This window comes from Acomys minous (assembly GCF_964271855.1).
Source record: "Acomys minous genome assembly, chromosome: 3".
Classification (NCBI taxonomy): Eukaryota; Metazoa; Chordata; class Mammalia; order Rodentia; family Muridae; genus Acomys; species Acomys minous.
In genome coordinates, this window is record NC_140485.1 from 29,491,112 (window position 1) to 29,560,133 (window position 69,022).

The 69,022-nt window shown below is 52.1% G+C and overlaps 3 protein-coding genes and 1 long non-coding RNA gene across 5 annotated transcripts in view; 1 reads left to right on the forward strand and 3 right to left on the reverse strand.

Annotated features, from left to right (window-relative positions):
- Positions 1-4,822: 4,822 nt before the first annotated feature.
- On the reverse strand, positions 4,823-8,093 carry CHAC1 (ChaC glutathione specific gamma-glutamylcyclotransferase 1). The gene is made up of 3 exons (XM_084776402.1): positions 7,720-8,093; positions 6,831-6,866; positions 4,823-5,731 (listed from the first exon to the last, which is right to left on the reverse strand). The coding sequence occupies exons 1-3, from the start codon at positions 7,948-7,950 to the stop codon at positions 5,330-5,332; spliced, it is 669 nt and encodes a 222-aa protein (XP_084632528.1). The 5' UTR covers positions 7,951-8,093; the 3' UTR covers positions 4,823-5,329.
- A 12,189-nt stretch (positions 8,094-20,282) lies between these two features.
- On the forward strand, positions 20,283-22,416 carry LOC311594576. The gene is made up of 3 exons (XR_014778133.1): positions 20,283-20,423; positions 20,851-21,535; positions 22,386-22,416. It is a non-coding gene; the product is annotated as an uncharacterized lncRNA (long non-coding RNA).
- A 1,873-nt stretch (positions 22,417-24,289) lies between these two features.
- On the reverse strand, positions 24,290-33,610 carry DLL4 (delta like canonical Notch ligand 4). Its single transcript, XM_084777126.1, has 11 exons — positions 33,221-33,610; positions 32,847-33,119; positions 32,304-32,361; positions 31,269-31,532; positions 30,835-30,895; positions 30,614-30,744; positions 28,938-29,107; positions 28,545-28,764; positions 26,783-27,485; positions 25,845-25,953; positions 24,290-25,317 (listed from the first exon to the last, which is right to left on the reverse strand). Exons 1-11 carry the CDS (start codon positions 33,284-33,286, stop codon positions 25,312-25,314), a joined length of 2,061 nt encoding a protein of 686 aa, XP_084633252.1. The 5' UTR covers positions 33,287-33,610; the 3' UTR covers positions 24,290-25,311.
- Positions 33,611-61,040: 27,430 nt separating this feature from the next.
- The window catches only part of VPS18 (VPS18 core subunit of CORVET and HOPS complexes), a 10,728-nt gene continuing 2,746 nt past the window's right edge, over positions 61,041-69,022 (reverse strand). The window contains exons 1-4 of one of the 2 annotated variants that reach the window (XM_084774727.1): positions 68,785-68,920; positions 66,973-67,064; positions 64,983-66,853; positions 61,041-62,744 (exon numbers count right to left, since the gene is read on the reverse strand). In XM_084774727.1, the coding sequence (XP_084630853.1) occupies positions 62,025-62,744; positions 64,983-66,853; positions 66,973-66,991 (2,610 nt within the window). In that variant the 5' untranslated portion in view covers positions 66,992-67,064; positions 68,785-68,920 and the 3' untranslated portion in view covers positions 61,041-62,024. Of the gene's footprint in view, positions 62,745-64,982; positions 66,854-66,972; positions 67,065-68,784; positions 68,921-69,022 lie in introns of those variants that run through there. The other variant, XM_084774726.1, reaches the window with a different exon arrangement.

A 69,022-nucleotide genomic window follows, 5' to 3' on the forward strand; every position in this document is an offset into this window, starting at 1 on the left:
TCCAGGGAGTATCTGGGCAACACTTGGTGGTTTGGTTGTTTGGTTGTTTTTTACAAGACAGGATTTCTCTGTGCATCCCTGCCTGCCCTAGAACTAGCTCTGTAGACTAGGCTGGCCTTGAACTCGGATCCTCCTGTGCTGTTTTTTTTTTTAAATACTTATTTATTATTATGTATACAGTGTTCCTGCCTGCATGTACACCCACAGGCCAGAAGAGGGCATCACATCACATTACAGATGGTTGTGAACCACCATGTGGTTGCTGGGAATTGAACTCAGGACCTTTGGAAGAGCAGGTGGTGCTCTTAACCACTGAGCCATCTCTCCAGCTCCTCCTGTGCTATTTTTAAAGAATGAAAATCCAAATAGTTTGATTTTACCAATGAGAACTCAGGAACCAGATGTTGGGGTGAAAACCTGCTGGCTCAGAGAGGCAGAGAAAGTACTCAGCTGACCTTCCTACTCACCAAATATTCCAGAAAGAAAAAGCTCCTTCTACGCTGTTTATATCCCAGGCAGAAAAGGCCAAAAGCCCTTTCTCTTCACACTATTTTAAATACCCTTCAACTCAAAGCCCATCCTTTCTGTTTATTCCATCAGGTATTTTGTTTTTGTTTTTGTTTTTTTCTCCACCTCTTGACCTAGGGTTAACTTTATTTAATCTTGTATACAGATGGCTCTTGGATTAAAGGTGTGTGCTAGGGCTCAACCACACCAAACAAGAAACAGGTTTTTACGTTTCACAATCTCGGGGTTCACAAATGGGATCAAATATTCTGCTACAGCCTACCTCTTACCTCCTAAGTGCTGGGATTAAAGGTGTGTGCCACCACTGCCAAGTTTGCTGGAGTGTTTTTCTGTTGTTTATTTTCTGGGAGGAAGACTCAAGGGTGGGAACGTGGACCTGGATAGAAAGGGAAGAGAGTGTGACGGAGTGCACTGTACAAAATCCCCAAATAATTAATACAAATGTTATGTTGAGGGAGGCAAAGGTGTGTACCACTACATAAAAACAAACAAACAAACCCAAAGGAAACCGTTCAGGCTTTGTGTACCATGTGAGTTCCAAGACCAACAGGTTCAGTGCCTATGCTGTCATCTCTCCAGGATTCTTGTTCGTTTTTTGGGGGGGGAAGGGGTGACACGGTTTCTCTTGTAGTCCTGTAGACCAGGCCCACCTCAAACTCACAGAGCTCTGCCTGCCTCTGCCTCCTGAGTGCTGGGATTAAAGGTGTGCGCCACCATGCCCAGCTCTTTTGCTCTTATTTTTAACTTAACTATTTTTAAACTTCTCAATTTCTGTTTCCTTTTTAAGTGTGTTATTTTTGTGAGATGTGTGTGTGTGTGTGTGTGTGTTTGTGTGTGTGTGTGTCCATGTGTGGAGGTCAGAGGACAGCTTTGCCTAGTCAGCTCTCTCCTTCCACATTTGCATGGATTCAGGGGACTGAACTCAGGTCATCAAGCTTAAATGGCAAGTGCTTTTACCCACTGAGCCATAACACTGGTCCCAAATTTCTATTTCTAGTATCTATATCCACTTGTTTGTTTGGGTTTTTTTTGTTTGGTTGGTTTGGTTTGGTTGGTTGGTTGGTTGGTTGGTTGGTTTTTCAAGAAAGGTTTTCTCTGTGTAGCCTTGGCTGTCCTAGACTTGCTTTGTAGACCAGGCTGGCCTCGAACTCACAGAGATCCACCTGCCTCTGCCTTGAATTAGAGGTATGCCCCGCCACACCAGGCCACTTGTTTGTTTAAATATTTTATTTACTTATTTTATGTATGAGTGCTCTATCTGCATGTGTGCCTGCGTGCCGAAGAGGGCACCAGATCTCACTATAGATGGTTGTGAACCACCATGTGGTTGCTGGGGATTGAACTCGGGACCTTTGGAAGAGCAGACAGTGGTCTTATCCGCTGAGCCGTCTCTCCAGCCCTGTTTGTTTTTTTAAGACAGGGTTTCTCAGCCGGGCGTGGTGGCGCATGCCTTTAATCCCAGCACTCGGGAGGCAGAGGCGGGCGGATCACTGTGAGTTCGAGGCCAGCCTGGTCGACAAAGTGAGTCCAGGACAGCAAAGGCTACAGAGAGACCCTGTCTCGAAAAACCAAAAAAAAAAAGACAGGGTTTCTCTGTGGAGCCCTGGCTGACCTGGAACTCAATCTGTAGATCAGGCTGGCCTCGAAGTCATAAGTGATCCTCCTGCCTCTGCCTCTAGAGTGCAGGGATTAAAGGCATGCACCACCATGCCCAGCTCTATAGCCATTCTTGTGGTGTTCAACAAGGTTTTGTTTCTAAAGGGTCTTGAGACTCAGATGCCTCTTATGTCTTCAGTTCCTGCATGCTTTTCTCTCCTTGTGGCAGCATCCTTTTCCCATTCCTGGGGTTCCTCACAATGGGGGGGAGGCCTCAGTGTAGGGGGTGGAGTTAGGGGAGGAAATGGAGTCTGCATTTAAATGAACTTTCTCTTCTGCGTCTTCAGTCCTTTTCTCTGCTTCCTGCAACCTAGCACCAAGCCCCGCTGGCCCTGTGGCTGTCTCGGCTCATGCCACCTTTACCTCCAGCCAGCAATCTGACCCGGAAGCTAGTGTTCCTTCTCATGCACATCCCTTTCCCGCTCACCACCTGCCAAGGTCCTCCGCTGACTCAGGAGGAATGCCACAGCCTGGCACAACTCACCTCGTTGGCCAGCCTCTGGGCTGCCACCTGTCTAGCCCCACGTTCCCTCTATGTGCAAGTCCATCTGACCTCATCTCCCCCTCAGGCACACAGCGTCCCCTGAATCACTATGCCCAGAGGTTCCGTTTGGAGCTCTGTCACCCAGACAGCATTCCCTGACTGTCCACTGACTTGAGTCAGGGGACCTGTTTATGTGATCACATTATCATGCAAAATTGTCACCACTTCTAGACTCCAAATTCCTTGGGGGGGGGGGAGACCCCCTTATGCTGTACCCCCAACATGCCTAAAACTGTGCATGGCCCATGGCTTGAAGAATGAATGGTAAGCTTAGGTGTTGCTTTGTGGGGTAGACCTGCAATCCCCATTGCTCTGGAGTCTGAGACAGGAGGATTGCAAGTTCAAGGCCTGCTTGGGCAACTTACTAAGATCCTTTTCTTTTTCTTTTTTGGTTTTGTTTATTTGTTTGTTTGTTTTTGAGACAGGGTTTCTCTGTGTAGCCCTGGCTGTCCTGGACTGACATTGTACACCCCCCTGCCTCTGCTGGGATTAAAGGCATGTGCCACCACGCCTGGTCTAAGATCCTTTTCAAAGCAAAACCTAAAGGGGGCATGAGAGTGTGCTGCAGTGGTAGAGCCCTTTGTCTAGTATGTGTAAGAGCCTTAAGTACCTAGGGTCAACACCCACCACCACCCCCAAAACAACAAAAAAGAATGGTGGCCTGTGTGCGCTGCCAAGCGGCCTTCACTGCCTTCCAATCCAGGGCAGGCTGAGCTGGGTCCTGCTCCCCCCAAGGGGACCCCGGGCAAGGCCACCAAGAGTTACCTGACACCACTTGCCTCCTGTTGTTCTGTTGCCCTGTCCAGGTTCCCAGAAGAACCTGGCTATAGTCCACACTTTTCCCATCAATGGCCAAGACACGAGGTTGTCAAAACATAGGCACACCACGCAGTATGGCACACTTCCCAGGCACACTGCCCTACCAGCTCATCAGAGCTGACCCTGCTGGGGACACCCAGATCCATCAGGGGACTGGCTACAAAAGCAGCAGCAACACATACCAGCCAGCTTGTCCCATGCGCTGCTCACAGAGAGCATCCCCTAAGGAGACAGCTTACAGGGCTGAGCACTTCTGAGTGTTTCCCTCCCTGGGACTGGGCAGTGAGGGGAGGGGCTAGGCTGGACTCACTCTCCTGCTGTTCAGGCTCTAGGAGGCCACCCACTCCCTAGGGTTGAAATCTGGGAGCTGTGACCTGACCCGAGGAGCCAGGGTATGAGAAGCAACACCTAGGGACATGCAGGGGTTAAACGAGACAGGAAAAGGACCATTGTGGGTGTCCTAACAGTTCAGATCAGAAGGGCCAGCCAACACTACATCCCAATGGGGCTCTAGGAATAAAAGGAACATCAATTCCAGGCCACAGGGCCCTTCTATTGGCATTGCCTAAGAAGCTGTCATCGCCATAACCCAACCCAAGTGCCCCTTCAATAAGGAGCCATGATCTTAACTGGCTTTCAGAAAGAGGCAGTGGCTGGGCCTTAAAGATGGAGGAAAAGTCTAGCCTGAGCTCCAAGCAAACTAGCCTTCTTGGGACAGGTGGGGAGGGTGAGGCACGGGTCCCAGGGCAGAGGCAAGCTTGCTGCTCATAGGCTTTCAGGTGGAGCTTGGGGCATTATTTGTGTACACCAAGCCCTGGGATGTGCCCATGGAAACAGTGGGCCCTGCTATTACTGCCTAGGTTCTAGGAGAAGGCAGAGGAGAGGAGAGGGAAGGGGAGGGGAGAGGAGGAGAGGAGAGGGGAGGAGAGGAGAGGAGAGGAGAGGAGAGGAGAGAGCCTTTTTCCTTCTTGGGATCCTTCCAAGGTTTACCCCTCACTTGCCCAAGCCCCATACAAAGACAAACCGTAGTCTGGCAAAGGTAATTAAAGATTATTTATGGATAACAGTGTGGGACAGGCTGAGAAGGGACCTGGAGTAATGTTAACCAGGAATAGACCAACGGGTTTACAGGAGTGATCCAGACAGACAGACAGACGGACGGACGGACGGACAGACAGATAGGGAAATGAAACGAAAGGGAAAAGAGGCCCAGTCTCAGCATCGTTGTCTCTACATGAGATCCATCTCCATCTCGGGGCCCCGGGCAACGAAGAGGGATGCTGGACCTTGGTCCTTGAAGGGCTTCGCTCTCCTTCTCTGCTGCCCCTTATCCAGCAGGCCGGCAGCAACATGGGCAGCTGATAGTTAGTCTGGGTGGACAGAGGATCAAGGCTCTTGCAGGCTCCCTGGGGATGTGGAGGCCTGGGTAGTGTAGAATTAGCAGCAGCAATGGGGGGTGTGTGGGTGGGTGGGGGGATTCTGGTTAGGTACCAGAAGACTAGGGCAGAGCCACTGCACAGCAGGGCCCACATCCAGGGCAGGTCCCCCACCTGCCCTGACCACCACACCAACATGGTGCAATAAATAAGGTTTCAAGTAGTAAGTCAGGATCGGTCAAGAAAGGGTTGGAGGCTAGCAGACAGGCAGAGGCAAGAGACACCAAGTTCCCAGCCACCCACCATGCCTTTTTGAGTTTCTCTAGCTCCATCAAGTCTATCTCAAGTACTACATGTTGATGTTCAACAGGATCCACGTGGACACTCCCTGCAGGGGCGTGGCTCCTCAGATGAGGGCCAGGGGCTGCTTGGTGAGGTAAGAGCAAGGCAGCATGGCTCCTACGGCGTCCACAATAGCTTCCAGGTGCTCGTCCTGCGCCTGAGGCCCACAGAGCTGCATGAAGTCCGCCAAGCGCAGCAAATACTCAAGGTTGTGACCAGAGAAGCCTCGGCAGGCAAGGATCTGTGTGGCAATGGCCTCTTCTGGAGCAGGGCCCAGGTAGCCAGGGTTCTGTGGGGTGGCCACATAGGCCAGTGCCGTGAGGGGTTGGTCAGGGGTATCTTGAGGATAAAAGGTGACTTCCTTAGTGTCGTAGCCGCCAAGTACTGCTTCCCTCACGTTCAGGTACTTCAGCGCCTCGCTCACCTGCTCCCCTCGAACCTGGTATGCCACACCCCAAGTGCAGCCCTAGGAGAAAACAGAGACACCTCCAGTCAGTCACAGGGCTCACTGTTGGTCCTGCCTTCATTCTAGAATGTTGCCTTAGGCACACTCTACAACTGTGCTCTATAAAAGAGATGGGGGGAGCGGGGCAATAGCTCAAGGAGTAGAAGTGCTTGCTACCCGTGCCTGATAACCTAACACCCCAAATTCAATCCTTGAGACATACATACTGGAAAGAAGGCATTTACTTCCATAGGTGCTCCTCTTGCCTACACACGTGCCCTATAGCATGCGTAGGAGCATGCGTGCGCACACACAAATAACTGTAATTTGAAATGTTTATGTGTATGGGTACTTTGCCTGCATATATGTTTCTGAGCCACGTGTGTGCCTGGTGACCTGGTGACCTTGGAGGCCAGAAGAGTCAGATCCATCCCCTGGACGTAGAGGCACAGACAGTAAGCCACTGTGTAGGTGCTAGGAACCAAACCCAGGTCCTTTGTTAAAGCAGAAAGTGGTTCTACCTGCTGAATCATTTCTCCATGATTTAAAAAACAAAAACAAAAACAAAACAAAAAAAAAACCTAAGGTGGTTGGCGGCTGCTGAGCCACCCAGAAGCAAGACTTCTCACCCTATTTCCCTTGATTTTTTTTTTTTTTTGAGATAAAGTAGCATTATAGTACAGGCTGGTATTGCACTGTGTACATAGCTGAGAATAACTTTGCACTCACTAAGATCCATCTGCCTCTGCTTCCTATGTGCTGTGACTAAAGGCAAGGGCCACCATGCCTGGGAATGTCACTTTTCCTAAGGGTTGACATAAGTGTACTTGCCCCAGGAGAGCAGCAGGCCTGTGTATCTAGTTCACCCCAGAGCTAATGGTGTCATGTGAGCGACCCTGCATTTTCACACCTCACTCTACCAACCTAAACGCAGGCCTGCATCTTGACAAGACCTTCAGGTGCTTCTCCAAGAAGCCCTGAGCTAGGCTACACTTGCACTCGGCCCACACAAGAACTCTGACCCCACCTCCCCCCACTCCCCAACACCACCCCAACCACCCCGACCTCCCTCACCCTGACATACTGGATCCCAGGATTCCCTTCTTGACTGCGTACTTACCTCATGATCTTCAAGGAGGGTCACCACTCGGCCAGGCTAAAGAGGGAAGCAAGATTTAAAAAAAAATTAGATATTAGCTCTTCCAAAAGGGCTGTGAATGTACCTTAGTGTCAAAGTGCTTGTCTATCATGGACAAGGCCTTAGGTCCAATATTAAGCAACATACAAACACACACACACACACACACACACACACACTTACACACAGGACTGAGCTTTTTGTTTTGTTTTTCAAGGCAGAGTTTCTCTGTGTAGGCTTGGCTGGTCTAGGCTTGATCTTGTAGACCAGGCTGGCCTTGAACTCACAGAGATCCACCTGCCTCTGCAGGCTGGCACCACCACACCTGGCTACAGGACTGAGCTATAATCCTGTTGTGACTTGAACCTGTGCTCCCAGCCTCTCCAGAGCATGAGGGGGAAGAGGTTTGCCATAAATTTGGGGCCACAGAGCAAGAAGTAGGCAAGAAAGAGGAGGAAGAGGAAAAGGGAGAGGAGGAGGAAGAGGAAGAGGAAAAAGAAAAGAAGAGAAAGGAAGAAAAAGATGGAGAAGGGAGAAAATAATTATCTGTCAACAGCCAAGAGTGCCAGCCAAGCCCCAAGCCTCGGAGAAGGCCATTCATCCAGTGATCCAAATACATGAACAAGGGGTGATGGGCAGATGGGGGAAGAGAAGGTGGGGGCGGGGTGGACAAACAGGTAGCTCGGACGGTAATCAACACAAGAATCCACAGGTGCAAACGCCAACCCGAACCCCAGGCACACACATTTAAACCACAAACCAGGTTTACACATTGCCCTCAGTTAGCCCAGAGTCCCTGCCATTCTAGGACATGGGTGCCCACTCTCCTGCCAACCCCACCTCACTCCTCTGGGCACAGTAGGATGCTCACCATCTTGTCACTGCCCCTATGGAAGGTGTCTCCCTGCCAAAACCGGCGGCTATAGCCACGTACGAAGCCCACGCGGCTGTCGCTGTAGGCAAAATCCGGCTTCCACACTAGGGAGCCATACCCGAAAATCCACAGAGCCTGGGGGTCACCATCCTCCCAGGAGGGCGGCGCTGATGGTGCAGGGGACAGTGAAGGAGGCGGGGTGCTCTGGACTGCGGACTCCTGCTTCATGGTGCCGGGCGCAGGGACGGGCCCGGGCGGCCTCCGGGGCTGGTCTCCGGCACGGGCACGGGCACGGAAGGACCGACGGACGCGTACACCTGGCCTGGCACCGATCGGTCGCTCCAGCTGAAAGGTTCCCCCGGAGGCGCTCTTTAAACCCTCAGGCCGGGAGGACCCACCAGCTGCCTCCAGCTGGCGCGGTGATTGGGGCGGGGCAATCTCGTTTTGGCCAATCACGTTTGGATTTTGCTTCTTGGTTAACCGCGCCTCCTTCCAAATGGGTACCAGAGCAGCCCGCCCCCCGGCCCAACGCGCCCGCTGATTGGTTCGGCCCCTCCTCCGTAGCAGACCTAGATGGAGTGATGCAACGGCAGGGAAGGTTTCTCTAGCACCAGCATGCAGCAAGCGCGCCACGGATTGCATCAGGTTGCGGGTACTGGGAACCGGCCTGGGAACGGGCGAGGGCACCCGCCGTCTCCTCAGAAGGCCCTTTGAATGGATTGGGCAGTGTCCCTCTCACAGTCCAGCCAGTGCACGTGGCAGAATCATTGCCACCCACAGCGGTGGCCAGTGCAGGGCAAGGCCAGAAAGAATGCTCTGGGTGGCACCAACTCCTGCCTCTGTGGCCTCGCCTGAAAGCACGCACCCACCGCAGAGAAGCTGTCTGGGCACCCTCCGCATTCCACTCTGGTGTCTCATGCTGTTGCCCACGTGAGCAGTCGGAGAAACTGAGTCACGGGGCCGTAAGAGTTTTTGCAAAGGCTGTAGTTGAGTCAGGCTGGGTGGTGCAAGCTTATAGGCCTCACGTGAGGGTTACTCCTGGGGCCATATGTGGGACCCCTGAGTTCAGATGGGTTTGAGGAAAAGCCAAAACTGAACAAGCCTTGGGCAGAGCAGTCACTTTTAGTATGGCCTCCAGTACCCGTTGGGCAAGGCCATAAAGAGAAGAATGCTAGGCCAGTTTTATCCCAAGGCTATGGGTTTCATTCTCCTAGGCTTGGGATTTTGCAGCAGTGCTTAATCTCTGTAGGCACTGAGGTTTGGAGGAATGTTGATTAAAGAGAGCGCAGAGGACTGAGGGTAGCTGGCAGTCTTTTCCCATGGCCTCTTGCTGGGCGGTGGGTGATGGGCTCTGGCACCGAAGAGGGCAACCAGGCATCAGCCATCTCCTTGGCCAGTCCCTCCCTGGCCTGACTCCTACTTGGCTGGTCTCAGGAGCTGTCTCCCAAGCAGCCTACCCTCGCCTCTCCTCTCAGAGCCACCACCACTCCAAGCTGCAAGTTGGAGAGGAGGAAGAGTTTGACTCCTTCTGGGCATCTTTCCTTAGGAAAGCAAAACCGTGAGCACTTAGAGGAACTGGAGTGAGCTCGCTGGCAGAGAAATTAATTATTTAACCCAAACATTATATAAACAAGATTGATTCATCCCAGACGTGTCTAAGCGCTCGCTCGCTTTCTCCCACCTTCCTCCCTCCTGCTCTGTCTCTCCACAGTGCCTCCCCCATCCTCCAGCTAGGCTGACATGGAATTCACTATTAATACACGCCTGAAACTCATAGAGAAACTAGTTTTTGTTTTTGTTTTTGGAGACAGGGTTTCTCTGTGTGTATGCCTGGCTGTCCTGGAATCAATCTGTAGATCAGGCTGGCCCTGGAACTCACAGAGATCCTCCTGGCTCTGCCTTTGGAGTGCTGGGATTAAAGGTGTGCACTACCACCACCTGGCCACATAGAGAGGCTGAGAACAGAGACCTGGAGGGAGATTCAGGCCGGCATGGGCTACAAAGCAAGACCCTGTCTCTAATGAATAAATGCATGGATGAACGGAGTGCAAATACTCTTAGAACTTGGAGGAAAGTTCGTTTGCTTTTGCAGTGGTGGGGATAGAATGCGGGCCCCCACACTCACGGTCTCTATACCTTTGGTGCATGCTTGCCCCGGGTCTGGCTTCCCTACGAGGATCACACAGTACTCTTCTGAATGGAACATTGTTTAGAAAAACGGTTGTGTCTGGTCACTTTCCTGTTTGCCACCCCTGTCCATACTTATTCTGCCCCCTCTGCCCTGCCTTCTGGGTTAGTCCCTCTGCTGCCATTTCTTACAGAAAATAGCCCCTAAGACTCTTGCCTCACCTTGTGGGAGGGGGTGGGGTGGGGAGTGGGGAGTGGGGGAGGGGACAACTGATGTACTGCTGAAAATATCTGAGTCAGTAGAAAAAAAAACCCTGTGATTACCCCTCCCCCTTTCCACTCCAGGAAATTCTTCAAACTATGAAGAAGAAAAATCCGTGTGCCTGAAATTTTAATGTTTTGTTGTTTATGGCAGCAAAAGCAAAGGAAGAAACTCTTCAGTACCTAAAAATAGCTAAACATTCCAGTAAACTGTGGACAATCCACGTGATAGAGAAGTATACAAAGACACACAGAGAAAATAAACAGGCAGCCATATATGGTAACAAAGTTGACACACCCACCTGAATCTCTGCAGCACTCACACTGTTCTGCAAGGCACTGCGTTGAAACACTAACTACGCTGTATAATTACATGAAAAACAGGTTGTAAATAACCTAATATAAGCTGGGAACAGTGGTGCACCCCTGCAAAACCAGCACTTATGGAGGCAGAGGCAGATGGTGGTGAGTTCGAGGCCAGCCTGGTCTACAAAGCGAGTCCAGGACAGCCAGGGCTGCACAGAGAAACCCTGTCTCGAAAAAACAACCAACCAACTACCTAATACAACTTTTCAACTTAAAGAAGTGTGAGAGAAACTGAGTGGTTGAGTATTTGCCTAGCATGTGTAAAGCCCTGATTCCATTCTCAGCCCTGGGGAAAGAAGCAGGCTGTGTGCACTATTTGCATGAAGGACTCTGGGAAAGCTCATTAAAATGCCCAGAGTGAGCATCTCTGAGTCCTACATGGCCTTGAGACAGCATGGCAGGAAATTTAGACCTTTTTAAAATTTTCATTCTGGTTGAGATTTTTAAAAAGGAAAGAAAGGATTTTCCTAAAGAAGACTATTTCTGCAAGGATGATTGTCCCCTCCCATAATCTCAAAACATGGAAAGTCGAGGCAGGAGCAAGGTCAGCCTGGGCTGTATAGTGAGACCCTATCTCAAAACCATAAGATTTTGTTTTTGTTTTGCTTTGTTTTTTGGTTTTTCAAGACAGGGTTTCTCTGTGTAGCCTTTGGTGGCCTGGACTCACTTTGTAGACCAGGCTGTCCTTGAACTCACAGAGATCCACCTGCCTCTGCCTCCCCTAGTGCTTGGATTACAGGTGTGTGCCACCGCACCTGGCTTAATAGGGCTATTTTTACCTCATTTAAAAATCAGTATCTATTATGACAACATTCTAGTAAAAATGCCTATGGCTGCATAGTAAACCAAAAAATGCAGGATATGGACAGTCATATGAGCAATAGTAAAACTATTAAAAAACAACAACAGACAGGGTGTGGTGGCTCGTGGCTGGAACCCCAGCACTGGGGAAGCTGAAACAGGAGGCTTGATGGAAACATGAGGCTAGTCTTGGCGACACAGTGAGTTCCAAGGAAGCCTGGGCTACAGTGTGAGACCTTTTTGCAACAAACAGATCAGTGAAAGAATGCCTGACTAAAGATGGAAACACCAAATGCTAATGTGGAGGTGTGGGTGCTGTGTTGAGAAATGGTTGTGCTCAATGGAATAGTTATTCTTTACTGTATTTATTTGTTTATGTATTTCGCATGTATGTGAGTGGGTACATGATGCAAGCATGTGTGAAGGTCCCAGAACAACTTCTGGACGTCCCAGAGATCCACTTCAGGTCATAGGGCACTGTGGCAAGCTCTTTTACGCACTGCTCCATCTCACCAGTCCTGAAAGGTCATTTTTGTTTGTTTTTGTCTGTTGTAACAGAGTCTCATGTATCCTTAGCTGGCCTGAACTTGCTATGTAACTGAAGATGACCTCGAACTTCTCATCCTCCTGCGTCTACATCTCGAATGCTAAATTGTAGACATGCATCAGCAGTTCTGATTTGTGCAACTCTGGGATGAAACCCAGGGTTTTGTATATGCTAGGCAAGCATTCTAGCAACTGGCTACACCTCCAATCTCAAATGTTTGTTGTTGTTGTTGTTTTCATTTCTTTTCTTTTCTTTTCTCTTTCTGAGGCAGAGTCTCACTATGTATCTCTGGCTGGCCTGGAATTCCCTGTATAAACCACACTCACCTCAAACTTGAAGAGCTCTGCCTGCCTTTGCCTCCTAAGTACTGAGATGCCATCCTGAAGTGTAATTTTTCTTTTCCTTTTTAAAATTAAAAAAAAAAAATTGGTTCTATGAGATAGGGTTTCTCTGTGATGAAGCCTTGGCTGTTCTGCATTTGCTTTGTAGACTAGGCTGGCCTTGAACTCCTAGCGATCCATTGCTTCTACCTCCGCAAGTGCTGGGATCACTTTGCCCGGATCTCAAATGTACTTTTTAAATAAAAAAAGGTACTTTCAAATCCTAGTGCAGCTAGGCATGGTGGTGCTTGCCTTGAATCCCAGCACTCGGGAGGCAGAGGCAGAGGCCAGCACAGAGGATCTCAGTAAGTTCAGAGGCCAGCCTGGTCTACAAAGTGAGTCCAGGACAGCTGAGGATGCACAGAGAAACCCTGCCTCAAAAAACAAAAACAAAACAAAACAAAAACAAAAACAAAAAACAAAAAAATCAAATCTTAGTGCTTTTTTGATGACTGAGGAGGAGAAAACACCAAAAGAAGAACTACTACATAGCTATCGAAAAATAGCTAAATGTTCAAGTAAATTATGATCAATTCACATGACAGGAATGAACATAGATGTACAAACACAATGCACAGAAGAACTTAAACCATAGATGGTAGTAACATCTATGGGCCTGGACTTAGGAGCCGGGAAACTCAGCTCTCATGTGTGGAGCGCTGGCGTCCGCATCACCTGGAGAATGCCTCCCTGGTGTTTTTCTTCAGACTTCTTCCTGCCCACTGAAGGTTCAGGACCTTTTTGGGGGGAGGGGTAGTTTCAAAACCGGGTTTCCCTGTGTAGCCTTGGCTGTCTTGGACTCCATTTGTAGACCAGGTTGGCCTTGAACTCACAGCAATCCGCCTGCCTCTGCCTCCCGAGTGCTGGGATTAAAGGCGTGCGCCACCACGCCCAGCCCCAGAGCCTGATCTTATCCAGACAGAGTTAGACACTCACTCTACGCTTCTACAACCCCTTAGGTCACATCTGTTTATCCATCCTCTGCGCCTCGTGTTTACATGCCAGAAACAATAATTTATTGTCTATTTTTTCCAGGTGCTAAACAGTTTGCTAAACATTTTTGCATCTATTCTAATTATAAGTTTTTCTTGGGAGGCAGATGGAGGTGGATCTCTGGAATTTGGTCTACATGGTGAGTTTTAGGCCAGCCAGGGCTACATAGTAGGACCTTGCCTCGAAATAAATAAAAATGAGTATAAATTTCTCCACTCGGTTGGAAGGTAAGTATAACTTCACAGATAAGCACACAGGAAAGTGAGGCACACAACTCACAGTGGCATAGTTGTACTTACAGATCCTGAGTCTAAACACAAGTCGCCTAGTTCCAAGCCTCCTTACCCGACAACCTTCTGGTAGCCCTTCTTCCACCGGTGTGGGAGCTCTCACAAAACGTGCTCATCTTTGAAGGCCCAGAGGAGTCACTACAGCAATGGCAATGCAGAAGACCATGCACAAAAGTAGTGAGACCAGGGGAGGAAAGAAGGGAGAAGGGGAGAGAGGAGGGGGGAGAGAACACACACTGTCACCTTGAAAAGGCCAGGGTTTGGGAGGCAGAGGCAGGTGGATCTCTGTGAGTTCGAGGCCAGCCTGGTCTACAAATCGCGTCCAGGACAGACAAGGCTACACAGAGAGACCCTGTCTCAAAAAAAAAAAAAAAGAAAAGAAAAGAAAAGAAAAAAGAAAGAAAGAAAGAAAGAAAGAAAGAAAAGGCCAGAGTAAGCTGGGTGTGGTGGCAGACACATTTCATTAATCCCAGCACTCAGGGAGGCAGAGGCAGGTGGATTTCTGTGAGTTTGAGGACAGCCAGGGCTACACAGAGAAACCCTGTCCTCGAAAAACCAAAAGCAAAAGGAAGTTCAACACTCTCAAAATAGAAATCTCCACTAAAATAGGCTAAGGGGATCTTAAACGCCTTCCTATTGTCACCTTTGCCCTTTCCCAGTCCTTGCTTCCCTTTGCCAGCATTTCTCTCTCAGGCAGTCAACTACTCACTTAGCAAACACATCTCAGCTTTTCCTTCTAGGGTACCTTCAGGAGGGGCTGCTGATGTCATGCCAACAGAGGTACCAGCTCTGGGGAGGTGGTGGCCCAAGCATTCCTTCCACCTTGCAGAGTCACATGTGCCTTGCACATGATGTCACCTGGTGGCTTCCTCTTTTGGATCTTTCCCAAATTAACCTTTCCTTATTGTTCCCCTAGAGGCAATCACTTCCCGTTTCCTTGTGATCTGTTTTTCCTCACTTCTCCTTCCAGACACTTGGATCAACAACTGTTGCTAGCAAGCGTGGTTAGCTGAGACCGGGGAAAGCATTTGTTCTGGGAGATAAAGACTTGCATAAATTAATCATGCATAAGGATAAAGTTACCTTATAAAACTGCTGATTCCAGTAGGATGCCCAGCCTGCCTGCCAGAATAGACTCTAAGGTCAGATTTGAGCCCCACTCCTGTGCTTGCTGGCGGGGCCACCCTAACCATGTAGTGTGTAGACATCAATCTCCTTACTGTGAAATACTAGGAATGGCATTCACCTTGTGGGTTTAACAAGGGCTGGAGCTCTTTAGCCAATGCCTGATGCATGGCTGACTAACTATTTTCCTTTAAGACTTACTACTTTCCACTGTATCCAGGGCAGAGTCTCAGGCTAGCTCTCTGCTGACTCGGCTCTGAAGAATCGAGTGGTTTAGAAATGTCATCAGGCTAAACACTTAGATTTAATGGAGGCAAATTCTAGCCTTCTTTTTTGTTTGTTTGTTTTGTTTTTTGTTTTTCAAGACAGGGTTTCTGGCTATCCTAGACTCATTTTTGTAGACCAGGCTAGCCTTGAACTCACAGAGATCCATCCACCTGGCTCTGCCTCCCGAGTGCCAGGATTAAAGGCATGCGCCACGATGTACAGCAATTCTGGCCTTCTCACTCTCTTTTCTTGCCAGACAATTCACAGATTGGTCCAGAAGGGCTTCTTTATGCTAGACAAATACTCTACCACTGAGCCGTATCCCCAACACTCTTTTTGGTTTTGTAGAGACTGATTTTTAGAGGTAGGTGGATATCTGTGAGTTCAAAGACAACCTGGTCTACCTAGTAAGATCCAGGACAGCCAGAGATACATAGTGAGACCCTGACTCAAAAACAAAACAAAGTCATTTACTTTTATTTTATGTATATCAGTGTTTTTGACTGCTTGTATGTATGTGTACTATGTGTGTGTCTGCTGTTTGAGAAGACAAAAAGAGAAGGGTATTGGAGCTGGGCGGTCGTGGCGCACGCCTTTAATCCCAGCACTCGGGAGGCAGAGGCAGGCAGGTCTCTGTGAGTTCAAGGCCAGCCTGGTCTACAAAGTGAGTCCAGGACAGTCAGGGCCACACAGAGAGACCCTGTCTCAACTCCCCAAAAAAAGAGGGTAGTGGACCATCTCGAACTAGAGTTACATATAGTTGTGAACAACCATGTAGGTTTTGGGTTCTATATGAACCTAAATTCAGTCCGGGTTCTTTCCAAGAGCAGCAAGTGCTCTTAACTGCTGAGCCATAGCCCTAGTCCCTGGTTTGTTTGTGTGCGTACTCTGTGTGTGTGTGCGCGCTCTCTCTCTCTCTCATATGTGTTTTGCTTTGTTTTGGGTGGGTTTTATGGGTGGGTGCTGTTTGTTTGTTTGTTTTGAGACAAGGATTCTCTGTAGCACCGGCTGTCCTGCAACTTGCTCTGTAGACCAGGCTGGTTTCGAACTCAGAAATCCACCTGCCTCTGCCTCCTCAGTGCTGGAATTAAAGGCATACAACCACTGCCAAGCTCCAGCCCTAGTGTTTTGGGGTTTTGTTTTGTTTTTCTCCTGATCTACAACGGTGATGAAAGCCTCAGAAAGTCCCTGACTCTATTTTACTTACCCATCCCCTTGGTTGTAACTGGGAAGGTGTGATGTTAGTCTTAAAGATCAACCCGCAAGGCCTAGAATCAGCCGAGAAGGGTGGCTCAGGTGAGCAACCGTCTTATCAGGTTGCCTGTGGGAATGTCTAGAAGGCTGATTTGGGGGGTTTTGCGTGTTTGTTTGTTTTTTGGGGGGGTGGTTTTTGTTTTGTTTTTGTTTGAGACAGGGTCTCACTGTGTAGGTCTCACTTTTGGCTATCACAGAACTTATTGTATAGACCCGGCTGGCCTTGAAATCGTAGACATCTGCCTACCTCTGCTCCTGAATACTGGGACTAAAGGCACATGACTAGGGAATTGTCCTGATAGTTAATTGATACGGTCAACCCTGCCCAGGTGGGTAGTACCATTCCCTAGGCAGAGGGTCCCGGTGGCAGAAAGCTAGCAGGCAGTGTGCGTGCACTCATTTTCCTCTGTTCCTGACTGTAGATGCAATATGATTAGCTAGCTGCTGGAGTTCCTGCCTTGACTTCCCCAAAATAGTGGACTGTAACCTGGAATTTTGGTAGTGTTGTTGTTGTTGTTTGTTTTTTTGTTTTTCAAGACAGGGTTTCTCTATGTTATCTTGGCTGTCCTGGACTCACTTTGTAGACCAGGCTGGCTTCGAACTCACAGTGATCCGCCTGCCTCCCTGCTGCTGGGATTAAAGGCGTGCACCACCATGCCTGGCTCTGTAACCTGGAATTTTAAGTCAAATAGACTCTTCCTCTCCTAGGCTGCTTGTGTCAGGTTGCTTCATCTCAGTAACAGAAATTAAACTAGGATATGTTTCCTCTTCCCAATAATGCCTGAAACGTCTATGCCCCTTTTGGGACAAAACTGAAGACCACTGTCTCTATGGCCCCAAGATGAAGACTCATCCTTTATTGTTTGTTTAGAGTTTTCTGTTTGTTTTTGTTTTTGTAGATAGGGTTTCACTGCCTTGGATGTCCTAGACTCACTTTGGAGACCAGGCCAGTCTCGAATTCACAGTGATCCTCTTGCCTCTGCCACCCAAGTGCTGGGATCAAAGGTGTGAAGCACCACGCCCCGCAATGGCTTGGTGGTTAATAGTGCTTATTATTCTTGCAGAGGACCTGGGTTTGGTTCCCAGCAACCACACCGATAGGCTCACAGCTGCCTGGAACTCCAGCTCCAAGGGGATTGTACTAGCTTTTTTTTTTTTAACTGTTGTGACCAAAACACCACAACCAAGGCAACTTAAAAATAAATAAATAAATAAAAACAAAACAAAACAAAACAAAAAAACATCAGCCAGGTGGTGGTGGCGCACACCTTTAATCCCAGCACTTGGGAGGCAGAGGCAGGTAGATTTCTGAGTTCAAGGCCAGCCTGGTCTACAAAGGGAGTCCAAGACAGGCAAAGTTACACACAGAGAACCCCTATCTTGAAAGACAAAAAAAAACCAACAACAAATCTAATCAGCCTTATGTTTTCAGAGGGTTAGAGTCCATGACGGTGAAGCAAGGGCATGGTGGCAGAAAAAGCTGAGAGCTCACATCCTTACCCACAAGTAGGAAGCAACCAGAGAGCACTGGGAGTGCTGTATTTTGAAACCTCAAAGTCAACCCTAGAGACACACCTCTTCCACCATAGCCACACCTCCTAATCCTTCCCCAACAGTTCCACCCCCCTACTATTCCAACATGGAGGCCATTCTGAGCAATCCAATGCCTCTGGTCTCTGTAGGTACTTGAACTCATGTGCACATGCCCCTACACAGATATGCGTGCACATACATCATTTTTAAGAAGCCAGTCGTGGTGATGCACACCTTAATCCCAGCATTTGGGGAGCCAGAGGGAGGTAATTTGTGAGCTCATGACCATCTTGGTCTACATAGCAAGTTTCAGGCCAGCTAGAGCTACATAGTGAAACCCTGTCTTAATAATAATAATAATAATAATAATAATAATAATAATAATAATAACAACAACAACAACAATAATAGTGATGATGATGATCATGATAATGATGATGATGAAAGAAAATCTGAGGCACAACAGGGCTTGTAAATATCACACCCAATCTAAAACAGCAGAGCTAGTGGTCCCCTGTAAAAGCCCCTATAGCAAAGCTGTTCAGGGAGAAACCTTACTGAGAATGCAGACAAGTCTAGGACCCCAGCTTTAAAAGTGAGGCTGTAATCGTATACTCTCCTGGCCCAGATCCCAAAGCCTTGCAAATGGCCTACCGTCCAAGGCTTAATGGGTGCCTTTGTCTGTATCCCTCTATATGCCGACTCCCAGGGCGTGTTTGCCTTTGATGACCCAGCCTCCCGGGTTGTTCAGTTTAGCTGGATGCCCACCCAGACACAGTCCTTGTGATGGTTTGAGTGATAAATGTCCCGCATCGGCTCACACATTTGAATACTTGGTCCCCCAGTGGTGCTCCTTGTGGAAGTTTGGGAGTTTGCGGCCTTGCTGGGGGAGAGCTTTGAGAGTTTAAAGCTTCGCGCTGTTTGCGTGTGTTTGAGGCTTATGGTTGAAGATGTGCGCTCTGGGCTCACTGCTCCATCTGCCAGGCTGCATTTCTCTAGGAATCTGTTGCGCTCAGTGCCTCATAGACACACAACCCGAGACCAGCCTCTCTATGTAGATGACTGTTTCCCACGGCAGACCTTCAGATCTTAGCCCACTGGGCCCCTGGGATTCCTTCTGGACTCAGGTAGGGCCCTGCCACTGGTGTGAGCTTAAAGGAACAGGCTCTTTTTACTTGTGTGGCTCCTGTCTTTACCTAATCCTGTCCATTCTCTGGTGGGTTGACACAGCACAGGGAACATCTTGCCTGATACACAGATGTTTAAGGTTCAAACTTTCCTCCATCAGAAGGCTTTTCTCTTTCTTTCTTTCTTTTTTTCTTTCTTTCTCTTTCTCTCTCTCTCTTTGGTGTTTTGAGACAGGGTTTCTCTGTGTTAGCCTTGGCTGTCCTGGACTCACTTTGTAGACCAGGCTGGCCTCGAACTCACAGCGATCTGCCTGCCTCTGCCTCCTGAGTGCTGGGATTATAGGCGTGTCCCACCATGCCCAGCCACTGGCTTTTCTAATTTAGGATCCTTCCTAAAACAAGTGCTCCCTGCCATGAGATGTCACTCGAGATGGCACCAATCTGCTCCTTCCCTGCACTTCTGTGGACTCACCCATGCCAGCTGGGGGCTATCTTAAAAGTTCCTTCACACCTACGAGTTTATACTTAGGTTCCAGTTAACTGTTCACACTCTTTCCCAAGTCCTACAGTGCTTGTGGGCCTCGAGGCCACTGAAACTCCACAACATAGCTTTAACTCGTTGGTTGATGTAGTTCCTTCAGAACTGGAGGGCTGGCCCAGAGAGATGGCTCAGTGGTTATGAGCACTGGCTTCTTTTTTAGAGAACACGAATTTGATTCCCAGCACCCACATGACTATTCACAACTGTCTGTAATTCCAGTCCCTGGGGATCTGACACCCTCTTCTGGCCTCTGCAAGCACCAGGCCCATAGGTAGTCCACAGACAGACATGCAGGTAAAACACCATATACACACAATTAAAAGAAACAAACTAAAGCCTTTAGACTGTCTTACTGCTCAGGTGGGTCTTATTTGTGGTCTTATTAATGGGAGCTGCTACTTCTAAGTAAACAATGTGAACTTGGGGAAGGGGGGGAGGACAAACAACTACTAAAAGCCAAAGGTAACATTGAACAGGTTTAACAAAAACAAAACAAAACAAAAGGGGCTGTCTTGAAGAAAAAAACAAACAAAAAACATTGAAAAGTTTTTTGTTTGGTTTTTGTTTTTCGAAACAAGGTTTCTCTGTGTAGCCTTGGCTGTCCTGGACTCACTTTGTAGACCAGGCTGGCCTCAAACTCACAGTGATCCGCCTGTCTCTGCCTCCCTAGTACTGAGATTAAAGGTGTGTGCCACCACGCCTGGCTGAAAAGGTTTTAAAATAATAGCATGGCTCAAGGTTCTTGGCAAGGTCAGGTCCTAAAAGAAAAGAGTGCACTAGATTTGGTCCTTTCTACCTCTCATAGCACATGGTATTGCTGATTTTGATTTGTGTTCGTTTACTTGATCTTATGACATGCTTTGTGTATTCTCAATTGGAATCTACATTACATCCGTACAACCTGAAATGAATCTTTCACCTGCGCCCTCTCAAAGTCATTTAGGGTCACGTGTTTTAAGGAGCGATTGAGACAGGAAACAGAGAGTACATCAGGTAGTTAGGGCCCAGGGGAGACGCTGACACCAACCCTCTGAACAACACTGACACCATCTCAGATGCTCCATGGATCAAAGTCCCTCTTGCCTGCAGGTGCTTCTCGGATCAAAGACATTCCACTTGGTGACGGTTCAAAACTATCGTATTTCACGGTGGGGCTCTAATACGTCATCTTGTGCATGAGCAGACGATGGGTCATTCACAACCATTTTCTTTGCTCTGCAACCATGTGAAAGCATAAGGCCCTCGTCACCTGAGCAGTGTCCTTTCTTGAAACACTCAGGATTCTGTCTCTCTTGTTGTTGTTATTGTTTGAGTGTTTGAGTCCGGGTCTCTCTATAGCCCTGGCTGTCCTGGGGCTTGCTATCCACTGGCTTTTGTCATTCTGACCTAGAATTCAAGCATTCTTTGTAGGTAAAAGGTATGCACTACCCTGCCTGACTTGTTCAAGTGTTCAGCTCTGGAGTTCGCAGGTTTCATTTCTTCTCTTTTTTTTTTTTTTTTTTTTTTTTTTTTTAAGGACACAATCCTGGAGTCACAGCAACTTGCAAGTGCAACCACTATAGCTCACTATTACAAATAGTGTCAACTGAATTTACCCCTTGTCCCCAAGAAAAGGTCATCTTTGGCCACTTAAGGAATTCAAGGCCAGCCTTAGCTAAGTCCCTGTCTCAGTCAATCGATCGATCAACCAATCAATCAATAACTGAATGGTTAGCCTCTCCAGATAAGCAGCTATGCTTTGCCATCAGTGTCTGGCCTATAGAGGCATTCACACAGTGTTGAAGAAATGGACGTCCCAGACCACTTGGCAATGAGGGATGGCACTGGAAGGGAATTTAGTTTTAGCCACTAGCTCTAACCCTTTCAAACTTGCTCTCTTTTCTTTTTTCCTTTTTTTTTTTTGTTGTTGTTGTTGTTGGGTTGGTTGGTTGGTTGGGTTGGGTTGGTTTTGTTTTTTGATTTTTGTTGTTGTTGTGTTTTTCCCCCCAAGACAGAGTTTCTCTCTGTAGCCTTGGCTGTCCTGGACTTGCTTTGTAGACCAGGCTGGCCTCGAACTTACAGCGACCTGCCTCCCTCTGCCTCCCTGAGTGCAGAGATTACATGCTTGTGCCTTCAAGCCTGCTCTCTTCCATTCAGGACTTAATGACCACCTGCGGGAGGTGGATGGAAGATGCTGGATGCGGCAGAGCTGGCGTTAGCAGGTGAAGGGGCCTTGCTTTCTGAACACCAGGACAATCTGGAAGAAAGCATCGCACTGGGTTACTATTCCCTGAGCTTAGCGATACAGAACCCGGAAAGAGCTGTGCGAAGCAGAGACCCAAGCTGATTCAGGATTCCTGGACTGGTCCCCAGCTGTGGCCAGGGGCGGTCCCATGAGCCTCCAGCAGGACAGCAGCCTGGGCAGGCGCGCAGTGCCCTCTAGTGCCGGGCGACCGCCCTGCCGTCCCGCCGCGACGGCCGCCCGAGGTTTCCCCTTTCCCGCGGCTACCGCCCTGCGCGGGTTCCCGGGATAGGGGCGGGATTCGGAGGAGGCAGGAGGCTGGACCCAGTGGGAGTGTCTCCGAGAAACTCGTGGCCTTCGGCAGCTTCCCGGCCCGGGAAGTAAGCCGGGGTCGGCGACCACAAACAGGAAGTCGGGCTGTAACAAAGAGCAGAGGGCGGGGGAGCCGCTGAGCTCCCGGGCGCCCGGCGGTGGCGGCAGGTGGAGGGCTGACCCCGACGGGCGGGCGCGCGCACCTGCCTCTTCCTCTGCCCAATCCGGGATGGGACAGGGCCACCCGGCAACGCGTGGGGCGGTGGGCGCGGCCTCTGGGGAAAGACCACTGGGTCTCCCAGGAGCATCCTTTCCCGGGAAGGGACAGTCACAGTTCCCTGAGTGAATCACTTCCACCTCCTTCCCGGAATGCTGCAGGTCCCACGGGGGCGGAGGGCTGGGCCCACGGATGGTGCAGACCCACGCGGAGATAACACAGGGAGGGGAGGAGGGAGCCCACAGAGGGAGAGCTTTGTGGAGCCCCTGGCAGAGGTGAAACGTTGTACTTATTGGTTCAGTCCAGTGGCCTCAACTAGCCTGAGTGGAAGCGGGAAGGAGTCGGTGTACCCTCATCTGCCCCCAGACTAGATCAACTGTGGCCCTGCCTGTGCAAGTCAATAAAGGCACGGCTGCCTTCTTCACGGCCCCTCCCAACTCGGAGCACAAGGATTTCCAGGTGGTCACCAGCCAACAAGCTCTGGAAAAGCAGCTGGTCCTCAGGGCCGAAGGTCACGAGGAGGTCAGACTAATTCTTTAGGCAGGACAGTAACTCCAAGCTGCTGGGAAACTGCGAAACTCTGAATTGTCTTATAAAATTTACAAAAACCGAGCATTTGGTAAGCTGCAGAGCGCTTTACAACAAGTCTAGCGCCAAAGTCTAATCTTGTTTGAATGCTAAGTCTCCGGGACTCTTGAGTGATCAAGAGAGCCTTAAATACCTTACCTCTGGGGAGGAGGGAAACACCTTGAGGAAATCCTGGGAGAGACGAATTATAATTTGTCCATGCTCCTAGGCCCACTTCTGAGTTAACAGGGAGACTGCCTAGCATGGGCTGCAGATTGGGGCGCCCAAAAGCCCGGGTGATGTTGGGTGCTTTCTCAGCTCCGTGACTAGGGGCTATCAGAGGTGGAAAATGGACTGAGCCAGCAATCAGGACCCCTCCAGGGCTCTTCTCTGACCATCTGGCAATGTAGCCTAGCCTGGTTGGTGTGGACGTGCAGGCCTGCGGGTGTCCTACCTGTCTCTCCCACATGGGAGCCTCGTCATCTCGCCTTCTGTCCCAGCCCAGTTTCCCCCGCTCCCCCCCCCCCCCCAGCCTAGGAGCTGCTTTCCTGTTTCATTTTGGGCAGGAAGAGTGAGGTCTTGTTGTTCTTCCCCCTGCTGTCGGCTCGGGCTGTGGGAACGGTTCCCTGACTGTTTTCCTGTTTGATACCCTGTGTGTGCAGGAGAGTAACAGAGTGATGACCAAGCCGTGGAACATGTGCAACCCCTGGGACTTGAGTAAGCTCCCAGATCCTATTTGCCGCCATGCTGAAGTTGGGGGTGGGGGCAAGTTTGCCTCCTACAGTTGGGTTCCGCTAGGGGAAAGGCATCTGCTGGGTCTGTTTTTGCTTTACTGTGAACAGGCTGGGGGCATCTACACAGCGTTTCACTCACTTTGGGTTGGCTTCCCCAACCCCCCCCCCCCACCATTTACTCACCATGGGGTATGTTTGTGGCTGCAGAGAGAGGACAGGCACCCTAGGGACTATCCTGTGTCTTAGAGGAAGCTGGGCATGGAGTAGATTGGAAACCCCCTCGTTAGCGTGTCAGCTAGAGCAACAGACCCAGAGAAGGCTGAATCCTTTACTTCTTGTAGTCACGGCCATCCCTTCAGCTCTGTTCAGCTTTGAGAAAGGCAAACCTAGAGCAAACCTACTCATCCCACATCACTTCCTCACCAGGACTGAGAAAACAGCAGGCGCCAGCACAAACAAAGTGTCCTAGTGGCAGGAGGAAGTGCCCAGAGGGGACTTAACTCATTATCTGATAAGGAAGGAGAGCATCCTCCTCAATGGATGAAAGCCAAGACCCTCACAGCTTCTTCTCGGGCTTGGGGAAGAGGGAGAGAGATTCTAGTCAGAAGAAATATGTCCTTATGGAACGGTGGGAGCATAGAGTTGGGTAGTGACATCCAGCCTCAAAAGTCACCAGGCATGGAAGACTGGCCTAGGCTGAGGATGAGTCAGCCAGGCAGGGCTCCCCAGAGAACAGACCAAGACACCAACCTTTCACACAACATGCCAAACCCAGGCATGCGCAGACCCTAGGGGTTCCAGCAGGACATTCAATGGCAAGGAAATGAGGGGCCTCGAATTTGGGGTAGGAAGGCAGGCAGAAGGTTTCCCCTCTGCTATTACAAAAACAGGACCCAAGAAAGAATAAATTCCTGTACACATCTGTTCCATATTATAAATACACATTATATACAAAATAATGTTATAAAATGTAGAAAGGCCAGTGCTTCTGATTCTTAAATTATCAAAATACTAGACTCCAAAATAAACTACAAAAAACAAAACGAAACAAAACAAAACAAAAAAACACCTCATATTATTGATTTCTGAAGATCGGCTTCAAAGGTGGTCTGGGGGCAACAGTGGGCACTGGTAGACCCCAGGCTCAAGGGCAGGAGGAAAGGAAGGGTCTAAGCCACAGCAGCACCCCCTATCTCCCTCATTGGAATTTTAGTATGAGGGCCCTGAGCTCCCCAGTTAGGTCTGTACCCCTGGCTGGCAAAAGGGACAGGCCCTAAGCCAGAGGCACCAGAACCAAGGAGAGGATCAACTCGTCCCCAGAGGGTGTAGGCTTGGTGGCACCTCTCATGCTGTGGTCGGAGGCAGGATTCACACCTCTCCCCTTGGTGTTCATCTCACCTGCAGGATAGCTCCTGTTAAAAGCCAAACTCCAAGGCTTTCCTGCCTACAGGATCCCTGTCCCTGGCAAGCCTCCTCTTGTTTCCTCTCAGTTGGGCCCAGTTGTCAGGACGGAGTCTGAGCAAAGGCACTTTGGAAATACAGATGCCCATGGGAGTCACAGCAGCTCCAAGACCCGTCAGGACCACTGTCACTTTCTGGAGAAGAGTCAAGAGCCCCACGAAGGACACTGTTGGCAGAGCAAATCCAAGCGGCACCTTAGACATCAGCTCAGACAATGTTCCTCTGGCTCCTCAACTCTTTCCTTGGTGGGGCTGCCCATCCAAGGCCAGGCAGACTCCTGAAGGCGTGCAGAGGCGGTACAACTCTTGGCAGGTTCACAGTCTGTCCAGTTCATGCCGTTCCCTCCTCCTCCTCCTCTTCCTCTTCCTCCTCAGAGCAGCACTGTGCATACTAAAGATGTCCCATCCAGGATGCAATGTAAACAATGCAGAAGGAAGCCCACCTGCTGGGCGGAAGCTGGGTGCCTTATACCTGGGAAACACATACAAAATGGCAACACTGTCTCCAGGGATGCTATAGGCCTATCTGAGAGAAGCCACTGAGGGAGAGGCAGTCCCCTCAGTCTTCTGCCCTAAGACATACAAGTAAGTGTCTGGGAGCTTGCACTAATGTGGGGGGTTACAATGGAGGACGCCAGTGGGAAGGAACAGGCAGGCACAGGCAACTGTCACCCAAAGGCAACTGGGAAATAGTTCCTAAAGGGTCGCTAAGTTCTATGGCTGTCCTTCTAGCTCTACCTGAGCGTCCCCTGACTCTTAGACTATGTCCCTTTCATTGGTGCAGCTGCTGTGCCAGACGGGCCACCTGACTCCTGTGTCACACCCTCTGTGGCAACGAGGCCAGCAGGAGATCCAAGAGACACTAACCGCCAAGCAAGAGATCTCTGAAAACACCCCCTTCAGGAAAGAGGTTGCTAGTGGCCAGGAGGACAGTGTTTCCATGTACACAATGCAGGAGGGGACATGGTGGCAGGGAAGGCCAGCCCTCCCAGAACTCACCTCTGTGGCAATGACACATTCATTCCTCTCTTCTGATATCAAACACACTGACTGGTACATGGACTCCCTGGGGGAGCATATCGCTGATATTCGACACCCTGGCTTTTCACTGAAGGAACACAAGACAGGCAGGTCAGACGGAGGGAGCAGGGGAGGGAGAGCCTGAAGGTGCAACAAGATGCTAATATAGATCTGAGAAAGCCAAAGGGCATGTACCACAGCTACACAGGGGAAAGATGCAGGCTGGGGGTGCCCAGTGCTGGCCTCCAGGGGCAGGCAGTTAGACTAGGCCCCTAGGAGAGCTCAGGACCCTAGCAAACCAGAAAGGTCACGGGCCTAGAAAAAGCCAGCATTGCCACTAGAGACAAGTTGTCCTGTGGAAAAAAAGGAAGTCACAAGAAATGCACTGTGGACGCTTGGTATTTGGGAGTGAAGAATGAAGTGAGTGAGTGAGAGGACTTCCCTCAGAAGAATTCTTAAAAATTATTATATCTGTGTGAATGTATGAGTGTGTGTATGTGTGTGTACATGCATGCACACACATGTGCATGCCACTGCACCACTGTGGAAGTCAGAGGACAGCTTCTAATAGGTGGGTCCCTGAGATCAAATTCAGGACATCAGTCTCGGCAGCAGGTGCCTTTACCCTCAAGAGCCCACATTTGTTTTCAGGGCACGATCGGCTGCTATGTTGCCCAGGTGGGCATCATCAAACTTGCCATCCTCCCATCTCAATCCAGGTAGTTAGGGATACAAGTGTGTGCCACTGTGCCCCACTCCTTATGAAAACGACACTGGAGTGTATTGCTGCCAGTACCACAACCTTACTTGTTTAAAAGCAGCCAGGGCCTGATGCCAGCCTCCCCACTCAGCCCAGGAACCAAGTCAAACTACCAAAGGGTCCATGGCCACGCCGTGGGCCTCCAGGTGTGGCTTACCTGTGTAACCGAAGTGGCACTTTCTCCCCTAAACTCTTGTCACTGTGAGGGTACTTTCCAGGCATGGTCCCCCGGCCCAGGAGTCCTGGGGCCAGATTATAGTCCAATGTGTGGTTCTGCAGTTTGCCACAGTTGGACTTATCCAGGCCACAGTCAACTTCCAGCTCCTTCTTCCGGTTTGTGTTCTTGAGCTGGGCAGCAGGGATTAGATTGTCCTTCTGGAAATCTGACAGGTTGTTCATAGCCTCCCTGCTGCCTTCGTCCGGCCGCCGAAGCCGCAGCTGCCTCACGGCCACTGCCACCATGCCCAGCAACACCAGCAGCACCACCAGCCCCACACCCAGGGAGACAGCGACCCAGGGGAAGCTGGGTGGCAAGCCCACCGGAAACTCGCAGCGGCTGCCCACAAAGCCGTAAGGACAGTTGCAGACAAAGTTGCTGGGGGAGAGGCTAGTATAACAGGTGGCCCCGTTGAAGCAGGGTCCCGAGGCACAGGCGTCGTTGGTTATCCGAACCTCACAGCGCCTGCCAGAAAAGCCGGCAGGGCAGGTGCACACAGGCCCACTCTCCAGATCGTGGCAAGTGCCACCATGGGCACAGGGGCTTCGGGCACAGTCGCTGATGTGGAGTTCACAGTGGGCGCCTGTGAATCCAGGTCGGCAGCGGCAGGTTCGGCTTGGACCTCTGTTCAGGCACTGGCCACCTGTAAGGAAGGACACAGGACCCAAGTCAGCAACAGCCTGTGAATTCCCAGGTGAAGGGTATGGGGCCTTATCTGTGGCCTTTCCACCTCCATGTGTTCAGCCTGCATGGACAGAGCCCTCTACAAAGAGAATTGTACCAAGACCCAAAGTCTTGGGGTTTGGGGGGGGGGGTGATCCTGGTTCTCCTTGCCTGGGTGGGTTATTGTCTAATAGTTATTGGCATCTTACAGAATTTTTAGGGTAAGACAGAAATACTTGGCTTGCTCTGTCTAGCAGGGGATCTGACACTTGTGGCTTTACCTGGTCCTTTAGCCTTGGTTTCCTCACCTGTTAAACAGGAGAATTTGATCCTTTCAGTAGCTCTGAGGATCAAGTTGGGAAGACACAGCGTCAGTACCGACTACACACAGGAAGCGCTCGTGTGGGTGCAGGTAGCATTTAACTCAATCTTTGCACCCACACCAAAGACAGTTTCATCTTCCCATTCAGAAATAATAAAACTGTGGCTCAAGGGAGCTGGAGGAGAACAGATTACACTGCCACTGCCGTGCCCTTGGCAGCACCTGTCTGCCTGCCTCATAGACAGTCATCTGACGCAGTGCTTGAAGATTCCCAATATTGTTTGATGTCTCAAAAAGAGCCGGGCACTCCAGATTTCTCGTGCCATGCTAATTCTAGCTGAGTGTGGGGAGAGGTGAAGTCTCAAGGTGCAAAGCTCTAACCATCTCTGGCCTCCCTTGCGAAGGGATGTGATGTCTCCCAACATCTTCTTTCTAATTCAAGGCTTTCTGAGGAGGGTCCCAGGGTATCCTCACCAGGCCAGGCCTCATCCGTGAGAACGAGAGTGGAAGTCCTGCAGGATGGGCACTCACCCTCACCTAAGGCCCCCTGCAGACCTGCTTCTCCTGCAAAGCCCCACCCCCACAATGCAAGCACCCACATGCAAAGGAAAGGCCGTTTCAGTCAGGCTGGCCAGGTCTCTCTCCTCTCTTGACTCTCAGGCTCTTCTGGCCCTAGGGCCAGTTCAGCAGGTTAGTAAGGTGACAGAAAGGACTTACCATTGGCACATGGGTTGCTGGTACACCTGTCTACTTTCTTCTCACAGTTGGAGCCAGTGAAACTGGGGGGGCATTCGCAGGCGTAAGTGGCGCCCTGGTTGCGCTCTCGACAGGAGCCCCCATTGAAACAGGGTGAGTCTGCACAGGTCAAGGTACTATGCTCACAGTGCTGGCCATAGTAGCCTGGGGGACACAGGCAGTGGTAGCCATCCTTCTGGTCCTGGGGAGAGAGCAGAAACAGGCTAAAGTTAGACCCTGGGGATGTGACAAGGGTACGTGAGGCCGGCGGCTAGCCTCTGCTTGTCCAGAAGGTCTATCCATGGATACATAAGCAAAGATTGCCGGATGCTACCTGGATAGACCTCTGCCTTTCTGAGCCGGCCCGGCACTCACCTTACAGCTGCCACCATTTCGACAGGGGTTGCTGTCACACTTGCTGAGTTCCAGCTCACAGTCCACACCAGTGTAGCCTGGGCGACAGGTGCAGGTATAGCTCCGCTGCCCACTATTGGAACATGTTGCTCCGTTCTTGCATGGGGAGTGGTGAGTGCAGTAGTTGAGGTCTGTGAAGACAGGAAGTGACCAGCTGAGTGGGGCCAGGAACTCTCCTACATCCATGCCAGGTCACCCTGTATTTGGCCCCAAGAAGCGTCTACTCGAAGTTTTCTGGGTCCGGGTACCCCATCCCTCTTTCTCTGCTAGTGAAATCATGTCTGTTAAATCATGTGAAAAAAAATATATATAACAAATATAATGAAAGTTGAAAACAAAGCACAATTGGTCAGTGTCCTGCTGGTCAACACTTCCAGCCAGAGCAGGATGAAGAGGAGAAGGAAGCGAAGTCAAGGTCCCTAGCCAATGAGGAAGCCAAGAAAGGCTTCACCAGGAGGTGCAAGCCTGGAAGGACCAAAAGGTGGAGTGAAATTTCAACAGGTGGAAAGAGTAGCTGGAAGGTGAGATGCTTCCATAGGCAGGACCAGGCGTTTCCTAAAGGAGGCCTTAAAAGTGTATTGTGAATGATAGCTATTTGTTTTCTTATTGGAGGAGAAGAAGGAGGGAGAGCCAGACAAAGCAAACAGAGAGACTGGAAGGGTTGTGTTTGCATACAACAAGTATGGCACTGCGTCACCTGGGAGCAAATGTGGATGGCAGAGAGGGAAAGAGCAAGGAACCAGGTGTGTGTGTATGTATGTGTGTGTGTGTGTGAGAGAGAGAGAGAGAGAGGTGGGGGATGGGAGGATGCATACAAGGACTAATTTCCATGCTGGCAACAAGTCAGGGGCTAGACAAGCTTTTTCCAGCTTGGCAACCCCCATCCCCATCCCCTTCAGGCCTGTGTGGTGTCTCCATGGCAGCAGGCACAGTGCTTGACCCTGAAAATGGGAGGATGCAGCTGGCTACAGGGGTGTGGAAGAAAAGGTTCCCTCTCTCAAGGCTGGGGCTCAAAGACTCCTTGTGAGCAAAAGAGTGGCAACTCTCAAATAGCAGGTAGAGACTGAGTGAGTTCAGGCAGCTGCCTGGCAAGTGTCACTGGGGAAAGGCAGGTGGCTGTACCCACACTAAAAAGGCAGTTGGATATTCTCACTACCCAGGAGGCCCACGTTGGCCATGGCCCAGGGCAGCCAGTGGGCACACCCCAGCAGACAGCTGTTTAGGGGAGAGCTGCTCAAACAGCCTTGGAAGGTGAGCAAACACTAGGGGGTTAATAGGTAACTAGAGGCAGAAGGCAGAACAGAGTTCGGCTGGCTTCCCCTTCTCTTTGGTCTTGCTAGAATTTATGAGCATGAGCTCCAGGCTGTCAAGCTGTTGCCCCTTGGTCTCTTTACTCATCCTGGCCTTTCAGTACCTGGAGAAGAACGGCCCCACCATCCCACTGTAGGAGCCTTTGAAAGTACCAAGCCTGAGCTGAGGTATAGCTCACAGGTGGAGTGCCCGCCTTGTGTGTGTGGCACAACTGAGTTCCACCCCCAGCACCACACATGTGCACAGACACAAGCCCTAAGGCTTGCCCTTGAACAATGATAGGAAAGCCAGTTCTGTCTGTCTCCACCTCTCCTACCCTTGCTCACCTTGGTCACAAAACAGGCCTCCCCAGCCCTCGTCACAGGTACACTGCCAGGGGATGCTGCAGGTGCCGTGACCACAGCCGTTGTGGGGGATACATTCGTTGCACAGGCGGCCCTGCCAACCTGGACGGCAGCTGGAAGACAAAGGGGGAGTGTAAGGTGGGAGGCTGGCTTACAAGGGAGAGCCCCCCCTTACCCCCCCCCCGCTTCCTGTCCCCACTTACAGGCACTCTGCTGGCTTGCTGCAGTAGCCATTCTGCTCATGACAGCCAGAAAGACATATAGCTAAGGAAAGAAAACAGGGCTGGATGAGGTTGGGGTACCATGGCCTCCATCCTGGGCTCCACCCTCCTCTCCTGGGCTCACTTCCTACTTTAAGCCTCTGAGAGGAGCCATGGTTGGTTATCTTAAAGGGGACCAAGGACAAGTGGGTGGAAGAGAGTCATGCTGGATGGGCTGAAGACTGGGGGGGGAACACTGTGGGCTTAGGAGACTGAGTTCACCGCTGCTACACCGTCCTCAGGTGGTCCTGGCAGCACAGACCCATTCTGGGGAAAGCTGAGACAAGGCTATAGTGCTTTCTTGGAGGAAATTCCCTGCCTTCTATTCCGGGTGGCGGGGGGGTGGGGCGATGGGGGGGGCGGTGATGGCTGCTTACGTTGATCACAGTATTCCCCAGTCCAGCCTGGCAGGCAGGACAGGCTGCCATCTGGCTGGCACACGTAGTGTCCAAAGTGGTCATTGCGCTTCTTGCACAGGCGAGAGCAGCTCTCTCCATAGTAGTGGTCACTGCAGATGACCCGGTAGGCGTAGCGCAGTCTTGTGAGGGTGCTGTTTTGTTCGTCTGTTTTCCAGTTCTGACCCACAGCAAGGGAGCCTTGGATGGTGATCTGGCTGATAAGTGAATTTCCTGATGAGGTCTCTGCGGAGAGAGAGGGTCGGGTCAGAGAAAGACAGGCAACCTGCTGCCCACTGCCTCCTTAGCCTTGACTATGGTGGTCAGTTAACACTCCCCGCCAGCAAGCACAGGCCAAGAGGGTCCCAGAGTCTTGCTGCTTGGCTTCCCTGGGTGTGTGCATGTGCAGGGGGCTTGATAGCATTCAAACAAGGTACAATAGACGGATGTTAAGATATCCCAGGGTTGTGGAGGCAGATACGGAGGGGAAAGAGGAAAAGAGGTCAAAATGGGGGGGGGGGGGTTTAAAGGGGGAAGTTTTCTGGTTTGCGATTTGGGAGCAAGAGGTTCTTGGGTGCCTTTTCAGGGGTTCTGCTCTAGAGGTAGGTAATGGTTTTTCTTTTTCCTTTTCAAAGTGAGAATTGTTGTGCTGGTGAAATATCCTTTTCCTCTGTGTCAGAACAACATCCCAAAGCCATTATTCCCTTTCCAAAGGAGCGGAATTCGCAAAAGGTGTAAAATACAGGAAGGGGCCCGTCAGTGGCGCTGGCAGCCTCGGCCTTTCTCACCGCCGTGCTCCCCGCGTTCCCACGCCAAAAATAACCCGCAGGAAACGCAATTGTGCTCGGAGTCCAGGCAGCGAGCGGAATCCGAACGTCCAGCGCGGGGCGCAGCTCTGGCCAAGCTAAGCGTCCTGGCCCCCACCCCCAAGCCTGCGTTTCCCCCGCCTATAAACAGCTTAACTCTTTCAGCGCTGTATGATGTCGCCCCCCTGTGGCTGAGGAGTGAGATACTCACCTGGCCGCAGGTTGTTTCCCGGTGTGTGCCAAGCTTGGATGTTGAGTGAGAAGGTACCCTGGGAAGCAAAAGGGGGGGGGGGGGGGACAGAGAGATAGCGATATGAGCAGGGCGAGAAAGGAGGGGGGAGTGCCTCGCAGCAGCCTGTTTAATTAATCTAATTGCAGGATACAGTTACCGAGCTCGGGTCAACATAACTGGTGTTCGCGCAGTGCAGCGCGCGAGCTGAGAAGGCAGGGGAGGGATGAGGGACGCGAGAGTGTAAGTGAGAGCCCAGGATGGGAGGGCGGTGCAGCATTGGGATATTGGTAATGAAACTCGTATCCCAAGAACTGGGAAGAGGGAAGGGCAAGAAACTGGGAAGAAAGACTAGTGAAAACCCTCTCTGAGATGGTCCCATGAGAGAACGGGGTGGAGGTGAGGGCGCCAGGAGAAAAGAGCCCTTGGGGCTCTCCTGGGGGCGCTTAGGAAAGGGGCTCTAATGTCGAGGCGTTCCCTTCTTTTGCCTTGGGTGATCTCCCAGTGCGTTCAGGTTGGGCTTACCGGCCAGGTAAAATTGAAGGGCAGTTGAAGAGGGTTGCGACCACCGCCGCTGTTCTCGTCCCTGACGACGAAGGAGTTGGTGCCCAACACTGGTGTGGAGATGTTGCCGAAGGTGCAGGGTCCTTCGGAGAAGGTTGCCTGGAAGTGCTTAAGGCAGATGAGGAAGAAAGTCCGGCAGCCGGGTTCGCAGGGTCGCCCACTGGCCAGCACACCGCGCTCGTTGGCGAACTCCTGCAGCCGCAGCTGGAAGATGCCGGAGCCCGCAGCGGGCTGCTGCACCGAGAGAAGAAGGGAGGAGAGCGGTCAGGCTCCGCTGGCGCCGGGCACAAGCTCCGAGCGCCGCGGGAGGGGGCGGAGAGGGCGCGGGACTTTACCTGCGACCACAGTACTGCCAGCAGCAGTAACGCCCAGCGAAAGGCGCTCCGGGGCGCAGGCGTCATCCCTTGGGGTGTCCTCTCCACTCGAGGGCTCTGAATCTGCTTGTTCGGGATATTGCTCTCCCGCACGTCCCTCTGCTAGCCGGAGTTCTTGAAAAGCTGATTCCTCTCGGGAAGCTGCTCCCTTGCCGCCTTCTCGAAAACTCCGCTGCTCGCTGCCTCGGTAGGTAATCCAGGTGAGGGCAACTGGGCGGTGGCTGCTCTAAGTACGTGTCCTCGAGCAAATCCTAGGGCCTCAAGCTGACTAGTGTTGGGGTACACAGCACCCAAGAGGCTTTGGCTGCGGCTCTTGGCCTCAGGTTCCTGGCCGGCGAGCAGCGCCGCTACTGAAACCTGCTCGCCCGGGAGCCTTTCTTATATATATTGGCTCCCCTTCGCAGCCTGTCAGTCAGACAGACTCATGGTCACTCTCCCCTCCCCTCCAGGCCTCTAGCGGCTACAGTCCCAGCACCCACCGGAGGGGGCCTCCGCCCCCGCCGCTCCCCCTGTCAGCCAGCCAGTAGGGCGCAGGTCCCCGCCCCTCTTCCAACCTCTGGGCTCCTAGCTCTGCGCGTGCCCGGCAAGCAGTCCTCAGAGATCGTCTGCTTAAAGGCTGAGACCCTCGTCACCAGAGGATAGGAGGGTAGCCCAGTGATGCGGCGGGAGGTGAGGTGGTTCCCGGATGGTCATGGGGGGTGGAAACTCTAAGGGGTCCGCGTATGCTAGGTGCATCAGCTCCAGGCATTAGCTACCTACAGCCCTCTAGCAGGTGGGAAAAACTTAAGCTAGGAAAGTGGAAACCAGCGCCAGGGGATTTGGATCTTCTTTTCCTTCCCAGATTTTGGGTAGCTTGTGCCTCGCTGGCCTCCAGCCTATGAGCGCCCCCTCATCACGCGTCCCCAGCACCGCTGGGAAGCGAGCGGACGCGTTAACCTTTCCGTGGCCATCCCAAGCAAGGCAAAGAGCCAAGCGTCTAAGACTCTAGTCTTCTCTGCACCTGGTAGGCGTGTCACTCCCCAGCAGCGGGGCGTGCCCAGCGCGTGCCTTCTCTCTCCGTCTCCCACCCCCACTACCTCCTGGCTCGTGCTAGAGCCAGAACTAGTAGTCCGAAGGGGCGGTGGGGGGCGTGGTTCTCCAAGGGGAGGGGGGGCGCGTCCTCAGCTGTATGGTAATGAAGTTCTGGCCTTTTCCCTCAGTGCCTTTCTCACCTGGGTCGCGCTTGGGCTCTATAGCCCATCCTGACCCCGATTCGCGTGCCCTAAGCTCCGCTGGAGTAAGGAGGAAACTCGCTAACTCCGGAGTTTCCGAGGGCCACTAGAGAGGCAAGATGAGAAAGCCTGAGGCTGAGTAGGCCCAGTTCTCTCTGCATAGGGCAGGATGTAGGGTGGAACTGGAGGCGTACAGAGTTGTTTGAGTTTCGGGCGGCTTCACCCAAGTCGCACGCGCGCCTCTCCCGGGTGGCCTCATAGCGCAAACCCTGCAGCTGCTTTCCCAGAACCCATCGTGCTCCCCAGAGGACGCAACCCCGGGAGTGCTGCCAGAGAACACACGCTCTCTCTGTCTCTCCATTTCTCTGTCGCTGTCTCTGTCTGTCTGTCTGTCTGTCTGTCTGTGTCTCTCTCTCTCTCTCTCTCTCTCTCTCTCTCTCTCTCTCTCTCTCTCTCTCTCTCTCTCTCTCTCTCTCTGATACACAGAGGACGGTGAGGGCCCTGTGGCTTCAGCTGTCAGCCCGCCCGCGTGGTGATAGCTGGCTGTCGTCGGATGATAAGATCAGTGCTGGCGGGGGCTGCGGGGGGGGGGGGCGGGGACGCGGCTCCAGCCCCAGGGAGGCCGAGGTAGGGGAAGAAGAGCCAACAGCTGCCAATGACGAACATGGTCTGATTTTTTGACTTGGGTGGTGTTGATGGAGAATGGGGGGGGGGGCGGTGAAAAACATGAGGTTGTGAGCGTGGGGTGGGGGTGGGGTGAGGTGAGGAGATAGGCTCCGGGGTCCCCCACGCATGTCCACCCCTCCCAGCCACCATCTGGCGAGAGCGGGTTGGCGTGGGGAACCGAGGTGGGGCGGGGGCCGGCAGATGGGCCCAGGCTGCACTACCCAGTTAATGTAGGTTATGGGCAAGCCAGAGTCCCAGGCCCGAGGGAGGGGGCGCTCGGGGCGTACCTCCTGGCGGTCCTGGCAAGTAGACTTCCAAATCTCTCTCTCTCTCTCTGCACCCTCTATGCATCTTGGTGCTGGCATGCAACCCCGCATGGCTCTATTAGTTTCCATCCCAAAATCCTAGCCTGGGAGTTCATAGAAACACTTTCTGACGCTGGCACTTGCCTGCCTCTCAAGGGAGACAGCTGCTTTCACACGAGGTATCTATTACTCTTGGAAGCGTTCTATCCTCATACACATTAATGTGCCAAAATATTTGGTAAATAGTCTAGGACCAAGCAAAAGTTGGGAGCATCATTTTCCTCAGAAATGGACAATGTAAGCCATCTACCTAGAAAATTTCTGACCTAGGAAGGAAAGGTTTTTTTTTTTTTCGTTTTTGTTTTGTTTTGTTTTCTCCTCACCAGAAGCGCCTATTTATAATATCCCTGGCCAGGACACTGCCCTTCTTAGCCTTGGGCCCCTACTAGAGTTCCCGTCTGCTGGGATCAGTCTTTACCCACATTGCTAGGCACGAAGGGTTCACGCACTGGTGCATGAACATTCCTTGGGATCACATAGCTGGAGCCCTTCTCTTGCACTTGGTAATTTGGAGCAAAGAAAGCGACTCTGGTTACTCGAAGGAAGGCTGTGAGGCTATCCATAGAAGGCTAGGACGATGGCAGGTCACTATAGCCAGTTTCTAGTCAGGGCCAGCTGATTCTGACCCTGATGTAGACCCTAAGCTAGACTGTTCTGGGTTCCCATAAACTGCAGCCCTTTCTTGGGCCCACACACAGCTCCTCAACCCCAAGGCACCCTCATCAGTTCCCGACTCTGAAGCCCGGTCGCCAGAGGCCAGGCAAAGCCTTTCTCCCTAGAAGTCTGCTGCTTCTACTGGGACCTCCTCATGGCCACTGTGCGTGCCACTTCTCAGTTTCTCCCTTTATGCAGAACCAGCCCCCGGAACTCAAAAACGCCAAAGTTATCTTTCAGTCGTATCCCCAAACTGGCCGCAGATTATTGAGGTGCTGCTTCGGGCCTCCTCAGCTAGAAGCCTACAAGCGGTCCCCAGGGCCACCAGCGGAGCTCGGAGACCTCCAGAGCGGTGTTGTCCCTCCTCTCGCCCGCTACCGTTCCCAGGGGACAGCGGTCTGGGCCCGGCACCCTGCACCCGAGTAGAGGCGAGGTGGGGTCTGGGCTACTGAGGCCGTAGGACAGGCTGGGGGCGGGGTAGCAGGCCTGTCTGGGGCGGGGCTCTTAAGCCTTGAGAGACACTGCTGCGGTCGCTGCGGAGAAAGGGCCACGTGCTGGGAGCTGTGGCAGGGGAGCTGCACAGAAGGCGGGGAGATTTGCAAACTGTTGCTGCCACATGGCTGCTTCATTCGATCCATTCACATTGAAATGAGGCCGGCGCGTGCCTCATCTGCCGCAGGGCGCTGCCACGCGTCAGGCTAGCCCGCCGCGTGCCAACTGGGGCAGTGGGGCTGGCAGAGCCTGCCAGTCGTGGGGGCGCAGCTCGGGCCCCGAGGCCAGGAGGGGGTAGGGGAAGGGCATTGAACTACTCTAGCCACTCAGGCGCCGCAGATTCTCGGACCTTGGCCCTGCATTTAGGAGTGAACCGACAGAAAGGCCCAGGACGAACGGTTTCAGAGGGGGGCCAGGATCGATGCCGCCGCTCCCCGCAGATGCGCCCCGGCAGCGCTGCTCTCCATCTGCCGCTGCTCGCACCTGCCGGTCAATAAATCGATTTTACAATTTAATGCAGCAGCTTCCCGCCCGCCTCGGACAGATGCCGCCGCAGAAGCACCTCCGCCCTCTCCCCCTCCCTTCGAGGGGCGCCAGCGGTTAGAAACTGGATTCCTGCTCAGCAAGCCGTGCCCCGCGGCGCGGCGCACTTTCCCCTACTGCCCCTGCGAGAAACTGCGTACTTCGTGGTTTTGCCCAGGGTCACAGTGGATTCCCCAGAGAATAGGCCCTGAGGCTGAGGGAGGAGAGAGGAAGATGATGACTTAGCATTGGCCTCGAGGACTGGCTGAGGGGTTTCAAGGAAAGAACAGGATGCAGGAACAGATGATAAAATCCGAGGGCTAGGGAGAGAAGAAAAGGGGCACGGTATTCCAAGTCACAATGCGTTCTCAACTTTGACGAGGAGGACTGAAGTGGCCTGCGGACTCAGCCCATTCTCCTCTTAGTCTGGCCAATGAGTATTGACTGGGACTTGACCATGTGGTTCTGGGCTTGAAACTTAACCACAACTCAACCAACACCTGTTCTCTTTTTTCTCTGCAGTGTGATAATAATAGCGACCTGGGAGAGACGAGGGCTGTATTCGACTGCATTTGCAAGACTCAAGCAGTAATTTAGTTCCTTTCTTTCCCTCTAAGGCAACACGAAGATAACCAGAGGCTACCTTGGGGGGGGGGGGGCAGGGCACAAGTGAGTTTCAGAGGTAAAGGAAAAGACACAAAGACACAGTCCTAAGGGAAGAGGCATGAGGAGCCGAAGGGGGGGAGGGAAAGAGCAAACTGTGAGAAGTGAGTTTCAGAGCCTTTTGTAGAAGGTGTGTGGTAAGGCTCTTGACCTGGAGGATAGCTGCTTACGCTTTGGCCTCCCAGGGAAAACCTTCCGGCCCAGACAACTCTCCAGCTGAGACTGGTCTTTCAACGGAAGAGGAGTCCCTGAACGGACATGATCACGGAAGCATTCCGGCCACGCAGAGAGCCTCGGCTTTCCTCATGCCACTGAGAGAGACAGCACGCCTTGTGGGTTCACTGTCCACTGGCCGATGGCTCGTGCCTGATGACCCAACGAATGCCAAATAAAAAGGATACCCAAGTGGGCAGGGTCACCGGGCATGGTGGAGTACCTCTTGGGTTTCTCCTAAAGCCGGGGAGGCCCTATCACCTCCTCTTCCAGGGTCCCAGGCACCTAGGGTCTAGAATAGTCTCATAGTGTTTCCCAGAGCACGTGGGGCCTGGAACCGAGGTAAGTACTCTTCTTGATAAGGCCTGCAGGGACAGTAGAGCCGAGAGGAGCAGCTAAGGATTCCAGAAGCTTCTTTTTAACTGTATGTGGTGCCTGGGGGGCAGCTGGGTGCTAGTTAAAAAAGAAAGAAGGAGGAGGAGGGTGGAGCAGGGCATAGACTTGGCAGCTGCAGCCCTGAGATAAGCCTGGTGGCGAGGGCCAACTTGATGGTGGCCCTGCAGCTGCCTCAGCTACATCTGCCAAGGCCAGGAGATGCCTGGAAAGCCAGGGCTAGGAACCGCACAGCGGGTATTTCCAACCACAGAGGAGAGGCTGGGGCTAAAGGCAGCCTCCCTGGCAACTTGCCCCAGCCCTGGTTTCCCCTTCCCCAGTTCCTTCCTGTTAGAGCTCTACCAATGGTCAGGCAGGCATGGATGGGGACAGGAGGGAAGGCTCAGGACCACCTGCAGAGACCCCGGGCTTAACTGCAAGTAGCACTATTCCAGCACAAGGAGGTAGAAGCAAAAGCATCAGAAGTTCAAGTCCATCCTTGATTACATAGCGCCTTAGTGGTGTCGAGGACCATGGTTTTGTTGCCAGCCCCCGTTTAGGCAACTCACAGTCATCTGTAACTCCAGATCCAGGATACCTGAGTCCCTTTTTTAACTTCCTGGGGCACACGCACATGGCGCGCGCGCGCGCGCACACACACACACACACACACACACACACACACAGATACACTTGAAAAATAAAATCAGGAGGTAGAGGCAGGTGGATCTCTGTGAGTTCGAGGCCAGCTTGTTCTATGTACATCACAAGTTCCAGACCACCCAAGGTTATATAATAAAAAACCTTGTCTTAAATGTTTTTTATTTTATCTTATTTTTAGCTGTGCATGGTGGCACATGCCTTTAATCCCAGCACTCAGGAGGTAGAGGCAGGCAGATCTCTGAGTTCCAGGCCAGCCTGGTCTACAAAGGGAGTTCCAGGACAGTCAGGGCCCTTATCAAAGAAATTTTATCTCAAAAACAAGAACAAAACAAAAATCTGAAAAATCTCAAATCAAAAACACAGGTGAGGCTGAAGGCCTCCTGATATGTGTTCTTCAGTGTCCAAGGTGCCATTGCATCAAAAGATAAGAGAAAATGGACTGAAGAGTGTGGCAAGGGGGTTGAGGGGAGCTCACCCTCTTGGCCTGGCTTCCTCATCCTCATTCTTTTCCAAAAAAGCTGCTTCATCTGTTCATCCTTCACCCTTGCCAGGCTGACCTCCACCCTTGCCAGCTTGACCTCCACCCTTGACCTCCACCCTTGCCAGCTTGACCTCCACCCTTGACCTCCGCCCTTGTCAAAATGACCTCCACCCTTGACTTTCACCCTTGCCAGGGTGACCTCCACCCTTGCCAGGTTGACCATAACCTTGACCTCCACCCTTGCCAGGCTGACTTCTACCCTTGACCTCCACCCTTGCCAGGCTGACCTCTACCCTTGCCAGGCTGAACCCTATGGTTCTCTGTCCAGGCCTACTTTTCCTGTGGCCTTTCGGAGGACAAAGCTATCCAGGTCTCTTCTGTCCTCACACCCTTCCTTCATGCTTCAAACCTCCCTTAGCTGCAGGCCCATCCTTGCCCAGCCCCTGGGAGCCCCTGGGTATCTTTGTGCCCTACAGCTTCTCCCACAAATGCACAGCATATCTGTTAGAATCACCGCTGCCCTCTCAGATCCCCACATGATCTCTGATCTCTGGTCCCAGCTGCCACCCAGGACAAGCAAGGGGACTGGGGCCACACCCTTGTCTTTGTCTACCAGCAGGAACCTAGGAGTGGGGCTTACTCAGCCCTACTGCCCCACAGTCTCCTGGAAGGAAGGGTTAGGCCTGAACCAGGAAGTACGGTTGCATATTTCTCACATAGAGAGAGAGAGACTGGGGACAGGTGCCAACTCTGAACAGCTGCTTGAGCCAAGAGGTCACTGTTCCCTGGAGAAAGCTAAGAAGAGAACTGATTGCCATGGTCAAGTAGGTGATGAGTCTAAAGCAGAGGACAGTCGCCAGCTATCCCTTTCTCCGAGCACAGTCAGAATAAGAGGAAATGGGCTTCAGCGGTGGCAGGAAGGATTTAGGTTAGACACAAGGGAGAACTTCCTGTGGCAAAGTGTCTACACTGTGTATCCCAGTTGCTAATCCAGGCTGAACTCTCCCCTGGAGTTAATGAGAATTGCATACCGATGTTTGCTAATGAATAACTTGACCTGACTGGGCTTAACAGAGAGCCTGTAGCCTAGGATCTAGGAAAATGCCCAAAATGCCGCTTTGCCTTCCTGCAACCCTGCGGGTGCCACTGTAAAAAAATCTAATGAAGGTTTGGGTACTCATAGGGGATTTTTGAGCTACGGTGAGAAGTCAGGGTCTCCATGACCAGGGGCTTGGCATGACCAGCAGCTGGGTTATGTACAGCTGCGTACGCCACAGGAGCAAGGCTCAGCGCTTCTGTGCCCACTCACCCTTCTTCCGGATCCTGCTTCCATCACAGGAGCATTCCCATTTTGGGGGTTTTCTTGGCATCTGAGAACCTCCATGTGCCTTGTGCCCAACTTCCTCTCTTCTCTTAGAGCCTGGATCCCTCCACTTATCACAGCAGCTCGTAGGTAGCCGAGATGTCCATCAAGAGTGCAACGAAGGGGGCTGGAGAGATGGCTCAGAGGTTAAGCACTGCCTGCTCTTCCAAAGGTCCTGAGTTCAATTCCCAGTAACCACATGGTGGCTCACAACCATCTATAGTGAAATCTGGTGCCCTCTTCTGGTATGCAGGCATATATAAAGGTGAAACACTGTATACTTAAATAAATAAATCTTTAAAAAAAAAAAAAAGAGTGCAACAAAGATTGTGGGTGGGGCTCAGTGGCAAAGCATGTTCTTAGCATGCATGAAGCCATGAGTTCAATCCATAGTAAACACACACACACAAAGCTTGTACTACAGGTTCGTGGCTCATTTTCCTGAGGCCTCACTGAGTTCATATGCATGCATCTGTAGACATATACGCTCAAAGATTGGGAACAAGGGCCACCTCGTTGTGGTGGAAATCTACCTTGTAAGGCCACAAGGGAATACAGGATTTGACTCTTTGCCCATGGGAAGGGGAGACAAGATGGGGGCACAAGAAAAGGAATGTGTGTTGAGGGGGTTGGAAAGATGGAGCAGCAGGTAAAGTACTTACTGTACAATCAGGGAGACCCGCCTTTGAATCCCCAGAATAAAAGCCAGGGGCAACCAGCGTGATGACACACAACTTTAATCCCAGCACTTGGGAGGCATAAGCAGGTGGATCTCTGAGTTCAAGGCCAGCCTGCTCTACAGAGGGAGTTCCAGGGTAGCCAGGGCTACACAGAGAAACTCTGTCTCCAAAAACAAACAAATAAACCAGGTGTGATATTGCATGTGTCTGTAATCCCCGTGATCCTACACGTGTACTCAATGGGGACAGAGAAAGAAGGGTCCACAACAATGAGAGAACCTGTCTTTTAAAAGGTGAAGCTTGGCGTGGTGGCGCGCGTCTGTGATCCCAGCACTCAGAAGGCAGAGGCAGGCAGATCTCTATAGGTTCGAGGCCAACCTGGTCTACAAAGTGAGTCCAAGACAGCCAAGGCTACCCCTCACTGGAAAACCATGTCTGGGAAAAACAAAAAGAAAACAAAAACAAAAAGAAAAGGCAAAAAACAAAGAAGAAGAAGAACAAGAAGAAGAAGGTAGTGAAAGGGGTTTTCCTCTGAGTCCTCTATGTACACTGTGGCACACACACACACACACACACACACACTCAGAAAAAGAAGCCCAGCCTGGTGATGCATCCATTTAATCCCAGCACTTGGGGAGGCAGAGGCAGGCAGATCTCTGAGTTTGAGGCCAAGCTGGTCTACAGAACGAGTTCCAGGACATCCAGGGCTACACAGAGAAACTATGTCGCAAAAACAAACAAAAGAAACAAATGAACAAAAGAAAGACAGAAAAGAATATGGTAGCTAGCTTGTGGAACCAAGAAAGATTTGTGAGGGAGGCAGGATTACACTGGACCTGCAAAACAACCAAAACCAAAACCAAAACCAAAACCAAACCAAACAAAAACCCCAGAACCTTGTTGTATTTATCTGACTTACATGTTTGTGTATATGTGTGAGTGTATCCCATACGTGTGCATGAGCCTGTAGAGGCCAGAAAAGGGTGCCAGATCCCCCTAAATCTGGACTTACAGGTAGTTGTGAGCCCCTGACCTGGATGCTAAGGACCTAATTGCAGTCCTCTGGAATAGCAGCAAGCACTGTTTTGGTTATTTTGTTTGTTTGGTTGGTTTTTTTGAGACAGGGTTTCTCTGTGTAGCCTTGGCTATCTTAGACTCACTTTGTAGACCAGGCCCAGCTGTTTGTTTTTGTTTTTGTTTTTTTGGTTTTTGTTTTGTTTTGTTTTTTTGTTTTTTGGCTTTTTAAGACAGGGTTTCTCTGTGCTAATAGCCCTTGCTATCCTAGAACTAGCTCTGTAGACTAGGCTGGGCTTGAACTCACAGAGATCCACCTGTCACTGCCTCCCCAGTGCTGGGATTAAAGGCGTGTACCACTACCCAAGGCTACAGGCACTCTTAAGGACAGAGCCATCTCTCCAGCGCAAGAGCCGTACTTGGAAAGAGGGAAGGAGAACATTCTAACAGGGCACAGAGATGCCCAGGATGAGAGAGGAAATGTGTAGGTATTCTTGGCAGAGTCAGGCAGGGGACGGAGTCATGGCTTGGGAGGATGGATGTGAGCTTAGTGGTCAGGGTAGGGAACCTCACCAGGCAGATGAATCTAGCCTCAACTGTGGGCTCTTGAGGAGAGACTGTTTGTATAGCCACCGCCTGGCTACAGTGTACAGGGAAGGGTGGTGCTGGGGGGTGCAGAGAGGCCAAAGGCAGAAAGCTTTCCTGCATGTGGGGCTGGGGAACAAAGGTACCAAAGTGCCCAGGTCTGCTCCGAGTGGCTGGCTGGGTGGCCTAAAACGCCAGAGCCCTAGTGACCTGTTCAGATGGTCCCCATGCCTTCCATGCAGGCACTGTTCCAACCTCTCACCCCCTAAAAGACACAGCTCCCCGCCTTTTCCAGAGTAACTTCTGCAAACCTGCCTCTGGCTTGCACAGCTTCTGCAGAGCGGAGGCAGCTTGGTCACATACTGGAGTGGCTGGTACCCCACTTCCTTCTATTTCTCTCAAAGGCTGTCTGTCCGGCTTGTCGGACAGCCGAAACTTGGCCAACAGAGGAGAAATAGTTTACTTAAGCCTGGAATCCACAAAGGTGTCTTGGGAGAATGACCTGAGGCCATATACCTGGTCGTGTCTACAAATATGCTTCAGGTAAGGTGAGGTCTCAAGGACACTTAGACCAGTTCTGTGCTGTTTAAGGCCTTGAAGACCTCCGGTACAGGTTTCAACACCGTCCAAGACTGTTCTAGTCTCCGTAGAAGATTTTGGTCACAGAACGTACATTCAGCTGTTGACCTGCGAGTTCTGCTGTGATCAGTGGGGGGGGGGGGGGGGGGAGAGGGGGCGGTTTGGGAGAGAGAGCTATTTGGTCTAGGCCCCCATGAGAGTTTCTGGAATGGTACAGCCAGAGGAAGTGTCCACTAGTCTCTTGAGCCCAGGGTATCTCTCCTGGGTTCCAAGGACCTGCCTGGTGCACCTGCTTGGCGCTCAGGGCGGGAGCAGTTCAAGCAGTATATGGGAAGTGCTGGTCCGTTCCCAGCAGGAGGGTGGGGCAGCCAGTGTGGGTGCAGGGTCAGCCCTTCTCCACCTCACTGGGGAAGGCTAGGCTCAGGTCAGCCTGTCACATTGGCCAACCCACCCAAGGCTGAGATCATAGCCCTCAGCCTCCATGGCAGCCTCCACACCGCCCGGGGGGGGGCCCCCCTCCCAGCTGAGCTCACTACCATGGCCTACTGGGGGACATTGTTGTCTCTCCGGCCCCTCCCCAGGCTCAGTGAGCTGTTTGTTGGCATGTCCGGTGAGGGTAAGTGAGGGCGGGCATTGGGCGCCCGTACACACAATGGGGATTCCGTCCATTCTGAGGTGGCTGCGGGAACCAGGCCGGGCTTTGTCCCGGGGACCCTCATTCCCACCATTTAGGAGGCGGAACTTCCGGCGGAAGGCCCTGTTAGTGTAAGAACAACAATGTCGTCACCCGGTCTGTAGGGGAGGCCAGGCCTCCTAGGGACCCAGGGGAATCTGCAGCCTGGACATTTACATCCCTGGGGACACTTAGGCTATAGGTCTGGGACTAAGGCCGCGCCTCAGATTTGAGGGAGATTCAAGCAGACAGATGGAGTCCCCTCACCTGCGCACTAGCACAGCTGCCCGAGGTATGCATGTGAAAGAGCTCCCCAGTGCTCAGCCCCTTAGGGCTAGCTAAGGAGAACCTCAAAGTGCAAAAAGATTGCATGTATTCTGCAGGTCTTGCTAGTGGGGTACAGAGGGGTTGAATTAGGGGTGGCCTGACCCACAGCCTGCCCCTCAGAAGCGGCTCAGGTCTCTCAGACAACAAGTGTTTATTTTCCAGTGGGAGGACGGGGAACACGGCGGACAGGACGTCACAGCATTTCCCTCCTGCCTGCTGCTGCAGTGGTTCTCACAGTCTGGGCACTGGTGACATCACCAGCCTTTCCTCCTCGGCTCTGGCCTCCTGGTCTCCCTCACCCCACCCTGAGCCCTGGGCCAAGCCAACAAGGTTCTTAGGCTCCTGTTTCCGGTGAGGGCACTTCTGGGTGGGCCCGCCAAGTGGGGGTAGGGGAGCAGTGACCCGAACAGGTTCCTCTTCAGCTCATTGCCCAGGATGAGCCCAGAGATAGCTTCCATGTGTTCGCCCCCTTCCAGACAGGGCTGTCCCTCCCACAACATACTCCCAGTGTGATGCGGGCCCTTTAAGGGTCTTGGGAAGCCAGAACAACAGGAAATCCAAACGGCCTCATTAGGCAGCTCCAAGCTCAGCACAGTAATTAGTGCCCTGAAAACAAAACAAGGAAAAGCAGGTGGTGGTGCCCCCCCCCATCTCTGCTGCCCCTGGCGTGGCCTGTTAGTACCCATAGCTAGGCAGCTGGGGCTGGACCCCTCCCTTCTAGGCCCCCTCACTCCAAGCTTCTGAGGCCTGGTCCCCACTGCCCAGGCCAAGGGTCAGGGCTGAAGCTTGTGGAGAATCAGGCTGCATGCTGCGCCTTTGCCAGTGATGACGTATCCCCCTGGGGCCACGCACCGGGGTTCCCCCTTGACCACAACCAGGTGGCCACTAGTCCACAGCATCTTTCACCTGTTTGGAAAATACGATGTAGGGCGTGGAGACTATGTCTGCCTCCTCCAGAGGGAAAGAGGAGACCCAAGATGGTCCCCTCAGGAGGAACACAGAAACTCTGAGGTCCAGCCCTTCCGGTTACCCTCCAGGTGAGGAAGACCACTTGAACAGAGGGTATGGCTACCTACGGGGGCTCTCACTTGCAAACCCCTTAGATGCCAAATGCCTGAGTAAGAGTGAGAGAGGACCTTCGTTGCTTGCTTCTGTTTGGCCTGGCTTCAGGTGACACCTCCTTCTGCATTCCTGCTCCTCCAGCATTTGCCCTAAGTGGAAGCCGTGCTGCCCTTTCCCTGAGATGTCTACTTTCAGCTGTGAAGTCACCTACCAACCAAGTACTCAATGAACAAACAGGATCGGAGCAATTGCAGTTTTCCATCTAGCACGCTAGTAGGCGCCCTTGGGAAGATATAGGCCTCATAAATGCCAGTGGTGGTGCTTTCTTCTGTCTGACAAGGGCTTTGAGAGTATGGTGGGTAACTAACTTTCTGAGTATGTATCCCCCACAGACTTTAGCAGGTGAGTTGGGAGCTGGGGATGTGGCTTCAGTGGACCATTCGTTGCTCTTGTAGAGGACCTGGGTTCAGTTCCCAGCACCCATAACAGAGGCTCACTACCATCCTTAATTTCAGTTCCAGGGAACCTGATGCCCTCTTTTGACTTCCACAAGCACCGGGCATACGTGTGGCACACATACATACATGCAGGCAAAACTAAGCCTCCCCAAAAAATAAAATAGTGTTTTTCAAAAGTGACACCAGAAGTGACACTGACTCTGAGGAGCTCATGACAGTCCAGGGCTTGGCACAGAAACATGGCATATTAGTAGCATTCTATCGTGTTCTCGGACACTCTAGGGAAGGCCACAGCCTTTATGGCTTGTGAGGAACAACGGCTGAAGGTATGGGGGGGGGGGGAGTAGGCAAAGGAGATGTAGGCTCTTCTGAGAACAAAGCTGGCATGACCCTGAACATCAGGGGAGCTGCACTGGGCTGGCCTGGGTTGGAGGCCCCATGGGGCTAAAGCTGAGCAGGTTGAGGGAGGCTGGTGGCCAGGCTGTGGCCACTGAATGGAACTGTAATTAAACTGTTGGTGGGTGTCTGGTCACACTCCTGTTGGCTGAGAACAAAGGCCCCAGGCTTCATTACCCAAGGGGAAGGAGAAACAGGGGAGGGGCATAGGAACCCAGAACCTGCTATTGGGCTGGGCAGCTGGCCTCCAGCTGGGGCAGGGAGCTCTGCCGACACCTCCAGAGACCACCAGCCTAGGTGGTCATTTCTGAGAGGCTCCCACCTGCATCCAACGGTCCAGTGATGCTGATGGTGACGCTGAAAAGAAGACAGAAAGGAACTAAGGATCACAAGAGTATACAGCAGGAGCCCTCAGTCCTGGCCACACACAGGAAGGATTGGAGCGGTTTTCTGGACATTCTGATTGGCTTGGGCTGAGATGAGGTCTAGGGGTAATTGTTTCTAGTGGCATCTCTTGGAGTTGGGGTGCCTCCCCGCAAAGCCTATAGTGCTCAGAGGACACACCTACCCACTGGACCCAGGAGCTACTGCCCAGGGACAAGACATTCAGAATTGTCCGACCCCTTTTGCCCCCGTGGAAAGTTACTCAGGGAAGTGGCTGTGGGCAAGGAAAGGCATCCTCTTCAGTCCCTTGCAAGGGACTGCCCTGCCTTACTCCCAATCCCTTAGGGCCTGTAGCTCCCCCCCTCCCCCCCTCCCCCCCCCCTGGGTCTAGGAGGGAAGAGTAGTGGGGTCAGAGCACCTGAATAAAGGGGCTGGAATCCTGTGTGGGGACGTGACCCTGCCCTGAATCATTTCCCGGATATATCTCCACAGCCCAGACTTCAAGGTTTGGGGGGGGGGGTGGAAATCTTTTTTCCGAGTTCCTCGATCTGTCATCTCTCCTCCCCCGCGGGCCGGATAGGACTGGACCCGTGTCCTTAGGGCTCCCACTCAGCCTTGCAATTTAGCTCTTCTCCACTGAGCATTCCCTGGACATTGTTCCCTGCCTCAGGAAGTCCCTGATGCCCTGCGCTAGATTTTGTTTTCCTTGTTATCGGGACAACTAATATTTTTTCCTGTGTGGAAAAAAAAAAAAGATTTTCCCAAGCAGATTACAGCTGTCAGTGAGGGGGGGGAGGGGCTAGAAGCTGAGGCTGCCCTTCACTCTCCCTCTGCCACCTTCCCAGATTTGAATTTTTGAATGAAGGAGGAAGTCTGGTCCTCAAGCCAGCCCGCCTAGCTGGACACAGGGGGTGACTTTGACTCAGCTCTGGATTAGGAAAAGTATGAGCCCTCTCCTCAGTTCCCTTATAGGTTTACCCACCCCGCACTCGGGAGGCAGAAGCAGGCAGATCAATGTAAGTTCGAGGCCAGCCTGGTCTACAAAGTGAGTCCAGGGCCAAGGCTACACAGAGAGACCCTGTCTCAGAAAACCAAAACCAAAAAAACAAAAAACAAAAAGCCAAAAAACAACAACAACAACAACAACCCAACCAAACATCATCAACATAGAAGTGCATTACCCATGGCTAGGCTACAGGTTCAAAGACAGGAGGACGGTCCTGGGTTGGCCTTCATCCTACAGTGGCAGGAACGTAGTCTCCCTCCTGCCTGCACATGTGGCCTGGGGCTCCCGTGTGCCTTGGGAACTATAGCTTCCTAGTCAGAATTGCCAACCACCAGGCAGCCTTGAGGCAGAAACTGAGGAAGAATGAGGCCCGCACAGGGACCTGCGCTCTGCCAACCAGTGCGGCTTTGGACAGTTCACTGCACCCTGCTATGCTCTACACTGTGCGTCTCCAACATGGCCATATTGATTTCCTGCCTCACTTACCCAGATGGTCCTGTTGTGAGGACACAGAGGAAAATGATCTGATTTGGTGTCAGAAGATTCTCCTGACTGGACTTGAGCTGAGTGTAGAGGTTCAAGTGCAGTGGTGCCAGCTCTGAAGAGGCTAAGGCAGGAGCTTGGGCTACTTAGTGAGTTTGAGGTAGGGAAGGCAACCCATCACACACACACACACACACACACACACACACACACACATACACACACACATACACACACATACACACACACATACACACACACACATACACACACACATACACACACACATACACATACACACACATACACACACACATACACACACACACATACACACACATACACACACACACACACACGCATATGTGCACACACATGTGCTCTCGCGTGCACACACTCGTGCACACACCTACCTTGGTTTCCTGTGGCCTTCACAAAGGCTCCACAGAAAGCAGAAGTACAAACCATCAACACTGAGTTTATCAACCTTGATACACTCCTTTTTAATTTTTTGAGACAGGGTTTCATGGATTCCAGGCTGGACTCAACTCGTTTTTGTAGCCAAAAAAGATTATGAATTTCTGAGCCAGTTTATTGAGTGCTAGGGACCTAACCCAGGGTTCTGTGTACACTGGGCAAGCCCTCTGCCAACTGAGCCACAACGCCAGGGCAACAAGCTCCCACTTGCTGCGGTGGGATTCCAGCAACAGGGGTTTGCTTACGGTGCTTTCGACTTAATGAACACAAACGGGGGGGCCGGTGAGATGGATCAGGGGTGCGTGCCCCCAAACCTGCCGACCTGAGTTTGATCCTTAGAACTCATGTGGAAGAAGAGAACCAACTCCCGAAAGTAACCTTCACAGGTGTGCCATGGCACGTGCATTCGAGTGTGTACACACCGAATACACAAAATAAACAAACCAATGTAAAGGAAGTGACAACTAACAGAAGAACTTCATCTGTGACTTTCTAAGTCACAGTCTGCAATACACAAAGAAAAGACTTGGCCTGTTCACGTCTTGTGATCTCCTTAAAGGTGATGGCCTCTTCTCTAAGTATGATGGGTGCCACGCCGTGGTACAGGACCTAGCAAAGCAGCTTAGCAGGGCAAAGGTCAAGGGAAATAGAATTTCTATTGAGACTTTTTTAGCCAAAATGGAAACTGAGCCCTAATGGCATCTTGTTTTTGTTTTTGTGACAGGGTTTCTCTGTGTATCCTTGAATGTCCTGGGCTCCCTTTGTAGACCAGGCTTGTCTCAAACACACCGAGATCCACCTGCCTCTGCCTCCCTGAGTGCTGGGATTCCAGGCATGCGCCACCGTGACTGGCTCCCTAATAGCATTTCTAAAAATTAGATTTATTTTATTTTTATGTATATAGGTGTTTTGCCTGCCTGTATGCGCACCATGTGCATGTCTGTTGCCCAGGGAGATCAGAAGAAGACATCTGATCCCTTGGACCTGGAATTGTGAGCCACCATGAGAGTGCGGGAATGGGACTTAGGTCCTCTAGAAAAACAAGCACCCGTAATCACTAGGCCTTTGTTTTGTTTTGTTTTGTTTTGTTTTGTTTTGAGACAGAGTTTCTCTGTGTAGCCTTGGCTGTCCTAGATTCACTCTGTAGACCAGGCTGGCCTCGAACTCACAGCGATCCTCCTGCCTCTACCTCCCGAGTGCTGAGATTAAAGGCGTGCACCACCACGCCCGGCAAGGCCATCTCTTTAGCGTCTTCAATTTTAGTAACACTTAGCGTCCGCCTCTCCTTCCTTCTTTCTGCTTTCGCCTGTGGTACTGGGATTCACATATGCTAAAGTAGATCCATAGTCCTCTTTCTTGTTTGTTTGTTTGTTTGTTTTTGGGAGACAGAGTTTCTCTGTGTAGCCTTGGCTGTCCTGGACTCAGTTTGTAGACTAGGCTGCCCTTGAACTCACAGAGATCCACTTACCTCTGCCTCCTGAGGCTGGGATTAAAGGGGTACACCACTATGCCCAGCTTAGCCCTCTCTTTTTAAAAAATTAATTAAGTTAGATGTTATTTATTTTTTGAGCCAGTGACTCACACAATCCAAACTATCCTTGAACTTGCTTTGGAGCCAGAGATGGCCTTGAACTCTTGATGCTCCTGCCTCTACTTCCCAGATGCAGGCCTGTACCGCCAGGTCCAAACTTAGCCATCTTTAAATTGTTTTGGTTTTATTTCAGACAAGTTCTTACATAGCCCCTGGTGTCTCACAAGTATTTGTAATGTGATCTGATGCCTTCTTCTGGCATGCAGGTGTACATGCAGGCAGAACACTGTATACGTAATAAGTAAATCTTTAAAAATAAATAAATAATGCTAAAATTCAAGTTGCTGTTTTCACAGATGCGGTAGCTTCACGTATAGACCCTATGAAAGATCTGTATGGGCTCAGGAACCCCAAGACCAAGTTCTCAACACAAAGGAGATTTGTCTCAGAGAGACAGAGAACAGGGAATAAGAGACAAAGACAGGAGAGAAAGGATGAGGGAAAGGGGGAAAGGAACAATGGAGAAGGGACAGAGCTATTTATCCCAGAGGGACAAAGGACTGTTCTCTAGATATAGACAGACGTGGCCCACAGGAAAATGGCAGTTTATAAAGGTAAAAGGGGAAATGCTGTGTTAAGATGAGATGTTTAATTTTTGTTTGTTTGTTTTTGTTTTTGTTTTTCGAGACAGGGTTTCTCTGTCCTGGACTCACATTGTAGACCAGGCTGACCTCGAACTCACAGGGATCCACCTGCCTCTGCTTCCTGAGTGCTGGGATTAAAGGCATGTGCCACTACCAGCTGCCTGAGATGTTTCATTTTAATTTGGCATATTAATTAGGTGAGCCAATGGGGGGGGTTTGGACTGCTGGCCTTCAATACTTTGACAGCTGGACCTTGGTGGTCAGCCTCAGGAGAGGAAGTGGCCAGAAAAGGGAGTAGACCTCGGTGCCTGGCAGAGGGGACGGCGGAGAAGGGCAAGGATCATGTGTGCTATGCCCAGGCTGGCTAGTCCCTTCACCCTATCTGTCACTCAAGAGGCTGAAGTGACAAGTATGCTCGAGCCCAGAAGTTCAAGGCCAACCTGGGCAACATAATGAGATCCTGTCTCAAGGACAATAACAAAAACATACCTAACTAGAAGCTGGGGACAATCGGCTCAGTGGATAAGAGCACTGTGTAACAGCGTCTCCTGACACTGAACAGGTGTGGCGGCGCACGCCTGTAATCCCACGCGGGAGGCAGAGGCAGCTGGATCAATGTGAGTTCGAGGCCAGCCTGATCTACAGATCGAGTTCCAGGTCAGCCAGGGCTCCACAGAGAAACCCTCTCTCTCAAAAAAAAACAAAACAAAACAAAACAACAACAAAAACATCCAGACCCATTGGGAGAGCCCGTCTCAAGGATTAAAATGGAGAGTGACAGACATGTGACACACATACATCACATACATCCAACACATACATACGTATGCTTATGCACACAAATACAGTAATCAAAAAGGGAAAAATTGAAAATCTTTGCTGGCTCTGATGGTACAGACCTGTAATCCAGGCTGCTGGGGGCAAGGGTGGGGTGGGCTGAGGCAGCAGAATAGAAAGTTAAATGCCAGTCAGGGCAATTTGATGAGATTATTCTGTCTCTGTTTCTTTGTCTCTCTGTCTCTGTCTCTCTGTCTCTCTCTTGCGTGCGCGCGCACACACACATACACACACACACAGAGAGAGAGACAGAGACAGAGGAACAAGACAGAGAGAAAGGAGAGCTAAAAATGTTTCAAACTCCAGTACCAAAGGGAGGGGGAACAAAAGAAAAGAAGAAAAATTGGGGCAATTGGGGCTGGAGAGCCAACTTTGATGTTAAGACACTTTGTGGTGTTTCAGGGGGCCTGGGATGGGTTCCACATGGGAGCTCACAGCTGTGTGTAACTCTGGTTCCAGGGGGTCTAATACCCTCACCTCCACTGACACCAGGCACACGCATGGCATACATACATACACGCAGGCAAACACTCACACACGGGAAGTAAAAATAAATCTTTTAAAAGGAACTAATAATGTGAAACAATAACTTGCAATAACTTTTCAGTCAGACTGGCTAGAAAGGGGAGGAGCCAGCTCTGGGTGCAGCCCCTCCCCGGTTCCCTGGACCTACCTTCTCTCTGCCTCCTTTAGGCCAACATAAGGCCCAGAAGGTACCCTACTCCCTGCAAGGGAGAAAGTAGTGGTGTAAGGCTCGTATAGTCCTCTTGCCTAACGTGCAGCTTGTCGAAGCTGGGGTCCCTGAAGCTGTCCTGCGTTCTGTGTCATCCCCAAGAGAAAAGTCCCTGGCAGGAGGTGGCCCTCTACTGGGAGGCCATTTCCCTAAGTGGCCAAGGTAAGAAGTGGGGGATTTCCAGTCCGCGCAGCTGACTTCAGTACTGGGGGCTCCTCTTCTTTCTCAAGTAGTCTAGGCTGGTGTGAGGGCAGAAATTCCAGTCAGGCAGAGTTGAGGGGAAGAAGTCAGCTTAGACCCACAGGCCTCCAGCCCCCAAGTCCCGCTCTGGAGGGAACCCCAGAGTTACACGCGGGAACCACAGGAACCCGCCCCAGGAAGACCCCAACAAGATGTTCAGGAGCGGGATGGGTCTGAAAATCCAGAGCGGTACTTACTCATGGGCTGGTGGGGAGTGAGTCAAAACAACGAATGCCCCTGCCTAACCCCGACTTCTGCCCCAGGACTGGGTCTGGTGGTTAGAAGAAGGGCAGGTCTAAATCTCAGGCCGGGAGTCTCCTGACTGGCCAGCACCTCAGGAGAGTCAGTTGGGCAACATGAGCTCATCCGGAGTTGGGAGCCAGTAGTCTCACATCCCAGACCATTATACCCTGAACTTGCAGAAAGGGGGACCCTTCCCCTAACAGCATTACATTGCACTCACTGGGCCCCAGAGACCTAGTGCAAAGAGAGGAATGAAGCCCTTGGTTAGGGCACACACATGGCCCTGCCCCAATGCCAGCATACTTCCGGCTAGGTATGGGTTTAGGAAACAGCTAGACCCTTTTGGTCTCCTGTGCCTGGGCACTTGCTTCCTTTCATCTTGGCATGTAATCTATGCACGCTTGCTATGGACACATGTTTATGTGTTTTTCTCTCTGTCTCTCTGTCTCTCTGTCTCTCTGTCTCTGTCTCTCTCTCTCTCTCTCTCGTGTGTGTGTGTGTGTGTGTGTGTGTGTGTGTGTGTGTGTGTGTGTGTGTAGAGGCTGTGTAACTGAGGCATGCCAACTCAAGGATTGCCAGGACTTGGTGCAAGGGTCCTGTGCAGTAGAGAATAGGAACAGCGATATAACAAGTGCAGCCAGAGCCGGGCTGTGGTGGCGCACGCCTTTAATCCCGGCACTCCGGAAGCAGAGGCAGTCAGATCACTGTGAGTTCGAGGCCTGTCTGGTCTACAAAGTGAGTCAAGATCAGCCAAGGCTACACAGAGAGAATCTGTCTCGAAAAACCAACCAAACAACCGACCAAACAATGTACAGCCAGTTTCACAGAATGAACCCAACCCTGAGCCAGCATTCCAGGCGTAATCACCAACCTGCCCCTGTGCCAACCATCCCCCTCAAGGGAGGTATTATTATCTGCAATTTACAAATCAATAAACAGAATTTGCACCCAGGTCAACCTAAGGCCAAGGCAGAGACTGTCCGCCAGGCTCTAGTGGAGTGGCCCTCTTTAATTACACAGCATCTGTTTCTTGTCTCTGAGGCCTGCTCTGAGGTGACAGGTCTCCCCTCCATCCCTTTCCCCTCCCTGCTAGCTGAGGTGGCCTGTTCGAGGCCTGTGGATCTTGGGGACACTGAGCAGAAGACCTTTATCCCTCGATCCAGGCCCTGGTTCAGAGAGGGTCTGGCTGGTCCCCAGTGGATCAGCTGGGGTTGAGCTGTTTGCTGTAAACAGAAAGCTCTGGAGGAAGGAAGGAGGGAGGGGCTCCAGTCGTCATGGAGACTGGACAGAGTAGCCCGGCTTCAGCCCTGATCCACAAGGGCTAGGGCTGCATCTTTGAGGCTGTAAAGCCGTGGGAGGCCCAGGGAAGATCTGAGCAGGCCAGCCTCAGAGGGAAATCAGGATGGCGTTAGGAGTACCTGTCAAGGTTTTGATTTGCACAATAGCAACCGCCACTTATTGGGCTTTTACAGTACACTTAGCACTGGGCCTTTTTAATTTTTATTTTCTTTTTTGACCAAGTGGTGGACTCAATAACAGTCTCTGGTTTATAAATAAGAAAACTGAGGTCCAGAAAGATTAAAATGGGGTTAGGGGTGTGGCTCAGTGCCTGCCTTGTCTCACAGGTATAGGGCCCCTTGAGTTCAATCTCTGAAGTCCGGGTGGGCGCGTGGGGGGCACTGCAAGTAAGTGAACTCTCTTCAAAGAGATCAAGCAGTTTAGTCATGTCCCAGGTCACGCAGCTTGTCACACTACTTGGAATGCTATAGCAGAAATTCCATTTATTTATTTCCTTTATTTCTTTTTGAGTCACTGGGGTCTCACCGACGCTGGCAATGATGCCGCTACTTGCCTGTCCCCCTGTCCCTGCCCCCAGTTTTTATAATTCTGGGACAGGATCTAGTTAAGATGTCAAGACTGATCTTGAATTCACTCTGTGCCCAGGCAGGCCTTGAATTTGTGACTCAATTCGGCCTCAGCCTCCCCAGTAGGCAAGATGCAGAACGTAAGGAGATACTCTGGACAAAGATTCTCTCTACAAAGGCAGGCCGAGAGATGATCTAGGTAGGGACGCCTTGAGCCCCTGAGTGAGTAGGGAAACTGAGTCTCCTAGCTGACGAGCGGACTTCCCCTGACTTCTAGCATCAGTCAAAGAGATTGCTGGGGACAGACCCCATGTGTTCTAGCCCTAACCACTAGACCACACGAATTATCCACAGCTCAAGCTGGGAAGGTCCAAAGAGAAACCCCCTTCCTAGTCCCATCCTGGTGCCTAGGCTCTTCCCCAGCAAACGTACTGGCTCTGTGAGGGCCTTGCTGGGCCAGGGTGCTGGGGGTTTTCTGCCCACACATAGTTTCCAGATTCCAGGGGACGAAAAGGAAGCCCTGAGGCACGGAAACGGGGGATGTGTGATGACAAACTTAGACTGATTGCTTTTAGGAAAAAGCCAAGAAACCCTAAAAAAAAAAAATATAAGCAAAAATTCCACTCAAAAACCAAAGGGAGTTATTTGATTGTGAAACCGAGTGCCGAGAGGCGTTACTGTTCAACACGGAACAGGATCGAGGGACTCTGTTCAGAGGGTACGGAGCAAAGGGGCTCTGTCTGCTCTTCCTTGTTGCAGTTTGGGACAGGGATTGAGGTGGGCAGAACACTCGAGAAGTGTGTGGTCAGGGGAACCCATGGCTAGCAAATGAGAGCCACACACCAAGTTTATACCAAAAAGCCTCCCTGGCTTGTGTGGGGAGCTTCCCCATGGAAGGTTCTAGCGGGACTATACAAGAAAAGATGCACGGTAAATTGGGATTTTGAGATAACACTAGCTTTAGCCTTTAGAGAAAAAGCCAAGAACCGAAGGTAAAAGAGTGGACATCTGCCTGGAATTCGGGTTGACAAGCAGACCCAAGAGTCAAAGATCAAAGGGGGACAAGGGGGACTTCCTGAAGCTCTCAGGGGAGTGCCTGCCAGCCAGGCTATTGTGCAAGTTCTGGGCTGGACCACAAGGACAGGCTGGCAGAGGAGCTGGGCCTGGTCAGTGGCCAGAGTGATGCTTGCCCAGCCCCCTGAGCCTGGAGAGCTGGAGTTGTGTCCTGTGCTTCTCTAGGAATGCAAGGCCCTGTTGCCCTAGGGAGCGTTCCTATGCCACCTCAGGGCTGCACTCTGCATGCCTGAGAGATCCCTCATTCTGGTCTGGGACTTCTCTTCCCTAGAGCCACTATTTTACAAGAATCTTCCAGAGCCTTCCCAAGCAGGCCTCTTTTGAGATAAGAGTAGTTTGTGATGCAAGAGCTGCTATGCGGCTGGAGAAGAGGGGGGCACCTGGCCGCACCTGGGCTGCTCAGGTGTGGGGCTCTGGACCTACTGTCCAGCTGTGCCATCAGTGACTCTTCATACAGGCTGCTGAAGGCCTCATCTTGCAGGAACTGTTCGGGGGTGTGGCTAGGCCAATGGCTGATCAACCCCAGGGTGAGGTTTACAACTGCTTTTTTCAGATCACTCCCTCTACCCTCAGCTCAAGCCTTTTTTTGGCTGGTGATGGAAACTGAGTTATGAGGGCTCAGCTACGGGTAAAGGTGTTTGTCCCCAAATCTGATGACCTGAGTTTGATTCCCGGGACCCACATGGTGGAAGGAGAGAACTGACTTCTACGAACTGTCCCTCTGACCATCCCACGTGCTCCAAGGCGCAAGTGTGGACACACACACACTAAATAAATCTAAGCCTTTTTAAAATTTAAGAAAAGGAGCATTGATAAAAGGCTGAGGGCAACAGCTATTCCATAACAAACGTGGGGTTTTTTTTCTTTTCTTTCCTTTTTTTTTTTTTCTTTTTTGAGACAGGGTTTCTCTGTGTAAGCCCTGGCTCTTCTAAACACTCTTTGTAGACCAGGCTGGCCTCGAACTCACAGAGGTCTGCCTGCCTCTGCCTCTGGAGTGCTGGAATTAAAGGTGTGCGCCACCACTGCCCAGCTGGGATCACTGATTCTGAATCTCATGGAGAAAGGACAGGATCCTGGCTACAGCCTCCTGTCAGCTGCCAGCTTCTCCTCTTAGATTCAGCTTTTGTGAATCAGGAGGTAGGTTTCTACACTGAGTTTCTGGCCATGCTGGCATCCCATACAGATTAGAATTCGGAGGGAGAGGACAGGCCAAATGAATGAGAAGCAGGGACACGCCCACCGTAGCTTCCACCAGACACTCAGTGTATCATACGGTGAGAGAAGTGGGGTAGAGCATGTCTTAAGTTTAACCCCATGAAGGAGGAAAACCAACCTGGAACTGTGAGACTGGTGTGTGGTAGGGAGTTAGGGGCAAGCGTGAGCTGCAGAGATATCTGGCAGCTGCTATGTGCTTGGGAAACACAAACAGACCTTTGGCCACCACAGCCGGGCAACCAGGAAAGCATCCACTTTCCTGGGAGTCAACCCGGGTACCCGTTCCCTTTTCCCACCCTGGCTTGTTCTCAGTGGGCATCAGTTGCTGGCCACCAATCTGGGGTCATTCAGCATCCCGTGGTTTTACGGAGTGGGTACTGGCCGCTCGGCTAGAGGAAGTCCCCAGCCATGAGGCATTTGAAAAGTGGAATCTCTTCCCTCAAAGCCTGCCCCCTCTGCCAGTTTTCCCTTTCGGAATCTGAGGAGAACGCTGCTGCCCCTCTCCTGGTGTCTCACATAGCACCATCTTCATGCTCAGGTGAAGGAGGAGGCAGAAAGGCTGGTGATGGCCCAGGCACCAACTCGGTGGCATCCTCTCTCACTGCCCCTCCAGGCCTGTTTCTGAAGGCTGTTTATCCTCAACCTGCTGCAGGGACGGCCTTGCTCCCAATGAGCGAAGCTGCCAGCAGGGTCTTTTGTGGTGCCGCTCCCGTGTGGTACTGCCTAGGGGCCCCACCATGGGGGCAACAGATGGACCTATGGTCTCTACAGAACAAAGGTGGGGGAGGGGCCTTGGCATCGCCTGCCTGCCCCAAACAGGAAGCTCTGATTGAGCTTCAAAGGACTGGCAGGGCCAAGGGGCTGAGTGGTGGAGCCAATGCCAGGACTGGAGGCTGCATGAATTGCTTGCTGCCTTCCAGTCTTGGGTTGCCCAGCCAGGCAGCATGGGTAAAGGCTACAGTGGCCAGGGCAGCTGGGGTTTGGGCAAAGGATAGCTTGTACTGACAGGACAGCAGCCTCTGCCTGGCCTGGCAGCAGGATAGGGAAAGGGTGCTTGGAGGCCGGGCTTTGCCCCACTTGGGCTGCAGGTTCTATACCCAGCCACAGTTGTTTTGCCTTTCCCCCCCAAACAACCATGAGAGGCAGGCCTGGCACCAGGCCTGCTGCCCACTCCCTGCCTCCTGCTCCCAGCTGCTCTGCTCAGAAGAGCCTTTTCCTCTCCACTTCCTGTTCACACAGGGGGGGGTGGGAAGTGGAGGGAGGAAGTTAGGGGGTGGTGTGGAGGGGGGGGGCCATTGAATAAAAGGAATTAACTGTTTCCCTCCTCTGACCTCTGGGAATTTCCGCCTGTGAAAGTGTCTCGAAGAATCAGGAGTACTGGGGGAGTGGAGAGGTGGTGTGCCCCCTCTTGACCACTCCCCCCACCCAGTGGTGAAGGGGCCAGATAAGTCCCTCTGGGCCCCCAACCTTTTGTTTCCCTGGCGCCAGGGGAGGGGGGAGGGAGAGCAGCGCCAAGGGCAGCCAGGAGCTTGGTGGCCTCGGAGCCCCCTCCCAACCAAGAGTTGGTGCCAGGTCCTGGCCTGAGACCTGAGCCTTAGAGGGGAGGGACAGGAACCGGAGAATTGGGAGTCGCGGAGGAATGAGCTCAGACCCAGGCTGGCCAGGCTGAGCCCTGAGCTCTCAGTGTCTGGGCTAGTGCCATCGGCCAATGTGCTTTGGAGACAGGAGGGAGGGCAATCTGCGAACGAGCTCCGGGCGGGGGTGTTTAGGGCTCTGGGTGGGCACACCCTCAAGTGGCCACACCCCTCTGGAGCGCTGGTAGAGAGCAGCTCGGTCAGGATGCCGGTCCACAGCGCCCCCTAGTGTCTAAGGGCAACTGGATGCGGCAGCCCCTAGGGTCCAGTCAAGGGCGGGCCTCAGGAAGCACCTGCTCCCCAGGACCAGCGGCTGCCCTGAACCTCCCCCCCAGGTGGCTTCCTTGTTTACAGGCCTCCTGCCCTGGTCCCAGCGTCACAGCCTGTGGCCACTCCTCCTATTTCCAGTGGCGGCTCCAGAAGTAGCTCATTCATCTTGGCCCCTGCCCACACAACTGCTCCCTCCCCCTCCTTCTTTGGCCCCACCCCAGGCTTAGGGCCAGGGCCCCAAGGGCCTTCTCTTCTGCTCTCCATTCTAAACCTTGCTTGGTTTCCAAGGATCTAAAAGCTGTGGCTTCCCGTTGCCCTGACTCACCGGAACCCCATTCGGTCAGTGCCAGGGAAGACTGGGGCCTTTTCCCAGGAAAGAGGAAGCAGCCTAGGACCAGATGGGCTGAAGGGGCAGGGGCGTTGTAGGCTGCTTGAGCCAAAGCCTCTGGGAGAAGAGAGCAACAGGGCAGTGTTTGTTTAACTAGCATGTATTAGGCACCCTTTATGTACAAAGACAGCAGGTTCCAAGCTGTTTTATCTACGCCACAAGTAACCAGTTTGGTGGGGGACCAAGGCTTTACACTGATGGTGTGGAACTGGGAACCTCTCTCTCTGGTTCCTCCTGTTTTATCTAAGTGTGAAGGAGTCTTAAGCCACATGAAGAGATACAGGAAAATTCTCCCAAGTCTTCCTTGAGAGAACAGGATTAGGGTGCCCACAAGACACACAGGTTGCCTCTCCCCACCTGCTCCTACTCCTGTTTTGGGAAGACAGGACCCTTGGGAGTCACTGTGTAAGTACCTCAGCCCTCTGGGCTGGCAGAGACCATAGGGGTTAGGGGTTAGGGGTTAGGGAACTTGGCAGCGCCACACCCACTAAGAACCAGATACAGTTTCTGAGACAGGCTTAGGTTGGAGGAGAAAATGAACATTTGTAAGTTAGATCAGCTGGCCTCCCGCACGGGGACAGGACCACTCCCTTATGTTGTTCCTCTCTGGGCCACTGGACAGATTCACATCCATCGAGGCAGACAATGCCCTAGGAACACCAGTCCAGAGGCCAAGGCTGTTTCCAGAAGTGCCGTCTGGGGGTGAGGAGAGGCAAAGTCACAGGAGCAAGGTAAGGAGAAAAACAGGCCAAGTGCCACAGAGCCCCCTTAGTGGCTATAGCAAAGCCAGGCACAGGCTGGCAGAGACGGGCAAGCAGGATACAGGATGTGCAAGAGCCACCGGAGAGAAGGAGGAACTTTCAGTGACAAATGAGACATTAGGCTACACCTCCTCCAAGGCTCAGGGAGCACTGAAGGAGAAGCAGAGAGAGAGAGCTGGAGGCAGGGGTGGTGGCGAGGAACACTGCCATTTCCTGCACCGCGTGGCTGCTGCACGCCAACTCACAGCAGCTGTGGCTGCCTGCACAGGGTCTGCCCCGTCTCTTAGCACTGTCGTGGAAGTGTTAAGGCTTGATGGGGCCTTGTAAAGTGCCTGCTCTCCTGTAACCAACCCTAGTGAAACTCGGTGGGATGCAGGCACGTGACTGCACCCACACATATGTGCCCTGCACACAACACAGACGTGAGAGTAGAGGGGGGGATGGAGACCAGTGGGAGTGGGAGGTAGGAGAAAGCGGCAGGAGAGGAGGCGAGTATGACCCAAGGAACCCATGTATCATACAGAGCACATGCTAATAAAAGACACTTGGACAAAGAATTAGGACTTAGGATCATGATCAGGCAATGAGGACTTCTAGAAAATTCTTGCAAAACAAGGAAGGGAATGGCTGAGGAAGCATTAGTCAGATGGGATCTGTGAGCAGCAGCGCCATCTGCCAGCCAGAGGGGGGAATGACTCTGTGATTTAGGATGAAGGCCTAGCATCCCTACCTAAGCCTCAATCAGAGGATAGAGGTTTGCAGGGCTCTGAAGGTCTTTTTTTTTTTTTTTTTTTTTTAAGATAGGGTCATAGCGTTGGCTGGCCTTGAACATATAAAGATCTGCTGGCTTCCGCCTCCTGAGTGCTGGGATTAAAGGTGTGCACCACCACACCCAGCACAGGAGGCCTTCTGGTGGCATCCCAGCCCTTCTTGGGATCACATCCTGTGAGCTTAGGCATCAACACAAAGTCATCAAGTCCAGAGCCACTGCAGTGCAGATGATTTAATGCCTTCCGCTTGTCACTATTTTCTCCTGTCCTTGCCTTGCCCTCAGCATCAGGGCACTCGACTCTGGAGCCCAGAGTCACATCAGCATCTCCACATACCACCATGAGCATGCCTACACTTGGTGCCACCCGAGGGCCCAGCATCTGGAAGGCTGCCTGCTCACTTCTGCCATGCCTAGCCCAGACAGAAGGGGGAGAGCTGGAGGTCCAGAGGCTGCTGAGTGACAAAGGGAGAAAGGCTCCTCAGTCCAGGTGGACATTATGACAAGAACAAAAGTGCTGTGAGACGCAGCGGGGCCGGAAGGATCATGTCTGGCCTCCAGCCTCATGGGCACCTGGAAGATGAGTAGCTCTAAGGCAGGCCTGAAACACAGAATGTTTTCACTCCTGAGGCCTCAGGGCGGAAGCTTAGATCCAACACCCCCACAACCCCAGACCCAGCAACCTCAAGGGCCGAACGCCAACCAGAGGACGGCCTTCTCAGGAGGGTCCGGTAGGTGGGTCCCTGCCTGTCTACCCACACGGGGACACAGCCTACAGCCAGCTGAGGTGTTCCTCCTCATAGCGCTGGGGGTCAATGAAGGGCCGGTCAATGGAGCGAATCATCAACTCCCCGCAGTACACACACTCTGCAGCCACCAGTTCATCTAGATCAGCCTTGAGCTGTTCCCGGCTGGGACCCGCAGCCCCGGCTTCAGACTCCTTCGCCTTCACAGAGCCTTTGGCTGGAGGAGGCGCAGCCCCAAGCTTGCGCTGCAGCTCCTCGAGCCTGGCCTGCTTGTAGGCAGGAAGGCCGGGCCTCACGGCCTGCAGGAGACAGTCAGCGTGGAACATGTGGCCACAGAGGAAGAGGTAAAAGGGTCGGTTGAGCAGGGGGAAGTCACAGGTGGAGCATTTGTCCTGGGGCTCCACGGTGCCATAGCGTCCCCGCAGCTCTTGCAAGTCTCGTCGGATGCGCTGGGCGCTGGCTGTGGCTTCCTCCATTTCCCGCTGCAGCTCTTGGATGTGGTGGTTGTAGGCCTTCAGCGAGCTGCAGATGGCCTCCTTGAAGTGGTCGATGGTGACGAAGTCAGGAAAGAAGGGCAGCACGTCCTCAATCTTGAGCAGGGGGCAGCTGGCCAGGCAGGCCATAGCCGTCTGCACGTCTTCCTCCTCCTGCACCACGTGCCGAGCGATCTTGAGCCACAGCTTCTTGCGCAGTTCCTCGTCCTCCTCCGGCAAGTCTGCACACTGCTTGGCCAGGTCCACATCCACCTGTGGGGGACACCAGGAGGGTCAGGGTCAAGCCCCTCTCCACCTCGGATAATGCTACTGGAAAGATGACAGACGGCCATGGGCCTGAGGAGAGGGCACGAGCAAGATTCCCTGCACTCCAGGTAGCACGAGGCACAACGGAAACCTGTATGGGCCGGCGCCATCACAGCTACGGAAAGGCTGTGTTTGGTAGCGGGCCTCCAATCTTGGTGGATTTAAAGATCAGCTGGTAACGCCTAAAGCACGCTGGTGCACCCCCATAACCCTAGCACCCCTCGAGGGGGTAGAAACAGGAATGCCCCCAAGCTTGAAGCTGGCCTGGGCAATGCGAGACCCTGTCTCAAAACGTAAAACAAGTCACAAGGGGAACTATTTGAGCTCTTGCTGCAATGTTCTAAGTCCTGGGTTAAGGCTCAGCCTGAGGCTAGCCTGGGCCAGCTACACAGTGATTTCCAGATCAGGTTGGGATCCACAGCAAGACTTATAGGATGAGACTTGTTTCAAAAACCCAAATAGGGCTGGGAACATGGCCCCGGGGTCAAGAGCACTTGTTGCACAGAATGTTCAGATCCCAGAGACGACATAACGTGGCTAAGCATGGTCTTGCACAGACCTGCGACCCCACAGCGGAGACAGGAGGGTCAATGGGTTGGAGAGCTATCAGAAACTCCAGGTTCAGAGAGAGACCTTGCCTCAAAAGAGAATGGCGGGGAAGGACAGATGACAGCACATGCCTCCTCTGGCCTCCGCACATGTATCTGCACACATGTGTGTAAACACTGCACACGCCAACAAATAAGTAAATGTTCCTCCCCTGCAATCATTCGTGCTTTGAGAAATGTAACTTAGCATCTTCCCCTTCTGCTGGGGTGTGTGCCAGACGCCATTCTGAGTAGTTATTTTATTTATTGGTGCCCGTGGAGACCAGAAGAGGCCATCAGATCCTCTTGTACATGGTTGTGAACTAACAAGAGTGCTGGGAATCGAACCCAGGTCATCTGTAAGAATATCAGCTGCCCTTAACCTCTGAGCCATCTCTCCAGCTCTGCTGGTTAATTTTTTTAGCCCAGGCTGGCCTAGAACTCATTGTGTGGCCAGTATAATCAGCTCCTGAATGCTTTGCTTATACAAAACTAATTCATATTATAAGATAAAAATACTCTTAACATTACCTTTACAAATTATAATTATTTTTCTTATATTATAATTACGGAAGGAAGGTAGGTAGGTGTATGCACCAGAGTGCGTGTGTACAGGTCAGGGGACAATTTCTGGCTGTCAGTTCTCTCCTTCCAGCACTGGTTCGGGGGACAGAACCCACCGTCAGGCCTGCACAAGTGCTTCTGCAAGCACAACCGCTCGGCTGCTCATTACCACCATCTAGTGGACAGAGGGAGGGGCTCAGAAAACAGCACAAATCACACAGCCAGCTGGTAAAGCCAGACCTCAAGCCCCGATGTTCTACTGTCCTTTTTTTTCCTTCTCCCTCCCTTGCTAATTGTCTGGTTGCTTAAATACAGGGACTCACCGTGCAGCCTAAACTGGCCTCAAACTCATGATCTTTCTGCCTTAACCTTCCTAGTGCGGGTATTACAGGCAACAAGCATGCACCTCAAAGGTTTTTTGTTTTGTTTTGTTTTTTTGAGACAGGGTTTCTCTATGTGGCCTGGACTTGCTGTGTAGACAAGGCTGGCCTCAGAACTCACAAAGATCCACCTGCCTCTGCCTGAGTGCTGGGATTAAAGACATAAGTCATCACGCCCCACTCTCAGTCTGACTTTTTTTTCTTATTGTTTTGTTTTATTTTATTTTATGGCTTTTTTCAAGGGTTTCTCTGTGTATCCTTGGCTATCCTAGACTCTCTTTGTAGACCAGACTGGTCTTGAACTCACAGAGATCCGCCTGCCTCTGCCTCCCGAGTGCTGGGACTAAAGGCATGTGCCACTACTGCCCGGCTTCTTTTTATTTTTTATTTTTTAATTCTTTTGGCTTTTTGAGACAAGGTTTCTCTGTGTAGCCTTGGCTGTCCTAGACTCACAGCAATCCGCCTGCCTCTGTCCCCAAGTGCTGGGATTAAAGGCGTGCGCCACCACTGCCCGGCTCTCAGTCTGACCTTTAACCTCTACATTAGAGCACTTCTCAAGAAGCCAGCAAGCGCTAGCGCTACCTCCCCCAACCTTTCAGCCTCTTTACATTGCTCTTCTCCAGGTCCCTCACCTAGATGAGGTCAAGACTTACCTGCAGGGCTAGATCCACAGCCTCCTCATAAAGCTCCAACACCTTATAGACGTGGACGCAAGCGCGGTGGTGGCCGTGCTCAGCACAGAGACGAAGTGCATACTTGAGATCGTAATGCACACGGTGGGGGCTGGCCCCGGCTTGTTCCAGGTAGGCCAGCAGCGAGGCTGGCTGGCCACGGGCATACAGTGACAGCAGGTAGTTGTGGATGGCCTGCTCTGTCTCGCCAAGCACGTTCACGCAGAATTCCATATAGCGGATGGCCTGGCTCACCTGCTGAGCCTCACCGCCCTGGCTATAGTTCACCAAGGCAGGAATGAGCTGCCGAGCATCCAGCCGGCTGCCCATCTCAATCCAGGCATCTACCAGCTGGCGGGGGATGTGCCGAATAAGGACGGGTGAGAATTTATAGAAGAGCTGGGGATCGCGGTGGCGGGCAAGCACGGCCAGGGCCTCTTCATAGGCCTCGTGCTGGCAGTGGTAGGCCACCACGCGTTCGTAGTCCTGCGTGATCACTGCAAAGAACACCATATGCTCCGTGTCCCCATGACTGGCGAGCAGCTCGTGGATAGAGGCCCGGCTGGCAAAGAGCCACTCCTTGTGCCGAGGACTACTGAGAAAGGTGCGAAAGCACTCCCGTGTGTCCCGGTAGAGATTCAGAGCATCTGGGTCACCCTGCAGGGCACCAAGCCGGCTCAGGTAGAGCTCCGTCAGCCAAGTGGTCAGCAGTGTGGCTTGGGTCCGCTCAGTTGGCTTCAAGCCGGCCAGTTTCCGCTGCAGAAACTCGGCCAGCGCCTCCTCTTGCCGGGCCTCCAGAAACTTAAGGGCAATCTCCTCGAAGTAGCTCTGCGTCAGAGCGTAGCAACGGGCGCTTTCCAGGTAGCGATGCTGGCGAAAGCAGAAATCGGCTTCTCGGGCCAGGACCGTGTCCAGGCAGTCAGGCCGCTCTCGACAATACTCTTTGGCCAGGTCAAAGCGGTTCATGTCCAGGTAGGTGCGCCAGACATCCCGAGCCTCACGCTGCACGTGGTAGCGGAAGACCGCACGCTCAGTGTAGGCCCATAGGTGACCCGTGGATGAGTCCTTCACCATGTGCCTCAGTGGGCCAAACTTCTCCAGGAAGTGATCCCGCAGCACCACCTGCCCTGTCAGTGTACACACCGCCTCCACCCGGTCTGACAGCAGCAGCAGGAAGTGGAACTGAGTCAGGACAATGGCTAGGGGTGGGCTGGCCCCAGGACCGACGCCCGCCGGATACTCCCACACTCGCTCCTCACTCAGCAGGGAGTCGGGGCGCCCGCAGTCCAGCGAGCCATACAGCACCCCATCTCCCATCATCCAGGCAAAGGCGCGAGGTGCAGAGCGTAACTTGGGGGTATAGAAAGCCAACTCACTATACCCCAGGTTGCTAGGGAACTCACGGAACGGGGGTGGGTGGTCTGTATAGGCGGCAAAGAGCCCCGAGAAGCCTTGAGCCTCAGCATCTTCCACGGCTCGGCCTATGAACTGGAAGAGGCGCTGTCGCGTGGTGGCAATGACAAAGCCTCGCCCGTCCGGGCCGCGCTCAGCCTCGAGGGAGCACACAGGCGCTGGACCCCCTTCTTCATTTAGTACGTACAGCGGGCGGAAGTAGAGATCTGGAGCAGGGCCAAAGAGGCCGCCTTCGCTAGCCGAGAGCTCTGCTTCGAAGATCTGGCCCTGGGCTGTGCCCACCAGGATGGGGCCGGTGCTACTCTCGCTGCCCAGAGCTTTGTTCCACCCTACGCTCTCCACCAGCTGTCCCTTCCAGCGTGCCAGCGGCCGGACCTTCTGTCCATTGCGGTTCATGTAAAGGACCTCGGTGCTACTCAGAGCAATCAGCAGGTGAGAGCCTGGAGTGGGTGGAAAACGGCACCTGAGTGGGTGGGGCTTCTCCCTCCCTGCTCAGACCCCACCCACGGAGGCAGTGGGTGCTCACGGGAGCCCCCCTCAGGTCTCCAACACCACTTACCGGTGTGGTCCAGGAACATCTTGTGGACTTTTGCATCATCCTTGCGCCCCAGTTCCACACGGTTGGGTTCACTTGCCTTGCCCAAGTCAATGCTGTAAGGGCAAGAGTTAGGGTGTCACTCTCAAGAAGGGACGTCCTTTTTCTTAGAATATTTATCTACTTATTTAATGAGTAGGTGTCGCGTATGAATGGATTTAAGTGCATCGTGTGTGTGCAGGAAGAGGGTCCTGGACCCTATGCAGGAAGGAGCACGGAGTGCTCAGCCACTGAGCCATCTCTCCGGCAGCTGGCAAGTTCTTTGTTAGATCAGACTTGAAAGTCTAAGTCTAACACACACACACACACACACACACACACACACACACACACATCTTTTTTTTTTTAATTTGTTTTTGTTTTTCAAGACAGGGTTTCTCCTGGTAGCCTTGGCTGTCCTGGACTCACTTTGTATACCAGGCTGGCCTCAAACTCACAGCCAGCCATCCGCCTGCCTCTGCCTCCACGTGCGTCACCATGTTATTTGTTTTTTTATTTGCTTATGTATCTATGAGAATGCATGCCACACGTGTGCCAGTGCCTGCAGAGGGCAGGAGGAGTCAGAGGCCCTGAAGCTAGCGTTTCAGGTGACTGTGTGTTGTCTGACGAGAGTTCGGGAACAGAAGTCAGGTCCGCTGGAGCACCAGCGAGACTCCTAACCTCTAAGCCACCTCTCCAACCCCAAAAATTCTTACTATGATCTCAAGAACTGTAAACTTTATATAGAATCCTACTTAAGAACCCTTAGCCTGAGCTGGAGACCAGAGGACAAGAATTCAGTTCCCAGCACCCATGTTGGGTGACTCCCAAGTGCCTGTAACTCCAACCCCAGGGAATCTACTACCCTTGGCCACCACCGGTACCCACAGTCGCTCACTTGGACATTTAAAATATACGATTTAAAAAATAACAAAGTGAGCTGGGCGGTGGTGACGCACGCCTTTAATCCCAGCACTCGGGAGGCAGAGGCAGGTAGATGGCTGTGAGTTTGAGGCCAGCCTGGTCTACAAAGCGAGGCCAGGACAGCTAAGGTGACACAGAGAGACCCTGTCTCAAAAAACTAAAAATAACAAAACAAAATTAAAAATAACAAAGTAGGGAACGGAGAGATGGCTCAGTGGTTAAGAGCACTGCCTGCTCTTCCAAAGGATGCGAATTCAATTCCCAGCACCCACATGGCAGCTCACAACTGTCTGTAACTCCAAGATCTAACACCCCCACACCAACGCACATAAATCAAAATTAAATAAAATATTAAAAAAAATAACAAAGTAAGTACTAAGAACTCCCCTGCTTCACTCCGAGAGCCACAGAGTGTCTTGCCCCTGTGCTCACCCCAAGGTCAGAAGGGGACAAGGGCGGGGGTGTTGATAGTTCCTCAGCAGTAAAGCCTGAGTTTAACCTGGCACCGCAGTCTTCGTTGTAACCTTGAAAGGTGTCTTGTTTCAGTAATGGCTTCCTTTGAGGATTCGTCCCAGGGAGATGGCTCAGTGGGTAAAGCGTTGGGATTAAAGGCATACACCGCCACCACCCAGATAGTTTTGTTCAATAAAAAAATTAAATTGCATTTGTGTGTGTGTGTTGGCACGTGTGCCGTGGTGTATGAGGACAGAGGGCAACTTGCAGGAGTCAGTCCTCTCCTTCTGCCCTGCGGGTCTGCGGGTCTGAGGGTCTGAGGGGACTCGCTCAGGCAGTCAGCTGGGCAGCTGGCCCCTTTATCCAGTAAGTCTCTTGACTAGTTCAGATGTTTTAAATTTTAGGAACCTGCCAAATTACCTTTTCAAAAGATGATGGCAATCTGCAGGTGTGTGCCACCACACATGGAAGTTGTTTATTTATTTTGAGACAGGGCTTCTCTGCATAGCCCTGGCTGTCCTGGACTTGCTTTGTAGGCCAGGCTGGCCTCGAACTCACAGAGATCTGCCTGCCTCTGCCTCCTGAGTGCTGGGACTACAGGTGTGCGCCTCCCCTCACCTGTTTGTTTGTTTTAATAGTAGTTATGTATATATAACAC

Coding starts and splice junctions, on each gene's coding strand:
- DLL4 (XM_084777126.1), bottom strand. CDS start 33,286: ATGACGCCTGCGCCCCGGAGCGCCTTTCGCTGGGCGTTACTGCTGCTG. Junction 27,486..28,544: donor CAGCAACCCATGTGCCAATG/GTAAGTCCTTTC, acceptor CCTTCCTTACAG/GTGGCCAGTGCCTGAACAGA. Junction 25,954..26,782: donor GTGCCACTTCGGTTACACAG/GTAAGCCACACC, acceptor GTGTTCCTTCAG/TGAAAAGCCAGGGTGTCGAA.
- CHAC1 (XM_084776402.1), bottom strand. CDS start 7,950: ATGAAGCAGGAGTCCGCAGTCCAGAGCACCCCGCCTCCTTCACTGTCC. Junction 6,867..7,719: donor ATAGGGGCAGTGACAAGATG/GTGAGCATCCTA, acceptor TTCCCTCTTTAG/CCTGGCCGAGTGGTGACCCT. Junction 5,732..6,830: donor CCCTCCTTGAAGATCATGAG/GTAAGTACGCAG, acceptor GTTTTCTCCTAG/GGCTGCACTTGGGGTGTGGC.